Source organism: Callorhinchus milii, unplaced genomic scaffold (assembly GCF_018977255.1).
Source record: "Callorhinchus milii isolate IMCB2004 unplaced genomic scaffold, IMCB_Cmil_1.0 Scaffold1, whole genome shotgun sequence".
Lineage (NCBI taxonomy): Eukaryota > Metazoa > Chordata > Chondrichthyes > Chimaeriformes > Callorhinchidae > Callorhinchus > Callorhinchus milii.
The window spans coordinates 61,724,140-61,796,228 of NW_024704742.1; the positions used below are offsets into that span (position 1 = coordinate 61,724,140).

Sequence of the window (72,089 nt, forward strand, 5' to 3'; positions counted from 1 at the left end):
TCTCACACCACAGGCTGCCAAAATCTTCATATATGCATTCATAACATCCAGGCTTGACTATGCAAACTCATTGCGTGTCGGCTTCCCTAACACCTCCCTCCATAGGCTGCAGATCATCCAGAACTCTGCAGCCCATGTCCTCTCCCGCACCAGGCTCCGTGACCCTATCACTCCCACTCTCGCCCGACTCCACTGGCTTCCCATCACACAGAAGATACAGTTCAAGATCCTGGTCCTCACCTTCAAAGCCCTTCCATGGCCTTGCTCCCGCCTACCTCTGTGACATCCTAACCTCCTACCAACCTACCCGCTCCAACCACTCCGCTGGTTCCGGCCTGCTTCACATCCCCCACATCGCCCAGCCATTGGCAGCGGGCCTTCAGCCACTCTGCCCCGACACTCTGGAACTCCATCTTGCAGTCTCTCTGCCTCACCCCTCCCTTGCCTCCTTCAAGACCCACCTCAAGGCCCTCCTCTTCAACCGTGCTTTCGAGCACCCTCCTTCCCCTCCTGCCCTCCACCCTCCCCATTCCCAATCCCCAGCTCGGGTCTGAAACACTGACTGTCCAGCACCTTGGGACATATGTGAAAGGCCCCATACAAGTGTAATTTTGCTGTTGTTGTTGTTATAGGTTTTCAGGAGTCAGAGAGGTGGAGTTGGGGAAGGGTGGGCTAAACGGATCTGACAGTGAAGGCAAGGATCTTAAATGAATTCAACCGATCCTCAGACTCCTCTTCAAATCTCTTCCTGCCCTGGCACGTCCCCACTTAACCAAACTGCTTTGCTCCCCAATCTACTACCCATCATATCCCCTCGACTGGCTCCAGATTATTGCATGTCCCTCGTGCCTGAAGACCTTCCTGTTTGACAGTGCTTACTGTCACCCCTACCCACTGGCTCAGCGTCACGCTCTACCATTGTCAAGGGATCTTAAACACTAAGGGGAGCTATATAAATGCAAATTGTTGGATTTGCTGATAATGAGTGAGTTAAGGGTAGATGGGCACCATGGCACTATTCAAAAACAGAAAGGAGTTTCTGGCAACAATCCCTAAATAAAATTGGTCATTCATTTCATGGCTGTGAGACATTGCTGCATACAGAATGGCTGCCAGATTCCCTTACAAATATACAGTCACTGCACTTGACAGTAAAATCCTGCACTATAAGGCACTATATCAAATGCATGAATTATCATAGAATCATAGAATCATACAGCACAGAAAGAGGCCATTCGGCTCATCGTGTCTGCACCAGCTCCGAAAAGAGCAATCTAACTCAATCCCACTGGCCCACTTTCTCTCCATAGCCCTGCAATCCTATTCTCCCCAAATACCCATCTACTCCTCTCTTGAAAGTTGTTAGTGAATCGGCTTCCATTATCTTTTCAGGTAATGCATTCCAGATCTGAACAACTCGCTAGGTGAATTTTTTTTCCTCATCTCCCCTCTGTTTCTTTTAACAACTATCTTAAATTGGTATCCTTGGGTTACTGACCCACATGCCAGTGGAAACAGTTTTTCCCGGTTCAATCTATCAAATCCTTTCATGATCTTGAAAACCTCTGTTAAATCCTCTCTTAATCTTCTCTGCTCTAGGGCAAATAATTCTAGTTTCGTTAACCTCTCCTCATAACTAAGGTCCTTCATTCCTGGTACCGACCTGGTAAACCTCCTTTGCACCGTCTCCAATGCCCTAACATCTTTCCTAAAGTGCAGTGCCCAGAACTGAACGCAGTTGAATTTAACTGAATTACAACTGAATTATAATTCAGCAACCTTTGAAATAATTGTCTTCTGCACTTAAAATCAATAAAATAAAAATCAATTTACGCATCAATCCGCAGCTGAGCTTTGTAAGAGTCGACCAAAGGAGTAAACAAAGTTCGCCCTGGAATGTATTACGGAGAATATATTTTCTCTCATCCTGTGAAGAATAAAATTGCAGGAATATTTACTTGTAAAACAGATTTTCCCAAGCGACCATTTGTCCAGACTGAGCTCAGGAAGTAAACATCATCTGTGTAGTCAACCATGAGGGCAACACAGCTGAGCCCAGCCCTGCCCTCACCCACATCCACACCTGCCCACATCCCAATAGGCAACCTTGAACACAGGTCAGGAAAGGGAATTCTGGCTGATTTATTTTCCCTCTTCCTCAAACCAAGAACAGAGAGGAGGAGAACTGAGGTCACTCAGGACCATACAACCATAGAAAGTTATAGCACAAAAGAAGGCCATTCAGTCCATCGAGTTATGCTGGCTCTGTTAACAGCAAACCCTTCAGTCCCATTTACCTGCCCTTTTCCCATCCCCCCTTTCTTCACACAGAGGGTTGCGAAGATGTGAAATGCTCTGCCTCAGAAAGCTGCAGAGCTGCCGCATTCACTTTACTACCACACTTTACAGTAAATCTTGTGAATCACTTTGAGATGTTTCGATGACATGAAAATTCATTATATCAAATGCAAGAATTATTATAAAAATACAAATGTTTTAAAGGGGAGATTTTCACCACTCTGCACGACCAAGCTCCTCTTAAACTGTATGTTTTTCTCCTGCTCTTACGCTTCTTGTTACAGTTCTTTGGTGGGATGATGATGCTGCAGCTACACATTAATTTCAGAACATGTCAACTGAGAGGTTTCTTGGGCACTTCCCTCACTTTGATCCATTAAAGAAAAGCTTGTTTTCTATATGTTAACCCATACGAATAATTCATCCAACCGTGAAGATTACGCAGTCAGAAAATTCTCTTTACCTGTTTTTTGGGACGTGTGAGCACAAATGATTTCATTGATGGGACATAAAGATACTGCAGCACAGAGATGCACACTTTGATTTATTTAAGGGATTTGTCCTTGAAATATTCATAAAGGTGAATATGCAAAATTCCATTTAACAAAGAGAAGTGTGATATTGAAAGCGGTAGTCGGTCTTAGGGAAGCCATTATTCTCTATCTAGTGGATTAAGAGAGGCAAATAATATATCCCTTGAGTCCGAGGACATGGTTAGTTTAACAATAAATTAGCTATGAATCTTTGAGTTGCCCTCGGGGTTTCAAGGGAAAACTGTACTTCCACCAATGTGTTCACTCTCGAAATCTTTTAACCCAAGATATTCTGCCATGTGGCAATGAACAGAGAACCCAAACGATGATCTGAAAAGCAGTATTATAGTTATTATATTGTCATTTATTGAAAACAAATGTTTTTATTATTTTATTCCGGACAGCATTTTCCAGTGAGCTTACTGTATGTTTAATGTCTCATCCCTTTCTTCAGATGGGATCCATCTGCCTGTTCAGGTGGACGTTAAAGATCCCATAGCACCATTCTAAAAGTGGAGGGAGTTTTTCCCAGGGTCGTGGCCAACAATCCCCAAATAATCACTCATTTCATGACAGTTTGTAGGACCTTGCTGTGCACAAATGTGCTGCGGTGTTTACCTATAAATACACCATAACTTAATTTCTCAATATATCACCTGAAGGGGTTAGAGAGGTCCTTCTGATTTGAAAAGACGCTATACCAAATGCAAGGACTATTATTATTGTGTTCCCTCTCTAGCATGGTTCTTAATAAGACACGGTTAGTTTATTGCTGAGTCCGGTTTTAGTAAGGAAGTGTTTCACAGTCAGTTCCATACTTACTTGCAAGTGTGCAGATTTGTATTTGTTTGATGTTTTGATATGAAATCAAATTTTAAAAAGCAATTGAAATGTGGATGATTGTGGGCCGTGCAGTTCCATATTACTTGCAATAATAAAAGAAGAGATTATAGGAAAACAGTTGATCACTCACTTATTGACTGTTTATACGACACTGCTGTGCTATATTCTCCTACAAAATACACAGTGACTGCATATTACAATAAATCCTACAAAGAGCTTGAAACATCCTCCTGATGTGAAATTCACTACATCAAATGCCTTCATATAGTGCCTTTCATGTCAAGAGGACATCTTAAAGCACTTCACAGTGCAGGAGCAAGGATTATGATTGTTATTATTAAAAAGTAACTAAATAGCCAGGAAGTTGCACAGACAGACACTTGTGGAGTCCGGAAGCTCAGTGGTTAGAGCATTCACTTTGCATGCGAGAGACCTGGGCTCGATTCCCGGTCGGGTGAAAACTTGGGCAAGTTTCCTTACTCCACACGCCTGATAACAATCCCTAAAGAAAAAAAATAATAAATTGGTCATTTTAAACCACGACTGCTTGTGGGACACTGCTATGCGCAATTGGCTGTCGCATTTCGTCCACACAAAAAAATGCAGTTAATTCACTTTACAGTCTATTCAGTGAAGCGCTTTGAGACATCTAGAACATGTGAAAAGAGCTATATCAAATGCAAGGATTATTATTATTATTAAGTTGATCTCTAATTCCGTGACAACCTGTGTTTGAAACCTGACATGAGATTATAGCTCAAAACAGCAGTATTATTCCTTCTGAGACCTTTTATTCCTAGAGCATGTGTAACGAATAATGGTGGTGTCCTGTTCATATCATCTGGCACCTCCCTACCTTTCCAACATGCCACCACTCGCCACTTCGACTCAGCTGGCTCCAGCCCTCAAGATTTCCCTTATCCCCACTGCTCCACCATCGGCAGCCTTGCTTTCAGCCACTATGCCCTGAAACTCTGGAACTCTCTCCCTCCACCCCTCTGCCTTGCCCCCTTGTTCCCCATTTTCAGATCACTATATAAATACAAGTTGTTGTTATCATGTTTTGCGAAAGGATCAACATATTTTAACTGGGGAGGAAGTGGGAGTTACAAATTGGAATCTCTGATGTATCAATTAAGCGCTCTAAGACAGGGCCATGCATGAAGGATACTATATAAATGCAAATTGTTGTTGCTGTAATATTGGTAGAATATACGATAAAGAAAATTGTGTTCTCACCGCTAACACTGCACAAACTTCTGATGCATCTTGCAAAGCTCCCAAAAGAATTAAGGCATGTCTCACAATAATTGCACTAAATCATCTATTTCTGGCCTATAAATCCCAATAAATACAGTGTGACTCACCCAGCATAGACCCTGAAAGTCCTAATCCTATTTTAGCAATTCAAAATTTCAAAAAGACATTAAATCATAACCTCAGGCTTAAATTACATCAATTCAATTTATTGAAAATGTTAGCTAAAGCTCACACATCCCTATGCAACATTATTTTTGCCTCTGAATTCTATTGTTCCTCATACATTGCTGGCTCACAGATATAATCACGAGAGATTTCAGATTTTTGATGAAAACAGCATAAGCTTTAGCACTTGTGCCTGAAAGATGTCAGCACAAACGATGTAATGGATTTTAGGGGCCGGTTTAGCTTTCTATCCTGGATTTGTATTTATTTCCAGCATAAAAAAAACAATAATTCTATTCCTGTACATCCTTCTTATACATCTATCCTTCCAGCTCAACTCAAATATGACAATTCAATGTCTAATGGTTTTGAATTTCTGCCAGAGAGAAGTGAGGAGAGTATAACATGTGTTTTTTCTTAACGGGCTTCCGTAAAAAGTCAGAGATTCCGTCCCCTATCTGGAAATGCTGTACGTCACAACAACCCAAGGGAATTCTGTTTTGACGTGATCTACTTCTAGAGCAATGTTTCTGCAGCTCAATGGGAATAATATGTATAATAAAAAAATAATCCTTCCATTTGATATAAGACCTCTAGCATTGAGAACATTGCGAAGTTTCTGTAACGTTCAGATGTTTGCAAAAGCAATAACCAATTCGTCTTACAAGCAGCCATGAAGTGAATGATCAATTTTATCTGTAGGATTGTTGGCCAAGACACCGGAAGAAACCACCTTCTCTTTTCAAATAATATCATGGGATCATCTCTACGATGCAATAAAGTGCTATATCAAATGCAAGGATTATTATTATTATAAGCTCACCTGAACAGGCAGATTGGCATTGGGTTAATGTCTCATCCAAAAGACGGCATCTCTGACACTTCAGCAGTCTCCTAGCACTGCATTGGAGTGATAGCCAGACTGTGAGCTCAAAGTCCCAATTTGGGGCTTGAACCTACAACCTTCTGACCCATAGATAAATACCATTAAGGAAATCCATTAAGTTTTTCTCCAAATAAAACCACTCTATTTTAAAACTCCAGGCCTCATAAGTTACTAGCAGGTGACTCTAACATTAAAAGATGCTTAAAGAAGATGTGCCGATTTGTTAAAATCGATTTGATTGTGTTATGATCTTGAAACATGTTTACATAAAAACAGTTTCTCTAAGCAAAACATTGACTCTTGGCGACATTTATTTAAAAAGAAACATTGGAGGACCGTGAATCAGCACTTGGAACCATTCCCAGAAACTTTAAGATATAATGAGGCAAAAAAAAAGGAAAACATTTAGATAAACCTTCTGATGTGGACAAAATGGGCATTCTGGAATCAACTTGTTTCCATGAATCCATTGATTCATGAACCAAAGAAAAGATTTGTAAAAGGTCCTGAAATTGATGCCAAATGACCTGCTCAACAAGGCCAAGCTCAACGATGTTCAGTTTCGAGGCATCAAGCTTGTGACTGGGCCCTCTTATTTAATCGTTCTTCACAGTATTTCAGCTGGGAAGCTATAATAATGTGCGCTTACTTTCCATCAAAGTATCATAACTCCCGAGATAATTATCATAACGCAGGTCACATTTTGCGTCGTGTGATGTACAGCATTGCAAAATTAATCATATCAACTGCAGAGATCTCAAAAGTAATTACCCATATGAGCCTGGAGCCAAACGTATAATTTACTCAGCACCAGCTCCCTTGACCAAGTGGGTCTAATATGGGTGAAAGAAACTGAACAGTCTAAAGACAATGATGCTTACATTGTAAATGACACAGCGACTTACGCACTGTAATACTTTGATCTGCCATTATCCACTATTTCTAATGGATGAGTGCCAAACATTGGGGCTATTCTGCATGGATTACCCTTAGATGTGGTTACAGTGGAAAAAGATAAGAGCTGATCAGCCTGCAACAGATCATTTTACCCAGTTATGCAAATTTGTGTAATGCAACACACTATCGCACGTTTGGACAGAATATTTTCCCTGTAAGTGCCAATTATCCATCTTATATTAAATTGTTGTTTACAACTCAGCAATCTGTAACAAAGAATCTTTTTTTACTCAGCTGGATGCCTTGCAGACGTGATAAGGCGCTATATCAAATGCAAGGTTTATTATTATTATCTTCCTAATATGGATGCATTAAATCAATTGTAAGGATTATTACTTATTATTATTACTATTATTATTATGGCAGTTACCTGAGGCAAATGGATAATCTTCCTCTGACTCAGATATAGAAGAAACAAGAAATGCTACGTATTCAGCAAAGAACATGCCACAGCACGTAAATCATATAAGACTCTGTTTGTGTCCACTGGGATGACATTATTTAAGTATTCAGTGCATTCCAAATAGTGTTAAACAAGGCACTGCATGTGAAAGGCATTGTTGTGGTGATATATGATGGGAAGCAGGCTATTTTAAATCATCATATTAAAAAAACGGGGAACACAAAAATCAGCATTACGCACCATTGTTGGTACCACTTTCAGAAGATCAGAAGGTGAGGAGTTCAGAGGTTCAAGCCTCATATCGGGATTCTGAGCTCATAGTACAGGCTGACACTTCAGTGCAGTGTTGGGGAGCTCTACTTTGCCAGAGGTGTCGTCCTTCAGAAAAAAAATAAGCATCCTTTTACCTGTTCAGATGAACTTTAAAGATCCCATGGCACTATTTGTAAAGAGAGTGGAGTTTCTTGCAATGTCTAGGCAACAGTCCCCCAGACATAAAAGAGGTCATTGACTTTATGATTGTTTGTGGGTCATAGCTGTACACAAATTGGCTGATGTGTTCACCTACAAATAGAGAAGGCATGCTGTACCAAAAAAAATCCATGAAGCACTTTGAGGCATTTCGACATGATATCAATTGAGTCAGGCTAACACTTCACAGAAACTATGCACTGACTGCTTTTTCTATTCTGGGCCTGGGGCTGAACTAGAAACGATGCTCCAGTGGTAACCTAGAGAGTTCAAACATAGCTTAACCCCCGCCTTTACTATCAACAATTCTGGCTTTTTTCCATGTGTTGATCTGTGCGTGTCTGGATTGTGTAATGTCTAGAAGGGGACCAGGGGGAATGAGTCCAAAAGGCCTTTATGAAAGTAGATGCAAAAATTGGAGAGATACTAAATGGTAAATATGGCCAGTAGGTTTTTATTTTAGCATTAGTTGCACTGTTTGGATTGTTTTTCTTATGTTGGCAATGGAGCTGCTGTAAGTGAACACAATACAGCAAATTGAATTGATATACCCCCTTCATATAGGATACATGTTTCAGACACCAATTCTTATTATGTTGTCATAATTCTTAGAGTTAATGTTGAAATCCAAGTAACATTTCCCAAGTAAAGGGAAGGAAGTAAGATTGCGTTAAGCACTACACAGTGCAGTTTAATGACGTTAAGTCTCTGACTCCCATTCATTTTCAAACCAGCATTGATTGAAAAAATCCTTGAAAGTGTGGGGAATCCAAAACAAAAGCAGAGACTGTGCAGCGCCTCAATCAGTATCTGACGTTTCTGGAGGAAGATTCTGATTTAAGGTTTCAGGTGTCACCCTGCCTCAGAACAGTGCAAAAAGGGCTGACAATCACAAGTGACAATCACGCGCAAACCTTTAGATACTGTATGTGCAACACCAACTGTTTTTGTCAAACAGCTGTATGACACATATGTGGAAACCCGTCGTAATGTTTAAGAGTATCCAGACCAGACTGAAAGTTCCACATACTCATGCCAACTATGCATGGAAATTGTTGCAAATCAGCTTTGTTCACACCTCTCCCTCCATTTCCTACTCGAGCACCTCCATTCTAGATTCCACACTGTCCACTACAAAGAGACAGCATTCGTCAAACTCCGACTCCCTCTGCCTCCTTGTCCTCCTGGACCTCTCCCCTGCATTCGACACAGTCCATGTCATTCTCATCCACCGCCTCTCCTCCCTCATGCACTTTATTGAGACCACACACTCTGGTTTGAGTTCTACTTAATGTTTTTTTCCTCCTGCCCCCACCTAGTCACCTGCAGCAACTCCCAAGCTCCATCCTTGGCCCCCTTCTTTTCCTTATTTACATGTTCCATCTGGGCAATGCCATCCACAGACACAGGGTCAACTTAATATTATTATTATTATATTCTGCTTGTCCACTTAGGATCACCTTTTCTTGCAGGGTTAACCAGGAGAACTTTGGTTAACCAGCCCTTTGCTTGAGGGTTAACAGGAGCCATGTGAGAATTATTGTTACCCTCGGTGACTGTTCCAAATCCTGCCAAAAATGTATTGACCAGTCTAAGGACGTAAACAGGGGCAGACTGGGTACATGGGAAATCGGGAAGTTCTGTTGCTCATTCTAAATGAAAAACAAATGTCTTTCTATCTCGTTTTTTACTGAGAAATGTTGGGTGGGTTTGGTCAGCTTTGGTTCAGCAAACATGGAAACACATCATCATTCTTAAGACCTCCAAACCAAGCTACTCAGAATTCATATGCATGTATGAATATGTATATTCCGCTTGTCCGGAATGAAAATGCATACTCCTCCCTTCCCCGGGACACACTTTTACTAAATTACCGAGAGTTTAGCTGCTGGTGGGGTACTGCTGGGGGTTAAACACCTAAATAAAATAATATTAATCCTTACATTGATACAGAGCCTTTTACATCAGAATGATATGTCAAAGATAAGTAATAATAATAATAATAATAATAATCCTTGCATTTGATATAGCGCTTTTCATGTCGGGAGGACATCCCAAAGTGCTTCACAGAACAACTATAAAGTGAATTGACTGTATATTTGTGGGCGAACGCGGCAGCCAATTGCACACAGCAATGTCCCACAAACAGTCGTAGATTGAAAATGAACAATTTATTATTGGTTTTGGAGGGATTATTATTAGGCGTGTGGAGTAAGGAAACTTGCCCAAGGTTTCGCCCTCTGCCTGGAATTGAACTCAGGTCTCTCGCTTGCAAAGCGAGTGCTCTAACCACTGAGCTTCAGGACTCCACGTAAAGTAAAGTTTACAAGTACTGTAAAGTGTAGTGACTTTGCATTTTGTAGGCGAATGTGGCAGCCAATTTGCTCTCAAAAATGTTTCACAAACAGCCATGAAGTGAGTGATCAATTTTATCTGGGGGATTGTTGGACAGGACACTGGGAGAAACTCCCTTCTTTTTTCAAATAGTAACATAAGATCATTAACATCACTTGAATAGGCAGACAGCATTTTGGTTTAATGCCTCATCTTAAGGACAACACCCCCAACAATGCAGAAAACTCTCAGCCCCGGAGTGTCAACTTAGTCTTAGTATGAATTCAATCAAAGTCCTGAAATGAGGCTTGAACCCACAAGTTCTGATACCGGCAGGAGTGCAACGAATTGAACCAACAGAAAGCACTGACAGTAACATTTCAGCTAAAACTGAAATGCTGCAGGACACCTCAAAGAGTTAACACTCCTTGAAAATCACAGTAACCCAGCATTGTTGGGTCAGCCCGTCACATAAAAAGAATGCTGTTTGACAAGACTGAATGGATTGATTGAGTGTCTGAGAAAAACAAAACTAGGACACATCAAAGTAAATTACCCAAAGGCAATTTCTGTTGTGATCAGCCTTTCAGTGTAGTAGTCATTTCCTGGTTGTGATGAAACCACTCAGAACAGGTGAAGAGTATCAGACAGAAAGCACACAAAAAGCTGTGCGGGGAGTGAACAATTGTCAGTTACGATGATTCTTAAGAATAAATTTGGGTTGATAACTGGAGCGTCGCAAGGACTAGGAAAAGCATTTGCTGAAGCCTTATTGAAGAAAGATGCAAAGGTAATAAGAGTGGTGTCTGTATACTGTAGCTTTAAGCATTCTGTGACACTACCCTGCATGAGGGGCACTGTATAAATGCAAGTTGTTGTATATAGTTGATGTTTATTATTTCTTGAGAGTGAATTTCAGAGTAACAAGCGGAAAGATGGAAACATTGGTGCAGAAAAGGTCTGAGTAACCATTCTTTATAATAGGTTTGAAAACTTGTCCTTCTTGTTGAAAGTAATGGAATTTCATGTGTACATAATAATGAGATGTCACAGTTTACAGTCTAAACAGTTAATGTTTAATAATTTTTCAACTTCCCAGAGATAAGCTATGCCCTTTTTTATCTGTTAAGCACACTGGGACAGGGAGCTATTATCAGGTGTAGGTTATTATTAGATATATACACAAATTCAGCCATGCAAGAACAACACACATGAGAAAAATGTGTAAGCCTTTACTTTGTCTTTAAAAAATGTCTAATGAGATTCCTTTTCTATCCCTGACACACAGGAACAGAAATCGTAGCAACATAAATAAATGACTTCACTGAAGCAGCTGAGTCAGTTTAGAAACAAGCCATCTACTGTCCATTCTGAAAAATTACAAATGCTATATCTTTGTGCGCATCTTAGCTTGTGCAATAGCTTCAGAGCAGCAAGTGAGCTTCAGAATAAAGTGCTCAGTTGGGGGTAGGTTATAATAAATAATAATCTTTGCACCTTATCACATCTTCGAAACGTCTCAAAGTGCACCATAGAGGAAACTGTAAAGTGCATTGACTGTATATTTTATAGGCAAAACACGGCAGCCAATTGCGATTGCGCACTGGAGTGTCCCACAAACAGTCGTGGGTTGAGTGACCAAATTATTATTTTTTTAAGGAATTATTACTCCAGGAAAGTGATCTGCCAATTGATTAACAACCAGATTTCTACTTACATCTAAGTAAACAGAGGGGGTGGAGTAAGGAAACTTGCCAAATGTTTCACCCTGCCCAGGAATTGAACCCAGATCCTCTTGCTTGTGATGCGAGTGCTCTAAACAATGCGCGACAGGACTCCATAAGGTTAGGAGGGAAAACAAACCTGACTTTTTCTCCAAGTTGTTGAATAAGATCTTCACTTCCAAAAATAATTTAAATAAATAATAATTTGGTCACTCAATTCACGATTGTTTGTGCGAGACTTCCGTGCGCAATTGGCTATTGTACTTCACCCACAAAATACACAGTCAATTCACTTCACAGTATATTCTGTGAAGTGCTTTGAGTCGTCTCAACAACATGATAAGGTGCTACATCAAATGCGAGGATTATTATTATTAACTATTATTAACTTGGATCATTTACATGCACTGACCAGGGAGAAATTCCACCATAGTCCAGATTTACCCAGGGTTCATGCCCCATGCACGTTGGGATTTTGCTGTCACTCCAATACAGTGCTGTACATTAGATGAAATATTAAACCAAGATCCCGTCTGTCTGTTCAGATGGATGTTAACCATCCCAAGGCACTATTAGAAAACCAAAAGGAATTTCTCCCGGGGTTCTGGCCAACAATCCTCTGTTTAAAATTAGTCATTTACTTCATGGATGTTTTGCGTGACATTGCTGTACACGACTCAACTGCCTCATTCACCTACGAGATACGCAGTCACTGCACTTTAAAGTAAAATTCCTGAATAAGTATTTTGACCACACGATGAGGTACTATGTCAAATGCAAGGATTATGACACTTTTACTCTATTTATGCTGCATTTCTCAGCATTCAGAATTTGGTCAATTCTTACACAGCCTTAGCTTAAAAATTGATTTTCTGTAAGTTCTTTTGAGAATTTCAGAAAACTAGCTTCAAATTTAAGATTAAATTGAACAATTTGCCAGGTTCTGAGTGCTCTGAGGGAAGGTTTTCTTCTTTCATGTAGAAGGATAGACAAAATTATCTTACCAATATCAGAGCAGTTGCTAATGCCCCTCTATGATTCCTTCTGAAGGCATATAATAGATTCTTCTTCCAAAAAGAACCTGAAGAAATTTTATCCCTGTTACACTAAACATTGCATAGAATCGCATAGAACTTTGCAGCACAAAAACGGGCCATTCAGCTCAACTAAAATTTGACGGTTTTGATGCTCCACACAAGCTCCCATCCTAATCACTTCTCCCATACCTTATATTGCCTTCTCCCTTCTGAATGCATCAATTTTCCATTCAAGTACATATATGCTTTCTGCTACAACCACAGCTTCCAGTCGGAGATGTATATATTTTCATTAAAGATTTTTTTTAACTTAAATAAACCTTGCATATGACATAGCATCTTTCACACCAAGAGGATGTCTCCAAGCCTTTTACTGTAAAGCTGTAATTAGTTCAATTTACATGTTTTTTACAAAAGGATATCATCAGTCAAAATTTATTCTTCACCTTCTAGGTAGTAATGATGGATATCAACAAAAGTGAAGGTGAGGCCACGAAAGCAGAATTTGATAAGAAATATGGACCTGGTAGAGCATCATTTATCTCCTGTGATGTTACGAATCAGATCCAATTGAAAGGTCAGTACGAATTAATTATACTTTTGAACATCTCTTTGGGTAAAAACAAAATTGAGCTAATAATAATAATCCTTGCATTTGGTATAGCACCTTATCTCATCTTCAAGACGTCTCAAAATTGACAACAATTACATTTCCCCATCAATTTTACATCAGCTAAATGTATTTGAATGGCGCTGTGAGTGATATTAATCTTTTTTTATTGATGGTATTCATCTTTTCTGATTGGTATAGCATCTTTCACGTAGTGAGGACAGCTCAAAGTGCTTCACAGGATTTATCTAGGACTGTATTTTGCAGGCAAACATGGCAGCAAATTTGCACACGGCAAAATGTCAGCCCAAAACCAGTCATAGAATCATAGAATGTTACGGCACAGAAGGAGGCCATTCGGCCCATCAAGTCTGTGCCGGCTCTTTACAGAGCAACTGACTTTTATTAACCCCACTCACCAGCTTTCTCCCCATAACCCTGCAAACCTGTCTTCTCCAGATACCTATCCAGTTCTCTCTTAAAAGCTGTTATCGAATCGGACTTCACTGCCCTTTCAGGCAGATCATTCCAAATTCTAACAACTCGCTGAGTGAAAAAATTTCTTCTAACCTCCCCTCTGCTTCTTTTGGTAGATATCTTAAGACTGTGACCACGAGTCACAGACACACCTACCAGCGGAAACAGCTTTTCCTGTCGAAACCTTTCATGATCTTGAAGACCTCTATCAGGTCCCCGCGTAACCTTCTCTGCTCTAATGGGAAAAGTCCTAACTTTTCCAGCCTGTCCTCATAGCTAAGCTTCCCCATTCCTGGTATCATTCTCGTGAATCTCCTCTGCACCCTTTCCAGTGCCTTAGTATCCTTCCTGAGGTAAGGTGCCCAGAACTGGACGCAGTACTCAAGCTGAGGCCTAACCAGTGTTTTGTACAGATTAAGCATAACCTCCCTACTCTTATACTCTATGCCCCTACTAATGAAGCTCAGTACACCAAATGCCCTTTTTACTGCCCTATCTACCTGCTCTGCCACCTTCAATGAATCGCTTACTTGAACGCCCAGATCTCTCTGTACGTTCACCCCCTTAAGATTGAGCTACCAAGCCTATATTGCCTCCTATCATTTTTCCTACCTAAGTGTATCACCTCACACTTATCTACATTGAAATCCATCTGCCACATGTCAGCCCATTCCACCATTCTGTGTATGTCTGCCTGCAGTCCGTCACAATCTTCTTCACTATTTACTACCCTACCTAACTTGGTATCATCTGCAAACTTGGAAATAGTGCTCCCTATGCCCAAGTCCAGATCATTAATATATATTAGAAAGAGCAGTGGTCCCAATACCGATCCCTGGGGGACACCGCTGCACACCTCCTTCCATTGCGAGAAACACCCATTAACCACCACCCTCTGCATTCTGTCACTCAGCCAGTTCCTAATCCAAATGGCTACTGTCCCCTTAATACCGTGGGCCTCCAGTTTTTTTATTAACCTCTTATGCGGTACTGTGTCAAAAGCCTTTTTAAAATCCATGTAAATAATGTCCACCGTATTTCCCTCATCAACCCTCGCAGTCACCTCTTCAAAAAATTCTATTAGATTTGCCTTTAACAAATCCATGTTGGCTGTCTCTAATTACCTCGTGTTCCTCTAAGTAGAGATTTATTTTGTCCCGGATTACGGTCTCCAGTAGCTTTCCTATTACCGAAGTTAGGCTGACTGGCCTGTAATTTCCGGGCTTGTCTTTCTGCCCCTTTTTGTAGAGTGGGGTAACATTAGCCACTCTCCAGTCTCTTGGCACCACTCCTGTGTCCAATGACGATTGAAATATAATGGCCAAAGCCTCCGCTATTTGAACCCGTATCTCCCACAGCAACCTTGGGTGAAACCCATCTGGTCCTGGTGACTTATCAATTTTGAGCCCAGTCAATCTTTTCAGAACTTCCTCTCTGTCTATAGTAATCTGATCTATGTCCTCTACCCTGTCATCCAATAATGTGGCATTTGGGGCATCCGTTTCCGTTGTGAAGACAGATGCAAAGTACTCGTTTAGTACATCAGCCGTACCCTCTGCCTCCACAACAAGGTTGCCGTCATTGTCTTTGATTGACCCCACCCTACCTTTAACTAACCTTTCTTCCTTTATGTGCTTATAAAATATTTTAGGATTCCCCTTTATGTTACCCGCTAACCTCTTCTCATGTGATCTTTTAGCCTGTCTTATCGCTCTTAAGATCACTCCTGCATTCTCTATAATGCGCTTTGCTATCCTCAATGTCTTGCATCCACCAATTGTTGTACGCCATCTTCTTCTTTTTCATCCTAGACAGAATATCCCTGGTCATCCAAGCAGGCTTGGTTCTCGCAGATTTCCCTTTTGTGGGAATATATCTATTTAGACCCTGAGCTATCGTATCTTTGAAGATTTCCCATTGCTCATGAGTCGTTTTACCTGCCATTCTTACTTGCCAGTCCAGCAACTCTAGGTCCCTCTTTAACCCACCAAAATTAGCTCTTTTCCAGTCAAGCATTTTCACCCTTGACCATACTTTGTCCTTGTTCATGAGTAATCTAAATCTAATAATATTATGGTGACTGTTACCTAGATGCTTCCCTACCGAAACTTGTTCAACCTGTCCTACTTCATTCCCTAGGACAAGATCCAGCAATGCTTCCTTCCTTGTAGGACTGGAGACATACTGCTCAAGAAATTTTTCCCTTACACAGTTGATGAATCTTTCTCCTGCCTTGCCCTTAACGCTGCTATTTTGCCAATCTATATTGGGATAATTGAAATTCCCCATTATGACATGAAGTGAATGACCAATTTTATCCAGAAAGAGGGGGTGGGGGGGTAATTGCTGCCCAGGAAACCAGAAGAAATTCTCTTCAATTTTCAAAAATACCATGGGTTGTCTGTTGTGAATGGTATAATGCTAAGCATGGTATAGTGTACCTTTCATGAGCTATCATATTAGAAAGCTATGATAATAGCTTCAACAGAATAATTAGTGGACATCCTAAATTGTTGTCAAATTGTTATTGCATAGAATTTAAACTTAAATTACAAGAATGTTAAGAATAGGAATGGGGCAATAGGTCCAAATGGACTGTCTCTTTATGACTGTCAAACCCACTCACTTGCCTTCTCAATCTATCATGAACAATCAACACAAGAGACGTCCAGATGAAGAAGGTCCTTTTATCCATTTGATCTCATTGTTTCAGAGTATCCAGCCTGCCTCCTGAGGCACCTCACATAACCTAACTCTCTTGCAACCACCATTTGCTTCCTTCCATTCAACCAGTTCAAATAATGATAATGTGGTCACTCAATCCAGGACTGTTTATGGGACACTGCTGTACGAAATTGACTGCCATGCTTCACCCACAAAATGTACAGTCAATCCACTTTACAGTATCTGGGTAGCGCTTTGAGACATCTCGAAGACGTGATAAGAATCTGTATCAAATGCAAGGATTATTATTATTAATATAAATTCATACACATGTTTTGCCCTTGATACCCAGTAATTTCAGTTTATAAAGAGGATTTCAAGAGTTTCTTTGAAAAAACTCATTTAAGAAGTCTAGATTCACCATGGCTTCCCACAGTCATTTTGGGATCTCAACTACTCAAAAAAGTCAATGAGATTGGTCTCTCAAGATCTAACCCTTCTGAACCAGTTGGCAGTCATCCACTAGGTTATTTTTAATCAAGTAATCATGGGTCGGGCAGGCCAGAGGCTAATTAACCATGTAACATACATGGTCTTTCTGAAGGATATCTTGGGACAACCTCCCGACGTGAAAGGCGCTATACAAATGTAATTTTTTATTGTATTGTATGTTCAGCAACAGAAAGAGATATCAGGAGTAAGCATGTTAATCTTTGAATTAACTTGATAGGCTTTTAAAAAATGCATATGTCACACTAGTAACTTTACATCACAAGTCAAACAGAAAAGCAAATACCAGCACTGATGCATAAGTTACACACTCCAGCTTCATAGGTCATAAAATCTGCATTACAGAATGATTCACAGACAAAATTAAAGACACCTTGAATAAAAATAGCATAAAAGAGCTCTTTCATGCCTGAGAGCAAATCTAATTGAAATGATCCACGGTGAAATCCAATCAAAGATTCCTCAGAATTGATAACGCTCACTTTCGATTTTAATTGAATCGTGGATTGCCCGAATCCTATTGTTTTCACGAACGTCTGTGTACAAACAAGTGCTAATGATTTTGTAGACCCCAAATAAATCAGATGTCTGAGATGCCCTGCCAGGGAACCATCAGGGAAATCAGTTGCAATGAATAGATAATTTCCCAGACCGTAAGGAATTCAATGTCACTGATGCGTACTAAAAAATCCACCAGAGAGATAAATCCAATGAACTGACAGTAATGTAAAATACGTGGAATTGTTCATTTTATTTTGGTTACGGGCAACGTTTGTTACTCATATTAAACTTTTAACTTTCTCTCTGGTGATACTATTAGCTGAGATTTCACTTGCAGTTCATGCATAATTTAACTTAAATCTAATTTCTGAGTTTTCAATGTAATTTTACAGCATCCATCACTCGAGTGGGAATGACTTGTCTCTGTGAAATACTCAGCATTGACTATGGGCTCAATCATCCTCCTGTTCATGTGTCAAAACTGTATGAGTGAAATTAGTTGCATTTCTTAATGCTTTTGATGTGATAATTATTTGCAAAAGCAGTCTAATGTGGGGTATTGGCAAAAATGACTAACTGTGATTTCTGAAACATGTAAACTTGTAAAATAACTTCTTAGTTTGTCTCACAAGAAATGATCCAGGGAGAAATGGGCCACAGGGAAATATATTTTAAAAGGAAATGGAATTTTAAAATATAAAAATTAAGTTCCTGGTTGATTCTTCCCATAGTTATCATTGTTAATAAAAATAATTCTTGCATTTTACATACCACCCTCATCAAGACATCTCAAAGAGCTTCACAGGATATTACTGAGAAGTGTAGTGACTGTGTATTTGTAGGAACAGTGTAGCAGCCAATTTACGCACTGCATCTTCCCACAAACAGCCATGAAGTGAATGACCAATTTTATCTGGAAGATTATTGATCAGGACACCAGGAGAAACTCCCTTCCCTTTTCAAAGATAGTACCATGGGATCTTCAACATCCACTTAAACAGGCACAGGTATGACCTCAGTTTAACATCTCATCCAAAGGATAGAATCACCAACAATGCTACGCTGAACATCAAATTGGACTGTGAGCTCAAAGTCCCGGGTGTGGGGTTTGAACCCACAACCTTCTGACTCAGAGGTGAGACAACAACAACAACTTGCATTTATATAGTGCATTTCATGTGGGGTAGCGTCCTAGACCGCTTCACAGTGGCAGAGTCTGATAATGAGCCCAGAGGAGAGGGAGTGGGAAGGTGACCATAATGACGGTCAAAAAGTAAGATCTTTAGGCAGGATTTGAAGGTGGGGAGGGAGGGGGCAAGGCAGAGGGATTGAGGTAGAGAATTCCAGAGGTTTGGGACGTAGTGGCTGAAGGCATGGCCACCGTTGGTGGAATGGAGGGGACGAGGTTGAAGCCAGCCAAGCAGAGGCAGCAGGTGTTGGAGTGGGGGTGCAAGCAGATCGGATAGGTAGGGAGGTGCGAGGGAATTAAATGATTTGAAAACAAGTGAGAGAATCTTGAAGTCGATCCTTTTGGCTGGAGCCTGGTAGGGACTGGTGTGATGGGGGTATGGAGTTTCATGCAGGTAAGTATCCAGTTAGTGGAGTTTTGAATAAATTGGATTTTGTGTACGGTGGAGCTGGGAAGACCACAGAGGAGGGCATTGGAATAGTTCAGCTGAGAAGTGACGAAGGCATAGATGAGGGTTTCAGCTACGTCAGTTGTGAGGTATGGACAGAGGTGGGCACTATGGGGGAGTGGAAAACAGTGGTCCTGGTCAGGAAACGGATGTGTGGTAGAAAGAAAAGTTGGAGATCAACCCTGATACCTAAGTTGCGGACGGGTTCTGAGAGTCTGAGGTAGACCCCAGAAAGGTTGAGGAGTTGAGATCTGCAGGAGGGAAGACGTTGATGGGAGCCAAAGGGTATGGCTTCCGTCTTGCCGACATTCAGCTGCAGGAAATTTGCGCTCGACCAGGCCTTGATGTCTGTCAATCAAGCTGACAGGACATCAATGGACTGGGAGTCGCAACTGGAGGAGAAGTAGATTTGGGGGTCATCGACATACATGTGGAAGTTGACCCCATGACTGTGGATGACATCGCTGAGAGATGCGGAAAAGAAGGGGGTAATGGATGGAGCCTTGGGGTATCCCACAGGTGACCAGGTGGGGGTGAGAAGAAAAACAATTGACTGAAATTAAGTACTGGCAGTTAGTGAAGTAAGACTCGAACAATGTGAGTGCGATCCCACTGAGGTGGGTGATGGAGGAGAGGCGGTGGAGGAGGATGGCGTGGGAGAAAGTGTCGATACAGCAACCAACAGAGCCAGGCTGATGCGCAGTTAGAAGTATAGTATTGACCATTATAAAATGAAAAACATTACCCCAAGCCAGCTTTAGCTAACAGGCTGTGTTTCTTTGGAAACTAATTCCTACAGAACCAACACAAAACTTATTTTGAATTATTAGCCTTTCAAACTGGATGTTTGTTGTGTGTTGTTCTCTGTACAGACTTGTTTAGGTCAAGTCAGTATTCAATCATCCTCACTACACTACTGTAATAGAATGTCAGACTATCAGCAGTTTGCTCTTATTCCATTTTCTGGGGTATAATTCATGACTTACACATACCAAAGACACAGAATAGTTTTAGTTTTCATGGACTCATTCCAGAGTGAAGTACTGATTCTCAGGTTACACTCCACAGATGTGTGTTACATCATTTTCTCTGGTGTGAAATGCTCCCTTTAAAAATTGTTCAATACCAACCTTGCTCGCAGGTTAAAGAATGCACACAAAATCTACATTAGTTAAAGAGAGGAACCTGGCCCACAAAGAGGGATCAATAAATTGACTTATCTGCATTAATGGTATCCTAAAGCTCCTGCGCTGACCAACAAAAAAAGCTAACTTACCATTAAATCATACATCCAAAGCTATCGGTGGCCATGCCTTCAGCCACTATTCCCCAAAACTCTGGAACTTTCTCCCTCAATCTCTCCAAATTGCCCCCTCCCTCCCCACGTGCAGATCCCACCTAAAGACCTTCCTTTTTGATTGTGCTTATGGTCACCTCCCACGTCCCTCTCCCCCAGTTCGTTGTCAGACTTCGCCACTGTGAAGCGCTCCGGGACTCTACCCACATGAAGGGAGCTATATAAATGCAAGTTGTTGTTGTAAAGTATTCTTAACAAAATTAAGATCTGGCTATTATGTAGTGAAGGAACTAATACCTGAAATTAAATAATAATAATCCTTACATTTGATATAGCGCCTTATCACGACTTTGAGATGTCTCAAAGAGCTTCACAGAATATACTGTAAAGTGGATTGACTATATTTTATGGGCAAAATGCAGCAGCCAATTTCGCACACAATGTTCCACAAACAGTTGTGGATTGAACGACCAAATTATTATTATTATTTTGAAGGGATTATTACCTCCAGAAAGCAATTCGCCAATCGACTGACAACCAGGTTCCGACTTACTACTTGGTAAATAGAGGCATGTGGAGTAAGGAAACTTGCCTAAGGTTTCACCTGAGAATCGAACCCAGGTCCTCTCGCTTGCGAGGCTAGTGCTCTAATACACTGCAGGACTCTAATTCCACCTAGTTTTAACCTAGAGAAAACATACAACCATAGAAATTTACAATACAGAAGAAGACCATTCATCTGATTGCATCTGTGCTAGCTCTTTGAAAGAGCAATTCTTTTCAGTCCCATTTACTCACCCTTTTTCCCATACTGCTTTGGTTTACTATAACCTGAAAGATAATTTTGTCTTAAAATTTAAACTAGCTGGTTAGAATTCTGGAAAATTCAGTCTTATTTCAGATGCCATTTTTCCATAGTTAATATAGAAGACCTGTCTTCCAAACTGAGACAGAATTTAAGAATTTTACACAATTATACACTTAAATTTTAAGACTGATTCAAAAATAGACCACTTGGTCAATTAAGTCAATTATTTTAACATACCATTGAAAATGTATTCCCTCAAGGACCTCCTTCAACCTCTTGAGGTTCTGACAAGACAAGCCCTGTCCTACCCCAAAAGCAAATCAAGCAAAATTCCAGAAAATATATATTATAATAATCCTTTAATTTCAGAATATCAGATTATCAAAATGCATAAAAATGCATCACAGAATTTTACTATGAAGTGCAGTGACTGTGTATTTGTAAGCAAATGTAGCAAGCCAATGTACAGAACCAGTTAGCCCAAGGCGACAGGATTTTCCATTAACCTATCCACTGTCTACAGTTTAAGTCTAACCCATCCAGCTTTGTCAAGCACCTTGAGACTTCCTCTTGACATGAAAGCCATTACATAAATGTAAATGGTATTGTGTAGCCTTCAAAAATTGTTTTCAAGTTTGATCATTTTGTTGTAGATTATTCTATATTTCCCTGTAGTATTACTCTTCATCAAACGTGACTAATCACTCATTGATGATCACCTTATAATAGTGCTGTCCTCCAAATCTAGCTTAAATAATACCCTGTTGCCTCCGTGCTTCATGCCCCTGCCGGGTCCTCTCCACAATCAGTGGGAAAGGCCCTCCAGCCATTCATACAACAACAAAATTATGTTTGTATAGCACCTTTCATGTCAGGAGGATGTCCCAAGTTGCTGGCCAATCAGTGTTTCAGACCTGAGCTGGGGGTCGGGATCAGGGAGGGTGGAGCGCAGTTGGGAGAAGGGGGGAGATCGAAGGCACAGTCAAAGAGGAGGGTCTTGAGATGGGTCTTGAAGGAGACAAGGGAGGGAGAGAGGTGCAAGCGAGGTGTTCCAGAGAGTGGGGGCAGAGTGGCTGAAGGCTCGCCTGCTGAACGAAGGGAGCGGGCGGGATAGTAGGAAGTTAGGAGGTCACAGAGGTAGGCGGGAGCAAGGCCACGGAGGGCTTTGAAGGTAAGGACCAGGATCTTGAACTGTATCTGTGTGATGGGAAGCCAGTGTAGTTGGGCAAGGATGGGGGTGATAGGGTCATGTAGCCAGGTGTGGGAGAGAACACAGGCTGCAGAGTTCTGGATGATCTGCAGCCAATGGAGGGAGGAGTTGGGGAGGCCGACAAGCAGGGAGTTTACATAGTCAAGTCCAGATGTTATGAATGTGTATATGAGGGATTCGGGTGGGAAAAATAGAAGCCGAGGGGGAAAAAATCCCTGCTCTCAGTGTTCGGCCTGTCCCTCCAAGTTCTCCTGAAGCACCAGGTTAGCTGGGCTGTCATCAGCAGTCACCATCTGGCTTAGAAACTACCAAAATTCCTAAAGGTGTTCTATTCCTTGTTTAAGGTATGTGTTTATCAAGTGGAAGCTGTGAAGCAATTCTATTCTGTAAAAATTAGGCTTTACATCAGGCTCTATGTTAATATTTTGCCTTCAATTTGCCATCCAAAGGTTCATTTTCCTTGGCTGAAACTCCCTGTCCTCTCCCTGGCCAAAACATTTCCCTTCAGTAAGGTTTGGGCTACCCAACCTAGATAAAGCCTGAGGGAGAAAAAATAAAAATAATTAAATAGCATGGGCCAAGATGTTACTCAAACACAGCATATGGTTCAGATCCGTCCTGAATAGACATGTGATAAATGTGTTTAACTCATAAAATTATTCAGTGCAGTTAAGGGAGCTAACTCAGTTGCTGTTTAACACCCTGATTAAAGCTCTAGCCTATTGTGCTCAAAAGTTGAGGTGCCTGCTTTGCATTTCCAGCATTTGTCATATTAATTTCTGATTTTCAAGGCCCCACAGTCTTAAGTTTTAATTTATTTCTGCAGTTTTACTTCCAATGAGCTCAATCAGCTGTTCTCAAATGCAAATTAGTTTATACTGAATGTACACCTAATTTTTTGCAGTGTGTGAATTATTCCTGAGGCCAGTATAGTTTACATATATCAGCAGCCCCAAAAGTCCAAAAGCCTCTTACACAACAGGAACTCGCTGGATCAAATCTTGATCCATGCAAGTTTGCAGTATTGTATGAGCAGGGTAAATTGGCACTGTGTCGAGTGCTTAGGTATCAGCACAATAGACTTTGAAGCCACCCTCCACGTTAAAATTGCAGCACTTCAAAACTCCCAGCACAGACTAGTTGGACCATAGAACCTATTTCCATTCCATATCATTTTATATAACTCATAATGTTATCACTGCTAGCGGGCACAGCTGCCTCCTCTGTTAATGTATAAGCAGTTTCACAGCAATGTGAAGGCTTACAGAGCATTGTAACTTTGCTGAATTGTATCCAGTTGTTAGAGTTGAAATTGTTAGTTGTAACACAAAGTTCTGAAATACTACTGCGTCAGTTGCTTTTAACTATTCTGACCATGGACCATTAATCATTTGCTCCGCGCAATAACCCTTTGAAGTCATTCACATTATACAAGCCTAATGTTTAATGATCCATAATATCAACATTTTCTCCTTTTTTTTTATTGGAAAACCTAGATAAAAGGCCAAAGTCCATAAGTCAGTATACTGCCAAGGCTGAAACAGACAAGTCACATTGGGAAATGGTAGTTAGGTGACTCACAATTATGTCTCTTGAATCATAGAATCATAAAATCATACAGCACAGAAAGAGGCCATTCGGCCCATCATGTCTGTGCCAACTCTGAAAAGAGCAATCTTACTCAATCCCACTGGTCCACTTTCTCTCCATAGCCCTGCAATCTTGTCCTCCCCAAATACCCATCTACTTCTCTCTTAAAAGTTGTTATTGAATCGGCTTCCACTACCTTTTCAGGTAATGCATTCCAGATCCAAACAATTCGCTGGGTGAAAATTTCTAACCTCCCCTCTGTTTCTTTTAACAACTAACTTAAATTGATGTCCTCGGGTTACTGACCAACATGCCAGTTTTATCCGGTTCAACCTATCAAATCCTCTCATGATCTTGAAAACTTCTATTAAATCCCCTCTTAATCTTCTCTGCTCCAGGGAGAATAATCCTAGTTTCGCTAACCTCTCGTCATAACTAAGGTCCTTCATTCCTGGTACCTTCCTGGTAAACCTCCTTTGCATCCTTTCCAATGCCCTAACATCTTTCCTAAAGTGCAGTGCCCAGAACTGAACGCAATACTCCAACTGAGGCCTAACCAGCATTTTATAAATATTCAACATAACCTCCTGACTTTTGAATTCTATGCCCCTATTTACAAAACCTAGTAACCCGTATGCTTTTTTAACAGCTTTATCTACCTGTCCTGCCGCCTTCAGAGATTTGCTTATGTGAAACCCCCAGGTCTCTCTGTTCATTTGCCCCCTGTAGGATTGTACCATCTAGCTTATACTGTCTCTCCTCATTCTTCCTACCAAAATACAACACTTCACATTTCTCCACATTAAACCTCATCTGCCACGTTTCTGCCCATTTTACCAATCTATCTAAGTCCTCTTGGAGTCTGGTGCTATCCTCCTCACCATTATCTACTTTTCCTGTAGCTTAGTATCATCTGCAAATTTGGAAATTGTGCTCCCTATATCCAGGTGTAGATCATTAATATAGATCAGAAAGAGAAGTGGTCCCAATACCGACCTCTGAGGGATACCACCACTACACACCTCCCTCCAGTCAGAAAAGCAACCGTTTACTACCACTCTTTGCTTTCTGTCTCCTAGCCAGTTCTGGATCCATGTTGCCACAGTCCCTTTAATATCATGGGCTTCTATTTTGTTTGTAAGTCTCTTATGTGTTACTTTGGCAAATGCCTTTTTAAAATCTAAATAAACTACATCTACTGCACTACCTTCATCCACCTTCTCAGTCACTTCATCAAAACATTCTATTAGGTTTGTCAGACATGATCTGCCTGTGTTGATTGTCCTTTATTAAACCATATTTTTCTAAGTGAGAATTTATATTATCCTGGATTATAGTCTCCAGAAGTTTCCCTACTACTGATTTAGGCTGATTGGCCTGTAGTTCTCAGGCTTATCCTTCTGCCCCTTTTTGTACAGGGGAGTAACATTTGCAACCTTCCAGTCCTCTGCCACCACTCCAGTGTCCAAAGAGGATTGAAAGATTGTGGCCAGAGCCTCCGCTAATTCCACCCTTGCTTCCCTCAGTAACCTGGGATGCATCCCATCTGGACCAGGTGACATATCTATGTTGAGCACCAACAGCCTTTTTAGTACCCCCTCTCCGTTGATTTTTATATCCAATTTCTGTTCACACGCCTGCGATATTGTGGCATTGGTTGCATCGTCTTCTTTTGTGAAGACAGTTGCAAAGTACTTATTTAGTACATCAGCCATGGCCTCTGCCTCAACAAGAAGATTTCCACTTGGGTCCCTAATTGGACCCACTCTACCTTTGACTAACCTTTTACTCTTGATATGCTTATAAAATACCTTAGGGTTCTCTTTTATGTTTCCTGCTCATCTTTTCTCGTACAATCTTTTTGTCCTTATTTCCCTTTTCACTTCTCCTCTGTACTTCCTATATTCTGTTTGATTATCCTGCGTGTTTTGGACCTGACATTTGTCATAAGCCTTCTTTTTCTGTTTTATTTTAATCCCAATTTCCTTAGTCATCCAGGGAGGTTTGACTGTCCTATCTTTCCCCTTTATGGGAATGTATTTGCTCTGTCCCCAAACTATCTCCTCCTTGAAGGCTTCCCATTGTTCATTTGCTGTCTTACCTGCCAATCTTTCTTTCCAATCTATCTTGGCCAGGTCCCTTTTTAGCTCACTGAAATTAGCCCGCTTCCAGTTGAGGGTCTTTACCTTTGACTGAGATATTTCAGGGGATCAAGAGAGATATTTCAGGGGAACAAAGACCAAATTAGCATTAAAACTGTAGTTAGTAAAGTCACTAAAGAGTGGAACAGAGAGAGAGTAGGAGAGGGAAGTCTGCTTCACACATTGTTTCTAGCAGTGTGTAAATGACAGATGAATCTCCTCAGATATGGATAATATAGAATTTTGATTTGAACCTTTAATAATATAATAATCCTTGCATTTCATATCTTGCTTTATCATATCATTGAGGTGGCTCAAAGCACTTCACAGGAATTACAGAAAAATGTAGTGATCTTGAAGTTATTCCATTTAGTGCCAGTGGAGCCTGGCAAAGATTGGAGTGATGGACATGCAGAGTTCGGTGTGAGTGAAAATGCAGGCAGTGGAGGTTTGAATAAGTTGAGGTTTATGGTGAGTGAGTTTTTCATGGCATTTCAATGGAGAAGAAGTGAATATAATAATAATAATCCTTGCATTTGCTATAGCGCCTTATCATTCTTCAAGACGTCTCAAAGCGCTTCACAGAGTACACTCCAAGGTGAATTGACTGCATATTTTGTGGGAGAAATACGGCAGCCAATTGCATACAAGCAGTGTCCCACAAGCAATCGTGGACTAAGTGACTTTTTTAATTATTATTATTAAATTATCAAAAAAAAATGGGATTATTACCCCTAGAAAGCAAAACGCTACTTGACTAACAACTGGGTTCCAACTTACTGCTAAGAAAACAGTGACGTGGAATAAGGAAACTTGCCTAAGATTTGCCCTGCCTGGGAATCGAACCCGGGTTCTCTCGCTTGGGAGGCGAGTGCTCCAACCAATACACTACAGGAATATTCCGTCTGGGAGCAGAGATCAACAGCTGTAAAATTGTAGCTGTGGGTGTGCAAGAAACCATTTTTTTCAGTCTGCCAATTTTCAAGGAAATTTCCCTGTGTCTGGAATGGAATGTGTGGTCTCTCTCCAGAGGAAACCATAATTTCACAGAATTGAATGCAATACAAAATGAAGTTTTATTTATGAGTAAATGAAAACACAATGTTTTTTCTTTTCTAGACACCTTCAATAAAGTAGTGCAGGAGTTTGGAAGAATCGATATATTGTGCAACAATGCTGGGATCAACAATGAAAACATGTGGGAAAAGACAATTGCTGTCAATCTGGTAAGTACAGAGCAATGAAGTTTCCTTAGTTTTGGTGATGTTTAGTTCGCAAAATTACCCTCATCTTTTTTTAATAAATTGTGTTAATAATAATTGTTTTAAAAAACATTCTTCTCTGTCCTGCACTTTCATATTGTCATCCCTGCTGCAATTCTCCCTCAGGGTTATCTTCCATCACCTTGAAAGGAACATTTCACAGGTTTTATCTCTCTTTATAATATCTCCTCTGAGCCAGTCTCAGAACTAGAATTAAAAAGAGAACTTTCATTTCTATTGACATCAAAATGTCTCAAAGCATGTCTCAAACACTGATAATCATTTGTCAGTATAATGACTATGATAGTAGACAAGGCCTCACAGACATCCATGATGTGCATGGTTCATTAATAAATATTTTGCAAGTGATAGCCCTGGGTTTGATTCCCGGCAGGACAAAACATTGGGCTAGTTTCTTTACTCTACATGACTAGCAGTAAGTAGGAACCCGTTTGTTAGTCAATTGGTGGATTGCTTTTCCGGGGGTAAGAATTCCTTAAAAAAATTAAGAAGAATTTTGTCACTCAATCCATGATTGTTTGTTGGGCACTGCTGTATGCCATTGAATGCCACGTTTCACCCACAAAATATACAGTCAATTCATTTTATTGTATATTCTGTGAAACGCTTTGAGACGTCTCAAATATGTGATAAGGCACTATATCAAATGCAAGGATTATTATTATAGAACAACCTCTCACAAACAGTCATGAAGTGAATGACCTATTTGATTTGGGGGATTAATGTGTAAGTTGAAGTATTGTTTTACACACTGTGCAGTCTTTTCATATGATCTTTGTGTTTGTATATAGGTGGCTTTGATACAAGCAAGTTATCTGGCAGTACAGCACATGAGGCATGACCATGGTGGACAAGGTGGAAACATTGTGAATGTGGCTTCTATGTCAAGTAAGGTCAAAATAAAACTTCTCACAAATAATGTCAAAGTGGTCAATATATTTACAGGGGGGTAGATATCCTCCTTCCCCAGGGTAGTTTGTGAAAGGATCCGTTACTGTGAAGTGCTCTGAGACGCCGTCCTACATGGATGGCGCTATATAAATCCAAGTTGTTGCTTTTTGTGCAATTTACAGGTATTGAAAGATAAGAATTAAACTCCTTTTTGTCCAATTATTTTTGTTCTAATCTTCTCCCCAATGGTATATGCCTCTCTGCTCCTGGTCTGGCCACCTCTTACTAGGCTGTGATTTTCTGTTCGCTGGTTGCCCTCCAGCATCCCACCCAAGTGACCACTGTTCATGTGTCAGCCTTTGCAGTGAACGTCAGCCAGCCACTCTACTGTAGAGGTCATCATTGCCGAGCTTGACCACCCAGCTGCCACAGACAATCACAACCAGTAGAGGGTTCAATAGAGGGACCAGGAGCAAGAGCTGGTTTTCCCTTCCCTAACTGTGGGAAGGCAAATTTAGGTTTCCCATGTAACCCTGAATGAGACGAGGAAACTCAGCACAGATCGGGATGTGCACCAGTGATAGAATACAAGAGGCACTATCAACACATTGATAAAATGGAATTGTCAATGGAAATATCTAATCCTCAGTGTTAGAGGAGTTTTAGATAAATTGGAGCTCTTCAGTCTTGAAAATAGATGTCTTAGAGGGGAAATTACAGAAGTATATAGGGTTTAAATAGGATTGAGAAAATAAACCCAAAACAATATTTTGGATGCACTAAGGCTGCAGCACAAGAGGGCATAGTTGTAAGGTTGCAAAGAGCAATCTCAACACTAACAACAATAACTTGCAATTATAGAGCAACCTCCATACAAGATAGCATCTCAGAGAGCTTAATTTCAGGACAGATACCTGGAAATATTTCTTTACCCAGAGATTAATTAGAGTGTATTAGGTTTCCAGAAAGAGTACTTTGAAGCCAGGACATTGGACTCAATATAACAAAAACAGCATTGATGTTGCAGGAGGAGGGGGCGAGGCAGAGTGACTGGGGGATGGAATTCCAGAGGTTGGGGGCAGAGTGGCTGAAGGCCATGAAGGTGGGTGGGTCGGGGAATGTGGAGCAGGCCAGAGCCGGCTGAGCAGGGGGATCGGCAGGTTGGTAGGAGGTTAGGAGGTCGCAGAGGTAGAGTGGGGCGAGGACATGGAGGGCTCTGTATGTGAGGACCAGGATCTTGAACTCGATCCTCTGAAGGATAGGGAGCCAATGGAGTCAGGCGAGAAGTTCTGGAATATCTGCAGCCTGTCGAGGGAGGAGTTGGGAAGGCCGACAAGCAGGGTATTTGCATAGTCGAGCCTGGAGGTAATGAAGGCACGAACATGAGTTTCAGCGGCCTGAGGGGTGAGGTAGTGGCAGAGTTCTATCAATTCTATCAATTGTTGTTGATAGACAGGAAAGTATATTTAACTCTAAAATTAATTTCTAGCAGTGTCCTGTACTATAAGGTACAAAGCATTGCACTGTCTAATTAAAATTCACTTCCTTTTTTTGAAAATGAAGAAACAGAATTTTGTTTATATACTTTAATGAATAACTTAAATGAATAATTAACCTTTAAATCTCTCAGTAGTCTTGCTCCACGCTACCAATCTGGCCGCACTCTCTGCTCAGCAGACATTGGCCTGCTTCACTCACCCCACCATCGGCGGATAGGTTTTCAGTCCTGCTGTCCCTGGAACTCTACCCCCAAATCCCTTTAGTACTACACCTTCCCTCACCTCCTTCATTGTGCACCTTAAGACCTTCCTCTTTGACTGCACTTTTGGCCATCTTTCCCCCACCCCTCGCCCCCATTCCAGCTGACGTACAAATCCTGGTTTGTTCAGTGACTTGAACATCCTCCAGAAGTGAAAGGTACTTTATAAATTTAAATTGGTATTGTCACAGCAGTCAACAATAATAATTGGGTTGAAATTAATTTAACAAACTGCTCAGATTTTGCTAGCATGGTTTTGGAATCTATCAGAGTGTATTACTGCTCTGTTGCACACTACAATGTATTAGTTACCCTTTATTGGTAAACTTGCCACTGAATCAGAAGCTTGTGGGTTTATGCCCATGTTAGGATTTTAAACTCGAGGTCGATAATGACACTCCAATACAATTCTGGTGGAGTGCTGCATGGTCAGCGGTACCATCCTTCAGATAAAATGTTAAACTGAGATCCAGGTCTGCCTCTTCAGGTGGACATTAAATATGCCAAGGCACGATTCAAATCAAAGAGAAGGGAATTTCTTCCCGTATCCTGTCCAAAAGTCCCAAAGAAAAAATAGTTAATTCACATCATAGCTGCTTGTTGAGCCTTGCTGGTGTAAGTAAGCTACCGTGTTTGCCTACAAAAATTGTACAACACTTCTACACTTGAGACTGAGTACCTGTGAAGCACTTGAAATGTTTCAACTTGATAAGGCATGATAATCAAATCCAAGTTATTTCCCTTTATTTTGTGTGAAAACTGATTTCAGATGCAGCCAGTACATTTTTTAGTTTCCTTTTGATAATGATGTTGGCAGCGCATTTTTTGAATATTTGCATTCATCACACGACTAACTGGAAAAATAGATCAAAAAAATCCAGCATAAGGTGACGGATACTGCAGTATGCATGGTTACAAATGCTATAAATCTGTATGTTGAGTGATTGAACTGTTAAACTGTCAGCAACATTTTCTACTACGTATTCCAGGCAGGTTGCAATGCTGATCTTACAATGTAAGATTGCAGTAGAAGATGTCCGGTAAATACATTCTTTATTTTATGTGCGCATTTTATGTGTTAGTTCCATCATTTTATCCATCTGTGAAGAAAACACCTTGAATATGCAGTGCATAGACATTCTTTGTTATACTTGAGCAAATTTTCTCTTCAAACATATCAACTCTCAGCAGTTCAATTGAAAGGCAGTTGGGACTGCACGGGGGGTTCTATATAAAGTCCTATTTGCTTCATGAAGACCCTAAGATGCTAATAGCATGATGTCAGAGGTCTTGCAGGACAATAACAACAACTTGCATTTATATAGCACCCTTTGCGTCTCGGAACGCAATACCTTCATACAAAGGATTAGTGCAATAAGATGGCTGGCACTAACTTGCTCTTACCATGTCACTGATTTCATCTGGTGCTAGAATTCCTGCCCTTCAGATTAAATGGTAAATCAAAGTCCTATCTGCCTGGTGGACATAAAAGATCCCATGGTACTATTTAAAAAGTTATGGGAGTTTCTCCTGGAGTCCTAACTGTTGCCTCATCTGAAGGCTAGCACCTCCATCAATGCAGTGCAGCCATAGCACTGTATTGGATTGTTGGCCCAGCTCAAGGTTCAAACCTAGAACTCAAACCCACAACATTGAGTGATACGGAATGGAAATGGGCCATTCATCTCATCCAATATGCACTGGTACAACCTTCTGACTTGGAGGGGAGAAACCCCTTCTCTTCTCAAATAGTGCCATGGGAACTTCATGTCCACCTGAACCGGAAGAAATCGGTCTCGGTTGGGAATCCAGTTTCTGTTGTTTTTGAAAAGAACTAGCATTCAAATTAAGACTGAAGTTATGAATTCTTCACAATTCTGCCCAATCTTAAATTTTAAGACAAAATACTAAATCAAATGGAAGGATTAGTTTTATTATTATTGCTATGTATCTGCATGTATACTGTATATATACTTAATGTTCACATACAAAATGCAGTCATTACGTTCTACAACAAATGCTGTGAAGCGCTTTGAGAAGTTTTCATGATGATCAGATATATTTCAAATGCAAGGATATTAATTTGTATGCTGGTTATATGAGTATGTGCGCTATTATGCTATGCCAGCCTCTTTGCTGTACATTTGCTTAGGGCATTATTCAAAAAGAGAAGAGAGTTTCTCCAGGTTTCCTGACCAACAATTCATTCAAAATAAAGTAATTCACTTCATGGCTATTTATGGGACACTGCTGCTGCCACATTAACTCATAAAACACATTGTCACTCCATCTTTGTAGTTATCCTGCGAAGCACTTTGGGACATCCTCCTGACGTGAAAAGCACCATTACCAAATATAAAGATCCTTATTATTATAATAATAATCCTTCTATTTGATATAGTACCTTATCATGTTGTTGAGATGTCTCAAAGCGCTTCACAGAATATATTGTAAAGTGGAGTGACTGTGTATTTTGTGGGCGAAACACAGCAGCAGAGCGGTGTCCCACAACTAGTTGTGGATTGGGCGACCAATTTTTTTAAGGATTATTACCGCCATTTGACTAACAATTAGGTTCCTTATTGCTAGGTAAACAGAGGCGTGTGGAGTAAGGAAACTTGACTAAGGTTTCACCCTGCCCGGGAATCAAACCCAGCTCCTCTCGCTTATGAGGCAAGCATGCTAATCACTACGCTACAAGACTCCACATTATTATTATTATTTCCAACGTTACTTCTCCACATTATTATTATTTCCAATATTACTTCCCCACATTATTATTATTTTAAAATCCACAGTAAAACAAGGGAAAACCTAGGGCAGGAGCCTATTAATACCCATCACTCTATTGAATTAACTGTCATGGCTGATTTAATTGCAGATTATATTGAGCTCATATATAACAGATCAAAACAAAGTATGCTGTAGAAATTGAGGGCGGATTGCTGAAATAAATTTAATCATATGCCAAAAGCTGACTATACCTCAGGGAGGTTTGTGAATTAACAACAATCTGTTATTCCTTTAGGTGTTGCCTTCTCTGGGAGCTGAGAGCAAGCTTACCTGCAGTTGTACATGTACTCCTGATAGGAATATAACTAACTTACTACAGATATATAGAATTACTCCTACTGCTTTATTTTCCAAGTCAGCAATTTTCCAGCTCTAGAAGTCCCAAGACAGCTCCACCATCCACAATAATAATAATCATAATAATAGCTACCCTTACATTTATTATCTCATCTTATCACATTGTCAGGTGTCCCAAAACGCTTCACAGAATTTTACTGTGAAGTTTTGTGACTCTGTATTTGTAGGTGAACATAACAGCCAATTTACGGACAGCGATGTTCTACTAACAGCCATGAAGTGAGCAACCAATTTCACCTGGGCGATTGTTGGTTATGACACTGGGAGAAATCTGCTGCTCATCTGGAATTTGGCCACTCAAGTCCTTTTTACCTGCATGCCCATCGCAGATGCAGAAAGCAGGAATAGAACCATCGCCGTTCACCTACATGGCGAGTATTTCCTTCCTAAGATCAGCTGCCCATAACTGAGCATAGTACTCCAGATGAAGTCTGGCCAGTGCTATACATAACTGGAGAAGCACCTCCTTACTTTTATTTTCCAGATCTCTTTTAATAAATCCCAGCGTCCCATTTGCTTTCTGAACTTGTAAATTAAATATTTCATTGTCCATGAACTTGAACCTCACTTTGCGACCCCCAGTCCCCTGATGTTCGGTCAGCCTGCCTGTCAGACATCAGAAGCTGGATGAGCGCGAATTTCCTTCAGCTAAATGTTGATAAGACGGAAGCCATACTCTTTGGCTCTCGTCAACATCTAAAATCACATGGTTTTCACCTCCTCCACCTACCCGACCTACCCCTAAAACTCTTCAAACCTGTACGCAACCTAGGGATCAGGTTCGACCCCCAATTATCCTTCCTCTTCCACATCCGGTCCCTCACCAGCACCGCTTTCTTCCACCTCCGACGCATCGCCCATCTCTGCCAATATCTCACTCCAAAAGCCGCTGAAGCCCTGGTCCATGCCTTTGTCACCTCTCGGCTGGATTATCCTCACCAGCCTCCCCTCCACTACCATCCATAAAATCCGGGTCATCCAAAACTCAATATGTTGCCCGCATTCTTACCCGCACTAAACTCCTCCCTGATTACCCCAGTCCTTGCCAGACTGTACTGGCTGCCTGTCCCAGAGAGGATCGACTTCAAGGTCCTCACTCTTGTCTTCAAATCCCTCAACTTCTCTGCACCCCCCTACCTCTCTCCTCCTCTCTCCTCATAACAGTGCCCGTTGCCTTTGCTTCACTGGGTCTGGCCTCCTCCTTGTCCCCCGAATCCTCCGCTCCACCATCGGTGGCCATGCCTTCAGCCACTACGCCCCGAGGCTCTGGAACTCCCTTCCTCACTCCCTTCGCCTTGCTCCCTCTCTTCCTATTTTCAGGTCTCAGCTGAAGACCTTTCTTTTCGACCGCGCCTTTGGTCACCTTCCTCTCCCTCCCCCGGCTCGGCCCTGAGATCCGTTACTGTGAAGCGCTCTGAGACGCCGTCCAGCGTGGAGGGCGCTATATAAATCCAAGTCTCTCTTCTCACCTGCCCCTCCTAATGCTTCCTCATTTAAAACACACTCTCAACTACTATTATTCCATCAAAACCACACGTATACTACTTTACACTTTGCACGGTTAAACTCCAATGTGGGAAGTAAACCCACAACCTTCTGCCTCAGAGGTAAGAGTCTTACCACCTGAGCCAGGCTGGTATACAAATTCCAGGTGAGGGAATGGCTGGACTGGATTTCATTGGAAAGATACACAAGGTTTGGTTTAAGTATTAGAACTGGAGTTCTGAAACTGCATACCAATCACACCTTTATTTTCTTTGCCACTTTATAACATTTATGATCCTGACTGCTGTGTTTGGTGATGGAAGAGGGAGAACCAGAAAGACCAGGATAAGATTTGAATACATATGGGAATACTGTTTTACAGTATTATAGACTGAGATAGGAAGAACACTACTTATGGTCTTTGGGGAGTGTGGGAGAGACTGGTATTGCTGACAATACTGTAAAACATTGTTGTTGCTACTGTTCTACATGTGATTTGAAACCTTCATTCAAATTGTGGTGAGATTTTACTACACATTCCCATATGTATTCAAATCTTATCCTGGTCTTTCTGGTTCTCCCTCTTCCATCACCAAACACAGCAGTCAGGATCATAAATGTTATAAATGTTGCTGACAATACCAGTTTTTTTTATTTGACTTTGTGTTTTCTAGAATTGATGATAGGGCAGATGAAATAAATCAGATATCACATCAGAAATAACAGATCCCATATGACGCAACTTGAAAAGAGAACAAGTTTCTCTCATGGACCTGGAGAATCATCTTTCAGAAAAAAACTGATATCATACCTTGGTTTAATTTCTCACCTGAAGGAACGCACCTCCAACAACATGACACACTGCAGCGATGTATTGGACATCAGTCTAGACTAAGTGCTGTTGTGGGGCTTCAATTCACAACCTTTTGACTCAGAGATGAGAGGTGTAAATGTCTCTAGCATATTCCCCTTCCAGCTTCTCTGCTCACATCCCACCAGGGATTCAAATATAAAATGTAGAAAATAAATTAAACTTAAAATTAAATATTTTCTAATCAAAGATAGTAGCTATTCATCCAACAGCTGACATTATGCAAGGAAACTGAAACAATAAAGCATGTTGCACATTAAAGTGCTAGAGGAGGATTGATAGGCAGAATCCTTAATAATAATAATAATAATCCTTGCATTTGATATAGCGCTTTTCACGTCGGGAGGACGTCCCAAAGCGCTTCACAGAACACACTGTAAAGTGAATTGACTGTATATTTGTGGGCGATCGCGGCAGCCAATTGCGCACAGCAATGTCCCACAAACAGTCGAAGATTGAAAATGACCAATTTATTATTGTTTTTGGTTTTGGAGGGATTATTATTAGGTGTGTGGAGTAAGGAGACTTGCCCAAGGTTTCGCCCTGCCTGGAATTGAACTCAGGTCTCTCACTTGCAAAGCGAGTGCTCTAACCATTGCGCCACAGGACTCCGAATCCTATTCCTACACTCCTGTATTCTACAAAGAACATTCTGTTCCTTTATACATCAAATCCAGGATTAAAGGGACATGCTCAGTTGAATTGGATCAAATTGGAAGTTCTGCAAATGAATTATAACTAATAATAATAAATAATTCTTGCATTTGATGTAGCAACTTATCCGTCTTTGCGAAATCTCAAAGCACTTCACAGAATATACTGGAAAGTGAATTGACTGTATATTTTGTGGGCCAAATGCCACAGCCTATTGCGCACAGCAATGTCCCACAAACAGTCGTGGACTGAGTGACCATGTTTTAAAAAGATTATTACCTCCAGAAAAGCGATCCGCCAATCGAATAACAACAGGATTCCTATTTACTGCTAGGTAAACAGAGACGAGTGGAGTAAGGAAACTTGCCCATTGTTTCATCCTACTGGGAATCAAACACATGTCGTCTCATTTGTGAGACAAGTGCTCTAACCACTAAGCTACAAGACGCCACTATTTTCCTGATTATCTATTAGCAACACGGCTAGAACTTATCAGTTAAAATCTTTTACCTTGTTAAAATTTCCGACTGATGACAAAACTGCCACTCAGATTGCAAAATATTGGCTCTTTATTGTTCAAAAGCTTAGTACAAGTCAGACTTCTCCCTGAATTGCAAAATGCTAAGTGTTGCCTCTGAACTGTACAGTACAATAAAAGGTTAAAATATTTGCATAGGATTTTTAGTTCATGTATGTACGTCACAGCCTGTGTGTTGTTGGTACTTGCATTGCTACACTGTTTGTTTTATTGGGAACATTGGTTCACTTTTGACTTCCTGTGACATGCTGAGTCACCTACGGAGAAGCTATCTCAATTCTGACTGTCCAGCTCTGCTGCGGACTTAAATTTCTCAGCTCTCACTCTCTACCTCTCCATCTCAACGTCAAATAATTAAGCACACAAAAGGTAAATATGCTGTTCTGCACAATGCTTCCACAACTGTCCATAGTGTCTTTTGTTTTGTACTTAATACACACCACGCGGATACATACATTTTCAGTATGGCTGCTGAACTGTCCAAATATTTAAAAATGAAAAATGATTTATAATATAATAATCCTTGTAGTTGATCTGGCTCAGCTTGGCTCAGTTGGTAGCACTCTTGATTCTGAGTCAGAAGGTAATGGGTTGCCATGTTGGCACTTTGAACTGATATTGTCTACTCAACAACAACAGTAACAATAACAACTTGTATTTGTATGGTATCCCTCAATCCACCGTAGCACCTCGAGCACAGTGACACTCCATTGTAGTGCTGAATTATTACAGGTGACATCTTCCCAATGTGAAAGGTACTATCATCTAAGTATTATTATTGGTATAGTCCCTATGTGGTCAAAATATCACAAAGCACTTCACAGGGAATCACTGTAAAGTGTAGTGACTGTGTATTTTACAAAGCCAATTTGCAGCAAAGTCCCACAAACAGCCATGGAATGAGCGACCAATTTTATTGGTCACGTCGGGATGTCCTCCCGACGTGAAAGGCGTTATACAAATGTAATCGTGTTGTTGTTGTTGTTGTATTTGAGGATTGTTGGCCAGGATACTGGGAGAAATTCCCTTCTCTTTTCAAATAGCTCCATAGGATCATTAAAGTCCACCTGAATAGTTCACTGTGTCATCAATTTACTGTCTTCTCTGAAGGATGACACTACTGACAATTCAATGCACCATCAAAGTATCGGAGTGTCAGAATAGACTATATGGGTTCAAAGTACCAAGGTGGGACTTGAACCCACAACCTTCTGACTCAAAGGCGAGAGTGCTGTCAACCAAGGCAGGCTGACGATAATTTGGGGGGATGGGATGACAGTTGATGACACTGCAAAATAAGTGTTAATTAATCATGTGCTTTGTTCAATTTATTCAGGTTTCTTACCAGCAGCACATGCTCCAGTGTACACGGCTTCAAAACATGGGGTGGTTGGTTTCACCAGATCACTTGCTGTAAGTATATGAATGAGAGCTGAATACTTGATAATCTTGACACCGGTTGATTCTGTAATATTATTCAAATCAATGTTCATCTCACAGTGATCTCCAACAGCCAGCTACAAATATGAAATTGCTCTAATGCCCAGGAGCTCTCCTCTAACAGTAATTTTAGACACAGGCTCTTCCAGGACCTCTCGATTTCAAGATCCTCACACGTGTCTACAATTCCCTTCATGCCCTGGCACCTCCCTACCTCTCTTACCTGCTTACTTCACACTCCATCACCCTCTGAGTCAGAGAACATGGTAGAGACTTAGATTGTAGTCATTTGATAAGCAAAAACAAGGAAATTACTGTCTGAAACATTTCATAGTTCCAGAATTTTTCCTTTGTAGATTAGAGTTAAGACTGAATATCGCCAGTGTCCTTGATACAAATATATATAGTGCAGGTTGACATTATCAGTACAGTTCTGGGTGTGCTCTGTATTGTTGGAGGCACTATCTTTTGAATGAGACATCAAACCATAGTTCTGTTTGCTTGTTTGGCTACACATTAAAAAGAACATGACACTGTCCCAAAAAAGAATGGAGATTCTCTGTGTACTGGCCAACAGTCCCCCAGATAAAATTGGTCATTCACCTCATGGCTGTTTATGGGATCTTGCTGTGTACAGATTAGAAGTCACGTTTGCTTACAAATACAGACTAGACTGGAAAGCAATTCCCTGTGAAGCATTTTGATATTGTAGGCACTGTATAAAATGCAAAGATTATTATTATAATGATTTTAGTGGTTTTAGCTTGCAATTCAAGGCCAGATCTAACTATATAATTATCACACGAGCCGGGGGTGGAGGGTGGTCGGGGTGGAAGCGAAATGTACCAATGTTGGTGACAAGCAATGGGAACTGTACTGTTCCATTTTTGACTGCTAACATTCATCAAGTTGACATTCTCAAAGAGATTGCCCCGGCAGGATCTGCACTGTCAATTTGATGAGGTTTTAGAGATTTTAATTACAATGTACAGCTCCTTTGAGTGACTTCACAGTTGCGCAGTCATCCATTCAGTTGTTTCAAACATTTGAATACTGAAATATTGCCATGCAAAGCTAACATTTCTGTAATGTGCTCATGAAAGAATCTGGAACATTTGCATTCATCACTTTCTGGAAGAGCAGTAAAAATGAAGCTCACAAACCTACAGCTAGTGAAGGCTGTTAAAAGGGTAAACGGGATTCTGGATTTTATGTGCACAGCCACTAAATCAAAAGTAAGGACATGATGATGAATTTTTATCAGAGTGTGGTGGCAATATCGAAGATGAGAAGAGAGTTTCTCCTGGGCTCCTGGCCAACAATCCCCCAAAATAAAATTTTTCATACACTTCATGGCTGTTTGTAGGACATTCCTGTGTGTGAATTGGCTACTACATTCCCTTACAAATCAACAATCATTACAAATCACAGTAAAATCCTGTGAGGCACTTTGAGACAACTCAACAACGTGATAAGATGCTATATAGAATCATAGAATTTTAAAGCACAGGAGACGATTCGGCCCATCATGCCTGTGCTGGCTCTTTGAAACAGCCACAAACTAGTCCCACTCCCCCTCTCTTACCCCCATAGCTCTGCAATTTGTTTCTTTTTTGAAATCTCTTATCGAATCTGCTTCCACCACCCTTTCAGGCAATACATTCCAAACTGTAACAACTCACTGGGTAAAAAAAATTCTCCTCGCCTCTCCTCTGGTTCTTTTGCTAATTATTTGGATTCTGTGTCCTCTGGTTACCAAGCCACCCGCCAGTGAAAACAGTTTCTTCCTCTAATACTCTAACAAAACCCCTCATAATTTTGAACACCTCTATTAAATCTCCCCTTTACCTTCTATGCTCCAATAAGAATAATCCCAGCCTCTCTAGTCTCCCCACATAATTGTAGTCCCTCATCTTTGGTATAAGTCTTGTAAATCTTCTCTGCACCCTCTCCAAGGCCCTTACATCCTTCCTAAAATGTGGTGCCCAGAATTGGACACAATACTTCAGCTGAGGCCTAACCAGCAATTTGTAAAGGTTCAAATTTTAAATGCAAAGATTATTATATTGTTATAACCTGCTCCAGTTGTTAATTGCAATCTTATTAAATAAATATTTTCTGATATCTGCTCTGAAATTGCCCTTTTCAATTCCAAACCTGTGTCCTCTTGTTCTGCTGTCTCAGTGCATCCAAAAATATTGTTCAAAATTTACTTTCTCAATTTAATTTTAAAATCTTATATGCCCTTATATGTTTTGACATGTCTTTTCAAGAGTGAAGAACCCTACCTTGTCTAATCATTGCGTATAATTAATCCACTAACACTGGAGATCATCCTTGATGTTCCTCTGTGCACGGTCTCTAGGGATTGGGTAGCCCAATGGCATGGAAGCAAACCTATACCCAGTTGTCCAGGTGAGGCCTGACCAGAGCTTTACACTGTAATTTTGGTCTGCACCAGGAGCTTAAAGTCAAATAATAAGGTTTGGCCCAAAAGAGTGAGTGCCATTAATAAAACTGTTGATACATAAGATGGTAATGGAAATTCTGGGGTCGTGAGTTCAGGATTAAGGGAACTGAAAAGGATTCAAAACAGAACTCAAAAGTAAAGAGGAAGGAAAAAAATAACTATTTTAGAATCTCTTTCAGAGATGCAGGAAGAAAATGCAGCTTTGATAGATGAATAAGTCGAAAATGCAGAAACCAATATCCATATCCGCTACTCTTTATAATCGTGGTGATATACTGCTCTCTGTTACTCAGTCATTCATTTAGTTTCCAAATAGCCTTTGTATCACTGCTGAAGATGTTAATGTATTTCTGTTTGCATGCAAATGTATTGGATAGCGAGGGGATGAGGTGCAAAGGAAGGGGTGAGAAGGAAGGGTCTCGAACATTTTAGTGTGGGTGGGATTGCGAATTGTTCCACCAATTTCACCAGTGAATTTTGATGTTCCTCGTATGATTTACACTGGTCTTGCGATATTTTCTGCTCAGAAGATTTATCTTATGATGCTGTTCCTTTAATAATAATACTCTTTACATTTGATACCGCCCCTTTCACATGAGGAGTTTTGACAACATCTCAAAGCGCAAAACTAGTTTTCATTAGAGAAATAAAAGTCTTTTTTTTNGCATGCCATGCATACATAAATAATAATAATTCAATATAGTGCCTTATTATGTTGTTTCAAACAACTTCACATGCTTTGCTGTGATCCTTCATAATAATAATCCTTGCATTTGTTAAAGCGCCTTATCACGTCTTTGAGATGTCTCAAAGTGCTGGATTGAGTGACCAAATCATTTGTTTATTTTTTTGATGAAGGGATTATTACCCCCAAAAAAGCAACCTGACAATCGACTAACAACTGACCGGGTTACTATTTAATGCTAGGTAAACCGAGGCGTGTGGAGTAAGGAAAATCACCTAATGTTTCACCAAGCCCGGGAATCGAACCTGGATCTACTTGCTTGCGAGGCGAGCAAGCTAAGCAATACGTTACAAGGCTCCATGGTTTAAACATGGTGATGGGTTTCCGTATATGTCAGACACTAGGCTGACCAAAAAAGAAAACTGAAGTATTATCTGTTTTAATGCACCCTTGGACAATATTAATTTAAAAAGGGAAATGACAGAAGGTACAACATCCAGCAGTGAAGCATTGAACACCCTGGCAGAAGGCCTATGTTTATATTAGCAGCTGTGCTGGCATTTGTTGCTACCTTGAATGTGAAAGCTTTGCCAGCTATTGGCGAATGTGTTTAAAGTAAGGCAACCGTGAAACTGCTCAGTAAAACATGTGATACATCTAATAACATGGAATAAATATGGGGAAGGCGCTTCAGCCTATTATGAAACCCCCAAGGGAGAAATCATGTTCAGACTACTCTGGCTTCAATTTGCATCATTTGATTCTTGTGTCAAATTACAACATCGCAACACATTGGCACTTCTTTCTGACTCTGTAACAGAATCTTTTCAGCTAATTGTTTGATCCAAGCTATACAAAATATGTGGTGGAAAATATTTATTTGGCTCAAAGCACAAATACGTAAATAAAAAAAACAGGAATCATTTCCATCAAGAAGCTAATCACATGTTTTTTATTTTCTTTCAGGAAGCTTCAAGACTTGGAAACTATGGGATATGCATAAACGCCCTGTGCCCATCCTTTGTCAACACTTCTATTCTTGATACGATAAATCACAAAGAAAATCTTGGCAACTTTTATCAATTCAAGGACAGAGTCAAAAATCTGATCAATGTCATCGGGGTACTAGAGTAAGTTCTCAGGTTTTCCTGTTACTATGGTGCTCAAATTTTTTTAGAATGACAATTAAATGTCCCCTACCTCCCTGCCTTCAAAACCCGCTCACGTTTTTAGCCACCATAATAAATAGGGCACATTCCTCTGGAGCCATCTTTCCCGACTCCTCAGCCTCCCCCACCTCCCTTCACACACACACACATGCTCGCTCAGGCTCACAGTAACCTGTGTGAAGCATGTCCTCGTGACATGACACTGGGAGACTGAAATATGTTTTCTTTGGTTAGCCAAGTGTCTGACACCTGCAGAAACCCATCACAGTGCTTATGAGTATCCAAATTAGACTGAGAGCTCCATCATGACCACTGTGCCCTCCATTCCTCCAGCCATGCTTCACTTTTAGCCATTACACCTCAAAACTCTGGAATACTCTTCCTCCGCATTGCTCTCTCCTTCCCCATTGTCAGGACTCGCCTGAAAACCTTCCTCTTTGACCGTGCCTACAGTCATCTCACCCCCGGCTTGGTGTCGTGCTCCCCTCTGTCAAGCGCTCTGAGAATCTATGCTGTGTGAGGCGTGCTTTAAAATGAAAGTTGTTGCTGTTATATCTATGTATTCCACCTACACATGGAGAGATTTCCTATAACAAGAACAACTTGCATTTATATAATGCCCTTCACACCAGACGGAGTCTCGGAGCACTTAAACCGGGAAATGATGGGTATGCTGCTATGGCAGGAAATGGAATGCAGACCTCTCTCTGGAGGACCGTACTGGCCACTTTATTGAGATTGAATTAACGCAACCCAGATGGAGTTGACATTTTGTTTTAATTGGTTCTGACGCTCTACTGTAAATGTGATTTATCATCTAAAGAAGCCAGTTTTGTCAATGTGATCCATTTAAAGTCAGAAATGCATTGTAGGATGAAAATTGCAACACATCACATATGTTAACTGGTGTTAATTAACAGAACACACACACACACACAATTCCTGAACTCCATCACATCACAATGGTTAATAATTATAATCCTTGCATTTGCTACAAGGTTTATCACAGGAAAGGTGTAGTGACTGTATATTTGTAGGTTCAGCCCAAACACAGCCCACTCAGTGTTGCAATGGTCTTTTGGGCTTAAGTATTGGGTATTTGTGTTTTAAACTGATGCATTTTAAAAAAAGCACTATATCAAATATCAAATGCAAGGATTATGGTTAATAGTTACCAGTTTTACCCTGATCATTTTTTATAGTTTGAATCCTGCTTACTAGTATTAGGACCCACATGTCCATTGAGCACTGTGGGTGTCTTTAGACCCAACCACTGTGACACAGTAAGAATGGACAGGAGGGAGAAAGGTTGACGTTTTACAGAATCGAATGGTGATGGCTTAACTCTCGGAGCATTATCGCGGGAGCACTGCGTTGTCAAAGTTGCCATCTATCAGATGGTAGATAAGGACAAAGTCAGAATGTATGTTAAATATCAATTGACACTGTTCGAAAAGAGAATTGAACTTGTCCCAATATCCTGGCAAACAATGTCCAGTTAGTTGATAATTCACCTCATGGCTGTTTGTGAGATCTTAATTGTGCAAATAGCTACTGTCTCTGCCTACAAAATAGAGAACCCAGACTGGATAACAATTCCTCTGGAAGCACTTTGAGATATTTGGACATGACGAGGTCCTACAAAAATGCAAGGTACATTTTAGTAGTTAGAATATGTAGAAAATATTTTTTAAAACTTTCTTTTAAAAAATACACAAGTAACGAGAGGAACAATGATGACAAGGTGATCACCCGTAAATTTTTTAAATGTTCTAGTAGCTAAAATTGTCCTTTTGAATGGAGGTCAAACAATCTCACCATCGGTGGCCGAGCTTTTAATTATTACACCCTAACCTCTGAACTTCCCGCCTCTATCTCTTTGCCTTGCCACCTATCTGTCATTCTTTAAATCCATCTTAAAATCTTTCTCTTCAGTTGCACCTATGGACCCCTTTCCCTTCTCCCTTGTTTGACATCCAACCCCGCCACTGTACATTGCTCCAAGATGTTATCCTATATAAAGGGTGCTACATAAATGCGAATTGTTGTTGTAGGAAATATTTAGGAGAGATCCCCACCCCCCAAACACAAACACACACACACTTCTAGCCATCAAAACATTTCAGATCCTGATTTTAGGCGTCGGAAGAGTTAGGAGCTAGAGTTAATGTTAAAACAAAAAGCTACTCCGAAGGTTTGAGTATATGATTGACAATACTGATATCCTTTTCAATATCACAGTGTGGGAACTTAAATCGCATCACCCAACTGAGGCAGAAATCTCACTGGCACTTTTAGGATTAGGTGTTAAGAGCTATTCAGCTGCTGGAATGCTGTGATCAAATTGTAATGTGAGTTAAGCTGAGGCTGCCAGGCTGACTAAACGGCTTAGGCTAAATCACTTTCCCCTTCCAGTAATGCACCTACCGTCAACTGCTCAGCATCATTAGCCTGCCCATTCGGTATTATTTACTTCGGCATTACCCGTTAGCAGTTTACTGTGGGGTAAGCCATGGAAATATTCACACACTGAAAGCTGTAATTGAAACCCATTGCAGCAAAGATTCTCAATGTCATCTTATAATAGTTTTGAGCAGCAATGGAAAAAAAAGGACAACATCGATAGCTCACCCTAACCATCCCATATCTCTCAGGATCATTGGAAGCCATGACTTGTCCCTGAATTGTCTATTACACAAGAGCAGGAGCCTATTTGACCTCCTCCTATATTTAGTCTAGATTAACTCTTTAATTTCATGTCACTTAATATTCTTCTTTTCCAAATATTTATCCATCTCTCTCTCTCTTAAATGCTTCAATTAACTCAGCATCTATTTTACCCTTGAGACAGTCTGTTCTGGGCTCTCTCACTAACTGAGCTCTGATTTTATGTCACAGTGCCCAGAACGTAGTACCAGAATCTGTAGTGTAGTGGTAAGAGCACTCGCCTCACAAGCAATAGAATCTGGGATTGATTCCTGGGCTGCACAAAATGTTTCCTTACTCCACACCCTCTGTTTAACTAGCACTAAATAGGAACCTGATTGTTAGTTGAATGGCGGATTGCTTTTCTGGGCATAATAATCCCTTCAAAACAATAATAAATTGGTCACTCAATCCACGACTGTTTGTGGGACACTGCTGTGTGCAATTGGCTGTCGCATTTCACCCACAAAATACATTCAGTTCACTTTATAGTATATTTTGTGAAGTGCTTTGAGATGTCTCGAAGACTTGATAAAGGGCTATATCAAATGCAAGGATTATTATTATTATTACTGACATTCAGAATATGAATTTCTGTTACAACATAAATGTATATTTGATTTCAAAACACATCAGAGACCTAAAAAAACACAACATACAGACACATAGACCTCCTATAATGAGAGGATAAAAGTTCAGTTAAAAGTAATGAACTAGCATCTTAACATAATATTTCAATGAGTTACATGAGGCACTCCTCCTGAAATGTGCATTTGGTTCATTCCAGTAACATGTTGAGAAGTCTATGTATTTGCTTTAGTGGGACATTTGATACTTTCTTTCGTTACATCAAGCATTTCAAAGTACCTCTAAGACTCTGCGTCCCATTCATTTGTTAAGACTATTTGTAGCCAGCGAGAGCTTCCTTGTACATTCTACAGACCCGCGGGGACAGCTTACTGGTACTTACCTCACTTCCTCAAGAAACAAAGCAATCATTAGGACAGTGAAATGTGTCAAATAGGCTTTACCCTAGAGCGATTACCCCTTCCCCCAACATTTTAGAGATAAAATCTGCCTGAGCACGAGAGGGGTAGATAAACTCTCCAAATGTTGGAAAAAATCTTTAGAGATTTAAGCCCATTTTAAACAAAAACAACAACTCGCATTTATATAGCGCCATTCACACCGGACAGAGTCTCAGTGCGCTTTATCATCAGTGTAATTATTCTCAATTGACAACACTAGTATATTAAATAACTCTTTGTGTCTCCCTTTCCCTTCTCTCTTTCCTTTTTTTATTTCTCTTTTACTTCCCCCCCGTCCCAGGATCCTTTTATATGTCCTACTTCTGTTTCACTGGCTCTTTCTCAATTGTCTGTTATTTCTTAAAGGGATATCCTACAATCAGTTCAGTGTGGGGGAAGACTCATGACTGCGGAACTCTGGAAGAGCATTTATTGATCATGATTATCAAATAAGCGCAAAAAACTAATATGGCTCATTTATAATGCTTAATTTGTAGAATCTGCTGAAATTAACTGAAATGGAAATTTGAATTTTTCAGCAAGAAGGAAGCCATTCGGCTTTTAAGTCTTTGCCATTGTTACTCATATTACTATATGGCTTTTTTATAATAATGAGAATCCTTGCATTTGGCATCGCACCCTTTATGTCAGGAAGACGTCTTGAAAGGCTTCACAGGATTTTAATGCAGACTGTAGCAATTATGTATTTGTAGGCGAATGCAATTTGCACACTGTAATGTCCCACAGACAGCCATGAAGTGTATGCCCAATTTTATCTGGGTGTCAATGGCGAGGACAACAGGAGACAAACTAAAATACATGCACTTCATGGTAAAAAAAATACTTCACTGCAACCCACTGTGCAGACCATTGCAAGCATCTTATACACCACTGTAACCAAAGATGCTCATCACTCCACTCCATCTGCTGTCCATAAGATTTCACCCACAATATACATCTCAAAGTGCCATTTGTACACGCCAATCTGCCCACCGCACATCTCCACCACAATCATGTACAGCATTGCAGGGACTGCTCATTAAATCACATTTCCAAAAGGCTTAAATAATGACTGCCCTTAAGAAAAACTTTTTTCCAGAGTCCACTTTGCAATGAACTGCATACTTCTGTATTACAGAACATCAGAGATAGCCACAGGCTTTCTGCAACTTGTTGAGGATGGCAAGTTAAATGGAGTTGTTATGAAGATTACACCATCCAAACGCATACATTTTGAGGACTATCAGAACAATCCTTGCTTCTAGCAGTGAATTAATTCTGACCTACTCTACACATCGGCAACAGATTTCTCTGCAAAATCTCTTACACGGCTTGACAATTTATGTCCACCTTCTAAGAACCAGGAGCAGTAAAAAGCAATAGATTAAAATAAACAAGAGGAAACTTATACAGTGTAACTTTGCTCAAACTGTGTTATTTTAGAATGGAACATCATGGGTTCCTCTTAGAACTTGTTTAAAAACATGGTTCTCGGTCAGTGCAAAACTATACTTTTATTCTGAACAAATTGTGCTAAGGGTTTGCTCATGTTCCATTGTTTGTTTCTGTTTGACGTGCCTTCCTCTTATCTGTAGTCTTGCATTCCACATCTGTTTCTTGCAGTTGCCAGAAGTGCAGCTGAGTGTGTGCCTTTTTGATTATTTTTACAAATGGTTAGGTTAGCATTTTGAAAACTGAGCCCAGAACAATGCACACACATTATTTTGTTAGGCAAACAGATGCGTAATTTATTTGCAAACTCTTGAGGATTGGAAGGAAAGCTGTTGGGAAAATGTTACCTGGAGTGCATGTTTATGAACGTATACTCATATATCCAGGGTAGGGTGGGTATCACACATCCATGGGTAGAGTGTTCTTAGCTGTAAAAGCAGTTGAAGCTTGCCAAAAGCTTGCCTAAATTATAAGCCATGCGGTTTTAGCTGGTTAAACTCCAGCAGTACCCCAAACAGCACACTGGAATTCCCAAACCTTTTCACTAACCTTTATCTAATACTCTTAACGATGAGAGAAGCAGGATACATTCCACCAGGGAGAGAGTACACATCCATTCCAAACACCAGGGATATTTCCATGTGTTGGTAGCATGCTTTTAAGCATAGTAATAGGTTTCTGGATGTGTAAGATATCCTGCAATTTTCACATATCTTAATGTGATCACAGGTTCTGACTATGTACAGACATTTCATATATAGAGCATCTGAATATATGTGTTTTCTCAGTGTCTTAGGACTTGCGATATGTAGAGATGCTAATTTGGTCAACAACAACAACAACAAGATTTCACTATAGAGAGCCTTTCACGTCGGGAGGACATCCCAAGGCGCTGGACAGTTGGGTCAGGACCCGAGCAGGGGGGAAAAGCTCAGGGTGAGGGGAGGGAAGGGAAGGAGTGAGGAGGGGGTAGAGAGTCGAGAGGGGAGCTGAAGGCACGGTCGAAGAGAAAGGTCTTGAGACCGGCCTTGAAGGAGGAAAGGGAGGAGGCGGCGAAGGCACTGGGGGATAGAGTTCCAGAGCCTCGGGGCTGAGAGGCTGAAGGCCCGGCCACCGATGGTAGGGCGGTTAGTGCAGGGGATGTAGAGCAGACTGGAGCCAGAGGAACGGAGGGTACGGGCAGGTAAGTAGGGGGAATAGTAGGTCGGAGAGATAGGAGGGAGCAAGGCCGTGAATGGCCTTGTAGATAAGGATGAGGATCTTGAATTCAATCCTCTGGGGGATGGGGAGCCAGTGGAGGCGAGCGAGGGTGGGAGTGATGTGGTCCTGGTGCGGGACAGTACACGAGCTGCAGAGTTCTGAATGACCTGCAGCTTGTGGAGGGAGGTGGCGGGAAGGCCGGCGAGGAGAGAGATCTCATAGTCCAGCCTTGAGGTGATAAAGGCGTGGACCAGTGTTTCAGCAGCGTGAGGGGTGAGGTAGTGCCGTAGTCTGGCGATATTCCGGAGGTGATGGAAGGCGGTGCCAGTTGTGGCGCGGATATGAGGAAGAAAGGACAGCTCAGGGTCGAACAGAACCCGAGGTTCCTGACTGGCTTTGAGAGGTGGAGAGTGCAGCCTTGGATGCTGATGCTGTCAGCGCCTGAGGTGCGGAGGCGCTGACGTGAGCCAATCAGGAGGGCCTCAGTTTTGCGCACGTTGAGCTGAAGAAAGTTGTCTCTCGTCCAGGACTCGATGTCGGACAGGCAGCTGTCAGGACATCGGTGGTCGTGGAGTTGAGGGTAGAGGAGGAAAGGTAGAGTTGGGTGTCATCCGCATACATGTGGAAGTTAACCCCATGTCTGCGGATGATGTCACCAAGGGGGAGCATATAGAGGGTGAAGAGGAGGGGACCGAGGACAGAGCCCTGAGGGACACCGCACGAGACAGTGCGGGGGCCGGAGGAAAAGCCGTTTGTAGAAACAAGATGAAGACGGTGGGAGAGGTACGACCTAAACCACTCAAGGACAGGGTCTTGAAGGTTGAGGTGTGAGGACAAGCGGTGGAGGAGGATAGCATGGTCGACCATATCGAATGCGGCCAATAGGTCGAGGAGGACGAGGAGGCAGAGGGAGCCCTGGTCGCAGATGGTCAGGATGTCATTGGTGACCTTGACCAGGGCGGTTTCTGTGCTATGGGCAGGACTGAAATCCGACTGAAGGGGTTTGAATAATGAATGGGTGGAGAGAAAAGAGCGCAGGTGGGACGCCACGACTCTTTCAAGGACCTTGGACAGGAAGGGGAGGTTGGAATTGGGCCGGTAGCTTGATAGCTATGATGCACCAAGGGGGGGGGTTTTCAAAGTGGGAGTGATGGTGGCAGTTTTTAGGGGAATGGGAATACAGCCAGAGGAGAGGGACAGGTTGATGATGTCTGTGAGAAGTGGGGCAAGGAGGTGGAGTTGAGAGATAAGGAATGGAGTGGGGATGGGTTCAAGGGAGTAGGTTGTGGATTTCAGGGACAGGATGAGGTTGGTGACAGAGGGTGGGGAAACGGGTTCGAAGGTGTGTAGGGGAGGATGGGTAGGAGTCGGAGTGTGGGAGGGAAGGGGTGGGTGGAAGTTGGAGGGGCAGTGACCACGGAGCGGATTCCCTTGATTTTGGATTCAAAAAAATCCAGCATCTCCTTGCAGTGAAGGTTGGAAGAGATGACCTGCGTGGGGTGGCGGGGTCGGGGGTGGAGGAGTCCGGGATGTGGTAGAGAACAGAAGCCTGGGGTTGTTCTTCGTCTCCAGGATTATCCTGGAGTAGAAGGACGACTTGGCCGAGGTTTAAGTTGGCCGAGGTCAAGTTCTCAATGGACTTTCAATGTGTATACAGAGGCTCTCAATATTCTCAAGGCCTCAATATATAGAAGCTGAATAGAGGATATACAAACTCTCAAAGCCAACATTGTATGCAGAAAAGAAGCTGAATTTATTTAGTTTGATTGATTTTTAATTGGATTTTAGTTACCATTCAATTGGATTTTAAAACAATCTATTAAATTTATCCTTATGATTTTCGGGGACTTAAAATGAAATATTCCAGACCCAATTAAATATTAATATTGAACTGCAACTATCAGACTGCAAAATTCAAAATTCATAAAAATAATAATAATTTAATAATAATCCTTACATTGGTCTAGCACCTTTTATGTTGGGAAGGCATCTCAAATGCTTCACAGGAACTGTACTGTGGAGGGTGTTTTGTGGGCGAGTGCAGAAAACAATTATCACACTATCCCACAAATGGGCAAAAGGGGAGAAGAAAACCCTCAGTATAACACCACAGCCTAATATGGCACCTCCAACAGTGCAGAACTATGCCCACCCCCACCTTTCCCAGAACTTGCCGTTCAACTGCACAAGTGTTAAGGACATGAGATGCTGCCCATGTTCAGGCCGCTGTATAAATGTACAATGGGGCTTAAACCCATCACATGCTGATTCAGTGGTGGGAGTTCTGCCAACTGATCCAAACAGACACATATACATACAGAGGCAAACTTCACCCATTATTCCAAGCCAATCCAGAAAAACATTCAATGGGAACTTGTCAGTGCACTCAAGTGAAATCCCTTGTACGATTGTATTACTTACACGTACAGAGTTACTTTGTGCAGATGAAAAATAAAGTGTGTCTGAAAACAATTAAGATCATTTTAAGCCTCTCTCCAACATTGCCGGATGTAGAGAGAGCAGTTTCATGCCAGAGAAAGTAGTTTACCTTATCAGCAGCCGGACAGGTTGCTTAGAGCTCGAGTTCTTTGTTATTCGTATAACATGCACAGACACGCACACACAACACACACAACACAAAACCCATGCACCCACACACACCCATGCACATTCACGCAAAACATACAAAGACAAAACAAAACATATAGAGTGCACCTATAATGCACTGATTCATAATCCTGACAACATATGACATAACTAGACACAGACATAACATATGTAAAACATACCCAATGTTACTTGGGTATGTTTCACATATGTTATGTCTATGTCTATTTGTGAAATATTTCTGTTTACATAAGAACATAAGAATTAGGAGCAGGAGTAGGCCATTCGGTCCCTCTAGCCTGCCCCGCCATTCGATAAGATCATGGCTGATCTTCAGACCTAACTCTAATTACCTGCCCTATCCCCATATTCCCTAATCCCTCTATTTTTAAAAAAGCTATCAGGCTCAGCCTTGCAGATGTTCAAGGACTGAGCATCTACAGATTTCTGTCACTACCCTCTGAGTGAAGAAATGTTTGCTCAACTCTGTTCTAAAAGGCTGACCCTTAATTTTAAGACTGTGACCGCTGGTTATAGATTCTCCTATCAGGGGAAACAGACCCTCAGTGTCTACTTTATCCAGCCCTTTAAGAATCTTCTATGCTTCAATAAGATCTCCCTTAATTCTTCTGTACTCTAGAGAATACAGCCCTAGTTTATTCAGCCTATCCTCATAGGTCAGTCCCCTCATCCCAGGAACTAACCGAATGAATCTACGCTGTACCCCCTCGAGGGCAAGTATGTCCTTTTTTAAATAAGGAGACCAAAACTGCACACAATACTCTAGGTGAAGTCTCACCAAGGCCCTATACAGTTGCAGCAAGACTTCCCTACTCTTGTACTCTAAATTTACATAGATTTACATAGACTGTACAACACGGAAACAAGCCATTCAGTCTGTGCTCCACATGAGTCTTCATCCACTTTATTCTCTCCCATACCGTTCTATTCCCCTCTCCCTCATGTATATACCCAGCTTCCTCTTAAATACATCTGCATACTATCTGCAATAGTCACTACACATCACAAATCCTGTGAAGCGTTTTGAGGGATCCTCCAACATGAAAGGTGCTATAATCAAATGCAAGGATTATTATTATAATGAATAACCGCTATAACAGCTACGCTTACAAAGAAACCATTACATTTCTCAATCCACATCTCGTAGTTCATTTTCGAGGAATTTGGTCTCAGTAACTGCCTGAGTTAATCTGGTAAGGACAGTCTGTCAATAATTTGCAGGTTAAGCCACCCTGTGTTGTGGAATATTGGAGGACAGTCATGCCTAATCTGCTGCTGTCACAATCCAAAATCCTTGTCAATGACAGATTGATGGTGTTCACCCAAAGCCACTTAACAGGGTGTGTTTCCAATATTTCCAGTTTTATCCGTGCATGTGCCACATTCATGTGTGTGTTTCTTGTGTGCGTGTTTGCATGTGCGTTTTGCGTGGTTGTGTGTGAGTAGATGTTTGCTTGAGTGAATGTGTGTGTGTGTCTGTGTGTGCAAGTCTGATTATGTGTGCATGACTTAGGCTAAAGACCTTCCTGTTATTGGTGCCTATGGTCACCTTTCCTCTCTCCCTGCCTCAAGGCCAACCTCACCAATGTTAAGCACCACAAGATACTACCTGTGTGACGGACGATACGTAAATGCTAGTTGTTATTATTGTAGGCTGCAATGTTGAAATCCGACTGCAATAAACTAGAAAAACATTTATCTCCACAAATAATTGTTTCAATACCAATCACATGTTGACAAATATGCATGATAATGCTTGCAGCAGTCAGTAGAGATCACAAGACTGATTTGGATGAAGAAGGCCTTCCGGCCCATCTGATCTCATCCTTTCAGAGCACCCTACTGTCCTCCAATCACAGCATCAAGCTGCTTTATAAATGAGTCCAAGGTCCTGGCTTCAACCACCCTATTATTGAACTAATTTCTCATCTTCCCCTCTGTGGTGGTGCAGCCAGTCACAGAAAAATTGAGATAAAATGCGTAGTGTTTCTTATTGTTCAATAGCTTTATTTTGTGTGAATTAATACAAGGATTGAAACATCACCAACGTTACCCTAATATCAACCAGAGGTGTGTCAGCCTCACGGCAATTTCTTTCTGCTCTTTCCTTGACCTCTTCCAACAGACAGATGTTGAAAGATATGATGCACAAACTTGCTTTCCAGGTAATATCAATCTCCACTTAGATTCTCACCTCTCTACCATCTCAGCTGATGAAAGAAAACAGCTGATCACAATATAATTTACATTTATAAAGCAACTTTCATGTCCAGAGGAGGTCTCAAAAGGCTTCACAAAAATATAAGAAAAATATAATAATAATAATCCTTGCATTTGATATAGCACTTTTCACGTTTTCTTGACGTCTCAAAGTGCTTTGATTTCAAGATCCTCATCCTCACCTACAAGGCCATTCACGGCCTTGCTCCCTCCTACCTCTCCAACCTACTATCCCCCTACCTACCTGCCCGTACCCTCCGTTCCTCTGGCTCCGGTCTGCTCCACGTCCCCCGCCCCAACCGCCCTACCATCGGTGGTCGGGCCTTCAGCCTCTCAGCCCCCAGGCTCTGGAACTCCATCCCCCAGTGCCTTCGCCGCTTCCTCCCTTTCCTCCTTCAAGGCCGGTCTCAAAACCTTTCTCTTTGACCGTGCCTTCAGCTCCCCTCTCGACTCTCTTCCCCTCCTCGCTCCCTCCCTTCCCTCCCCTCACCCTGACCATTTCCCCCTCCTTGCTCCCTCCCTTCCCTCACCCTGACCATTTTCCCCCTCCTCGCTCCCTCCCTTCCCTCCCCTCACCCTGACCATTTCCCCCCTGCTCGGGTCATGACCCAACTGTGCAGCGCCTTGGGACGTCCTCCTGACGTGAAAGGCGCTTTATAAATGGAATCTTGTTGTTGTTGTTGCTTCACAGAGTATAATAATAATAATAATAATCCTTGCATTTGATATAGCGCTTTTCACGTCTTCTCGATGTCCCAAAGCGCTTCACAGCATATACTGTAAAGTGAATTGACTGCATATTTGTGGGCGAAAGCGGCAGTCAATTGCACACAGCAATGTCCCACAAACAGTCGTGGATTGAAAATGATTTAACGCCAAAGAGACAAAAACCTTCGGTATGAACAACAACTATAATTTTACATTTATATAGAGGATTGAGGACAACATCTCAATCCACTCCAATACAATACCATTTATTTTTATATAATGCCTTTCACTTTGAGAGGATAATAATAATAATTCCTACATTTGGTAAAGCACATTTCATGTCAGGATGGTGTCTCAAAGTGCTTCACAGTATATCCTGTAAAGTGTAGTAAATGTGTGTTTTGTGGACGAGGTTATCTCAAAGCGTTTAAACTGTAAGTGTTTGCATACCAGTGTTGTTACTATTAGCAACAAAAATGCTTCTGTTTGGCCAGCTTTTGGTTAAGATTAAATGTGTTTTGAACCCTGCTTGGTTACGGATGTGACTTCAGCACATTGATCATATTGAGATGATCGGGTCATTTTGGCCCTGGTCAAAGTGACAAATGACATTCTGTCCATCTGCAACCAGGGCTCCCTCTGCCTCCTGTCCTCCTTGACCTCTCTGCTGCCTTCAACACTGTTGACCACTCTATCCTCATCCACCGCCTCTCCTCTCACCTCAACCTTCACGGTTCTGTCCTTGAATGGTTTAAATCCTACCTCTCACACCGCCTCCACTTCATCTCAACAAATGGCTTCTCCTGTAGCCCCCACATCGTCTCATGCAGAGTTCCTCAGGGCTCTGTCCTTGGTCCCCTCATCTTCAACATCTATATGCTCCCTCTTGGTGACATCAACCACAGACATGGACTCAACTTCCACATGTGTGCGGATGACATCCAACATTACCTCTCTGCTTCCACTCTTGACTGCAGGACCACTGCTGCCTTGACGGAATGTCTGTCAGACATCAAGTCTTGGATGAGAGCCAACTTTCTTCAGTTGAACGTCAACAACAACAACAACTTGGATTTATATAGCGCCCGAGGACGGCGTCTCAGAGCGCTTCACAGTAACGAATCCTGGGGCCAAGCCAGGGGGAGGGGAGGAAGGTGACCAAAGGCGCGGTCGAAAAGAAAGGTATTCAGCAGGGACCTGAAATTAGGAAGAGAGGGAGCGAGACGAAGGGAATGAGGAAGGGAATTCCAGAGTCTCGGGGCATAGTGGCTGAAGGCAGGGCCGCCGAGGGTGGAGCGGAGGATTCGGGGGACGAGGAGGAGGCCAGACCCGGAGGAACAAAGGCAACAGGTACTGTTTTGAGGAGAGAGGAGGTCAGAGAGGTAGGGGGTTGCAGAGGAGTGGAGGGATTTGAATACAAGGATGAGGATCTTGAAGTCGACCCTCTCTGGGTTAGGCAGCCAGTGCAGTCTGGCAAAGACTGGGGTGATCAGGGAGTGGAGTTTCGTATGGGTGGCAGAGTTTTGAATGATCTGAATTTTATGGTTAGTAGTGGATGGGAGACCGGCGAGGAGGGCATTAGAATAGTCGAGCCGAGAGGTGACAAAGGCATGGACCAAGGTTTTCGGAGAGACGTATTGGCAGAGATGGGCGATGCGTCGGAGGTGGAAGAAGGCGGTGTTGGTGAAGGACCGGATAATAATAATCTTTGCATTTGATATAGCGCTTTTCACATCTTCTTGACGTCTCAAAGCGCTTCACAGAATATACTGTAAAGTGAATGACTGTATATTTGTGGGCGAAACGCAGCAGCCAATTGCGCACAGCAGTGTCCCACAAACACTCGTCGATTGAAAATGGCCAATTCATTATTGTTTTTGGAGGGATTATTATTAGGTGTGTGGAGTAAGGAAACTTGCCCATGGTTTCGTCCTGCCTGGAATTGAACCCAGGTGTCTCGCTTGCAAAGCGAGTCCTCTAACCACTGAGCTACAGTTCTCCACTGTGGGGAGGGGGATGTGGGGGAGGAAGGATAATTGGGGGTCGAACCTGATGCCTAGGTTGCATATGGGTTCGGAGAGTTTCAGGGGGAGGTCGGGTAGGTGGTGAGAGCTGTGAGATTTTAGACGTTGACGAGAGCCAAAGAGTATGGCTTCCATTTTGTCAACGTTCAGCTGAAGGAAATTTGCGCTCATCCAGCCCCTGCGATCTGACAGGCAGGCTGACAGAACATCAGGGGACTGGGGGTCGCAAAGAGAGGTGGAGAAATAGAGTTGGGTGTCGTCCACGTACATGTGGAAATGTACCTCATGTCTATCGATGACATCCCCAAGAGGAAGCATGTAGGTCAGAAAGAGGAAGGGGCTAAGGTTGGATCCTTGGGCTACCCTGCAAGTAACCGGGTGAGAATGGGAGGAGAAGCCGTTTGTGCAGATGTACTGCTGGCTGTTTGTGGGGTAGGACTCGAACCAGGCGAGTGCGGTCCCACTGAGATGAATGACGGAGGAAAGGCGGTGGAGGAGGATGGCGTGATCGACTGTGTCGAACACGGTGGAGAGGTCCAGGAGGACAAGGAGGCAGAGGGAGCCCTGGTCATAGATAGAGATCGGGGTCAACAAGACCGAGGCTCTCCTGATTGGCTCCTGTCAGCGCCTCCTCACGTCAGGCACTGACAGCATCACCATCCATGGTTGCACACTCCATCTTGCTAAGCCAGTCCAGAAACTTGGCGTCTTGTTTGATCCTCAACTATCCTTTCTACCCCACATCTGTGCCATGACCCGCTCTGCCTTCCCCCACCTCCGCAACATCGCTCAGCTCCACCACTGTCTCACACCACAGGCCGCCGAAACCCTCATACATGCATTCATAATATCGAGGCTTGACTATGCAAACTTCTTGCTTGTCGGCCTCCCAAACTCTTCCCTCCATAGGCTGCAGATCATACAGAACTCTGCAGCCCGTGTCCTCTGCCGTAACAGGCTCCATGACCCTATCACCCCCATCCTTGCCTGACTCCACTGGTTTCCCATCACACAGAGGATACAGTTCAAGATCCTAATCCTCACCTTCAAAGCCCTCCATGGCCTTGTTCCCTCCTATTTATGCGACCTCCTAACCCCCTACCATCCTGCCCACTCCCTCTGCTCAGTGGGCTCCAGGCTGCTTAACATACCCAGCCTCCCTCGCCCCACCATTGGCAGGTGGGCCTTCTGCCACTCTGTCCCTACCTTCTGGAATTCCATCTTGCAGTCCCTCCACCTCGCCCCCTCCCTTGCCTCCTTCAAGACCCATCTCAAGACTCTCCTCTTCGACCGTGCTTTCGATCTCCCTGCTATCATCCCCAATCCCAACCCCCAGCTCGGGTCCGAAACACTGACTGTCCAGCACCTTGGGATGTCTTCTCGACATGAAAGGCGTGATACAAATGTAATTTTGTTGTTGTTGGGACTGCACTGCTTGGTTTGAGAGGCTGGATTTTGTGATAATGGATTGATGAGTGTTTTTTTACGCAGTCCGGGAGCTGGGCTGAGACAATGGACTATGTGTTTGGGGTACATTTGTAATTGGATTTATAATAATTCTTGCATTTGATATAGCCTTATCACATTGCCGAACCGATTCAAAACACTTCATAGGATATTACTGTAGAGTGCAGTGACTGTGAACGTAGGCCAACATGGCAGCCAATTTCACACAGCAAATTTGGAACGGGAGGAATAGAAGAAATATAAAAATAATATTCCTTGCAATTGTGCAGCACCTAACACATCAAAACATATCGAAGTGCTTAACAGATAATTGCTGTCAACTTTGGTAACCGTGCATTCGTAGGTAAATGGGACAGCCAATTTGCACACAGCAGGTCTCACAAGCAGCCATAAAGTGAATGATTAATTTATCTGGAGGATTAACGTGTATGGCAGGATTATTAATGCAGTTATGTGGTATGAACAAATTTAATCATCTCTTTTTATCTGTACAATGCTAACAGGAGATGAATATAAATGACTCAGCTGGAATTTGCTGCTGATTTAGCAGATAGTGGTTTTAGTAAATAAAAAGAACAACAATTTGTATTTATACAGCACCTTTGAAACAGGGAGTATATATATCAAAGTGCTTCTCAGAGATTAAGAGGCTGAGTTGGGAGGAAGATGGTTAAATAGTTAAATGCTCGCTAGGTGGAGTGGGTGCAGGGCAGGAAGCAGGCCAATGTTGATGTAGCTCAAACCAATGGAAAAGTTGACGCTCTGTGGCCCAAAATTCTCCAATCATACAGAATTCAAAATCATACAAATTTCCAGATCATACAGAATTTTGGAAAATTCTTAATTTGTCTCAATTTGGAAGCAGTTTTCCACAAAACCACTAAAAACCTTCAAAAGTAAGACTGTATTCAAGGTTTTTCCAAATCGATGCAGGATCTTACATTTTAAAACTGATCATTGTTCAGATAAATTTTGTATGGTCAGCCGGGTGTCTGACACTTGTGGAATCTACCATCTTGCTAAAGAATATCCAAACCAGACTGAGGATTCCATTTACTCACAGAAATGTCCCTGAGCATAGATAAATGGAAAGTTGAAGAGCTAGTATTTGCAATCTTATGAAGGAGCAAATAAAATGGAAAAAAAATTGAATCAACAGAAAAATACTTGTGTGTGTGAGAGAGAGAGAAAATAGATAAAAATGGAAGTGTGAAAGCAATGAAAGAGATGCACAAATCATAGGCTTGCTTCTCATTAGTAACCTTCTCTGACTGTGAACTTTTTGTTTATTACAGCCTTCTGTTCAATTATCTCACAGCAACATGTCAGAATGCAGAGCCTCTAGTACTTGTTCTACTGTTGCTGGCTCCAGTAATGCCTTCCTATAATGAAACGGTCTGTCATCACACACATTTCCTGTGAGATCTTGCTTACAAAAGGTGCTGACAGGTGAACCTCTCACAGTCGTGCTCTGGTCAGGCGCCACCTAGATTATTGCATATAGTTCTGGTTGCCATGACGTAAGCAAGCTGCCCGGGTCAAAGAAAAGGAACAGGGATCATCCCTAGTGTTAAAGGAATGGGCTATGAGCAATGATTAGACAAGCTAGGGCTCTTCAGTCTTGAGAAGAAGTCTCAGTGGAGACCTTATAGTGGTGTCTTTTTTAAAAAAATGAGATTGAAAAAGTAAATCCAGTATAATACTACAGGATGTACCAAGCCAGTAAAACAAGAGGACGTGCTTTAGAATTGCAAAGGGCAATTTCAGGTCAGACACGGGAAATCTTTGTTTTACTCAGATGATAATGAACAACTGGAACAGATTGCCAGGAAGGGTGTTTGAGGTCACTGGACTCATTTAAAGATAAGGTTATGCTGTGATGGGAGAATGGAGGACAGAGAGAGAGCATGAGGGGTGATCAATCTGGGCTGAACGTAAAGCAGAACTGCAAGGAGTTGGCTTTCAAACATTGTTGTTGTCTGTGCAGGTTTCTTACATTCAGCATTCTTGTCAAATTTACTGGGAAATGTTGTGATTGGGACTGGAGGGCAGTGTCACAATGCAAAGTCACAAGAGGTTACATAAATCACAGTCAGCTGCTTTTCCTTCCCAGGCAAACAGGAAGAGCAGCAGGGTCAAGTATCAAACTTGTGGCACGTGATAAAACTACCAGTGCTTTGATTTTTATCCCTATATTTTTTTTCTTGTTTCCCTTATCTTGAGGAATAACAATCCTTGCATTTGGTATAGCGACGTATCACGTCTTCAAGGCATCTCAAAGCACTTCACAGAATACACTGTAAAGTGAATTGACTATATATTTTGTGGGTGAAATTAGTAACATATCCACCACAAGCATTATTGCAAACACAATGACTTCTCGTGATTTCTCAAGATATTGTGGTTGACACCATGGCTCAGTTGAAGCATTGCATTGTTAACGGTGCCGTACTTTGGATGAGACATTCAACCGAGGTCCCATCTACCTTTGCAGGTGAATGTTAAAGATTTCATCGGACCATTTGAATTGAGAAGGGAGTTTATCCCGGTATCCTGGTCAGGAACCCCCAATAAAATTTGTTATTCAATTCATGGTTGTTTGTGGACATTGCTGTATGCAAATTGGCTACCATGTTCGCTTACAAAATACACTTTAAAGCAAATCCTTTGGAGCGCTTTTAGGCATACTCCTGATATCAAAAGTCATGTATCAAAAGCAAGGAGTATTATTATTTTGTTTAAAAATCCTATTGAGTCTTTGCAACACCACACCCATAGATTGAAAACACAGAGCGGTTTTGTCACAAGCTTGGTTTGCAATAAAACCCATGGATGAATCAGCCTCACAACATTGCAATATGTTTGAAAAATGTTTTAGCAGCCAGGACACAATTTGTCTTTTCAGCCACAAGTGAAAAGGTATTTTCACATTAATTTTTCCGCAGACTGTACATGAAAGGACATGCAGAGGAAATATATCTTTATAAAAATATTGTTGTAAAAGTGTAAATTTCTCTGAACATTTCAATAGATGGGCATGATGCTTATCTGGCAAACTGGTTTCATGCCCATTAAGAAAGATAGGATTGTCAGATACCTCTCAGGCTATGACAAGATGTGAGACACAACATATAATTACAGGTCTTAAATATGCTTTATAGTGCATGCAATCTGCAGCTACATTTCCCGCTGTGATATGAAATGAACACACAATATCCAGCACTGGTAATGGAGAGAACAATAACACTCATTATTGGGAGTCTGAAATGTACCATTTCAAACCCTACATCAACTTTTTACGTAAAGAAGCTGCCTTTTTTTCCATCTCAGGAACATTCCTATCTCAACCCCTATGCAGATAAAACTCTCATCCATGTTTTTGTCACCTCAAGTCTTGATTTTTCTGATATATTCCCTTCTGGCCTCTCCACTCCAGCAGCCACATGGTTATAAAGTAGTCCAACCTTTTGGTTGCTGAGGGCCGGATGCCCTATTTGAGAAACATCCATGGGCTGCATAAGCAATATTTTTGTGCTTCTCTTCCAGAAATATAAAATTTATGGGTTATGGAGGGAACAGTTGGGCCAGATGAAATGGAGGAAGGGAGGCGAGGATGAATTTGGCGCATGGGCTGCCAGTTGGACCACCCTAAGCTCATCAAACTTATCAAGAGCTCTGCAGCCAGCATTCTCTCCCACACCAGGCTCAGTACGTCAAGTATCTACAGTCATGCTGGGCTCCACTGGCTTTCAGTAACACAATAGCTTCAAGATCTTAACCATCACCTTTAGATCCTTCAGTAATCTTGTCCCGTTCATTCTCTACAATTTCCTTCAGCTCTATTCTGATAGAATAGTACTGAAGAAAACTGTAACCCTACAATTATGACGGAATTTGATAGGGTGAACTTGTTGGTGAGTCCAAAATGAGGAAGTTTAATGTAAGATAGATAGCTAGTAGTAAATCTAATATGGAATTTAGGAAGAACCTCTACATGCAGAGGGAAGTGAGAATGTGGAAGGAATCCACTACTAGAAACTGTGGATGAAGCAAAAAACATCAATGTGAATAACTTTGAGATGGCCATACAACTTGAAAAGTAGGAATGCAGTGTAAATTGTTGTTGCAACTTCTGATTTACTATGACATATAACCTCCATTATCAAGATGTAATCTCACCCCTCGAGAAAAGTCCTTAACTTTAGTTACCTTTTCTGCAGCCAAATTGTCTGTAATTTATTACACAGTCAATTGCCCATCTTGTTTCTGATTATTGAACCTATTAGTTTTCCAATTATTAAGGTCAGGCTTGTGGGTCTGTACTTGCCAGATATTCACCATCCTTCAATATTCATTTGTTTCAAGTCTGTTGGAACCTCCCCAGTGTTCAATAATTCTCTCAAAGCAAGTGCTTAGAATTGCCACTTGTCTCCAAAAGCACCTTGGAGTATAGTTAATCCATTAAATAAATCACAGCGATGTCAGCACGGAAGGAAACATTTGGCCCATCAAACATGTGCCATCCCAGGGAGATTCATTGGTTTTCAGCCAGGAGGACGTCTCAAAGCGAATCACAAGATATACTCTAAAGTGTAATGACTGTATTTGTAGGCAAATGTAGTAACCAATTTGCATGCAGCAATGTCCCACAAACAGCCATGCAGTGAATGATCATTTTTTTTCTCTCTGGTGGATTGTTGGGCAAGACTCTGGGAGGAACTCCCTTCTCATTCCCAACAGTGCCATGGGAGCTTAATGATCACCTGAATAGGCAGATGGTATCTCGGTTTAACATCTCATCTGAAGATACGGCACCTCCGATAATGCAGTACTCCTCCAGCACTGCACTGGAGTGTCAACTAGACTTTGAGTTCAATATGGACATCGGCCTAGACTGTGAGTTTATTATGAGTTTACTATTTTCTGTTCTTCATTTACAACTTGTTTAGGGTTTGAACTTCCTGCCCGATGAGTCTCTTTCAATTAGAATGGTAGTCAAAATGTAGATTGAATAGTAACAAGCTCCTGCGCTCCCTAACACACCTTGCAAACATCAATGAGTTGTGACCTAAAACCAAAACTGAAGGTTACTGACAATAATAGACCTCATGGTGCCATCTTGTGGTAGATCCAAGCAGCTTCACATGACAAAACCTCAGCTTCTGTTAGCTTCAGTAATAGGGTCATTTTCAAACTTATGACTTCTATTGACTTGTCTGTGTAGTTTTTCATGGTGACAATGTTCTCACTTTATTTTTTCTCTTGTTTTTGACAAACAAAGGCTTATATCTGCTGCTTGTTGGGTGACAATCCTGATTTACTGAAACATAATAATTATTTACTCGGTAGTAAATGCAGTTTGTGAGGCACTTGCAAGTTTAATGGCTTTCTACACACAGGCAGCAAACGATGACAAGGTCTTTCAGTGTGCACAAAATGTACCTTCCTGTTTGTCAACTCCAAATCCTGAAATAAAATTCATTGGAAGCTTTGCAAAAAAAAGTTGCTTTAATTGTAATTAAAAAAGTGTTGAAGTTATTTACTGACCAAGATAATGAATAGCCCAGTGCATAGTTTTTTTTAGCAGCAAAAGACATTTATATAAAAAAACTATTTGTTTTTAGCACCTTGGGACATCCTCCCAAAGTGAAAGGTGTTGTTGTTGTTGTTGTTATGAAGTAAAATGATCATTATTATAATACAGTTTTGCTCTGGTTCTTAGCATTGTTGTATACGGTATCTGTTTTTCTAGGTCAGATAGTAGGTGTTTTTTTAAGAGCTGTGTGTGGATACCACTAGTCATACATAAAGAGAAGACAGAATAATGCTCCATGCCAATGACTCCTAAAGTGCTTGGAAATCACAGACTTCTTAATTCACCCGATTCACACATAGGTTTTGAAAAGCCGGCCACTGCAACAAGTCAATGCAAGCAGCATAAATCCCTGGTCTAAGAAAGATCCATTAAGCAAAAGAAAAGGGCCAAACAATAGGTTATATCAATCTGCATTTAATTATCCTGGGTCACAATAGATTATTCTAACTGAAGGGCAAACACATGCAGTGTGAATATTAATTGTGAATCTGCCCCATGCGCTGTTTGTCATTCAATTCTACTTCTGCAAAGAAAGCAACAAATAAAAATCATCTACCCTGTAATGTCTTTCCACAATTAACACTGGTTTTATTACATGCTTTGGTGCAGATGGATGTATAAAACTATGGTATCCAAACAAGATTTGAAACGGACAAATTATAAACATCTTTAAAAACTTTTTGATCATTTATTTCCATTCTAAATATGTTTCCTGTGTTACCATTGTCACAGGAGGGTTAATCAATATGTAACAAAATTCTACTGCTTCACCCATGAGACTTTCTTTTTAACACAATGAAGGGTGTAAATATTTCAAAAGGCACTTCTCAATTATCCTCAAAATGTAGGGGGCAATGAATCATTTGATGTAACATTGAAATTGTTGGGACCTTCAGCATTCCTCATTACTGTTTGTTTATCTCCCAGCAGTTTCCTTCATTCAATCACCATTATCTTGACTTTATTAAGGTAACAAAGAAAAGCCTTATCCCACTTGTCTGCTCAGTCACAGCAGGAGAACCATTAAGATGGTGCTTGATGTTCAAATTTTAGTTTACAAGATAACAAGATTGGTTTGGATGAAGATAATAATATAATAATAATCCTTGTTTGGCCCATCTGATCTAATCGCCCACAAAATATGCAGTCAATCCACTTTACAGTATATTCTGTGAAGTGCTTTGAGATGTTCCAATGACATGATAAGGCACTATATAAAATGCTAGGATTATTATTATTATCCCTCTAGACCACCATTCATAGCACCGAGCTGCTTTTTAAATGTCCTGGTCTAAATCACCCTTCCTGGCAACCTGTTCCAGTCATTAATGCACTCTGAGTAAAGAAAAATTTTCTGGTGTCTGTCCTGAAATTGTCCTTTTCAACTCTAAGCCTTGCAGGTGACCAGACTTCACTGACTTACCGTAATCAAGTAGATCAACTTCAAAATCCTCGTGCTGTTTTTAATTCCTTTCATAGACTTGCCCCTCCCAACATTGCAATCTCCTCCAGACCTATTTTCCTGCCATGCCTTCTGCTCTTCCGAATGTGGTTTACTTCTTATTGCTCAGTCCCTTAATTCCACTGTCAATTGATAAGGTTTCAACCATTATGTCCCTGGGCTCTGGAATACCCTTCCCAAATCCTTTTACCTTGCTCTTTCTCTCCCATTTTCCAAACATTCTAAGAAGACTTATCCCTCTGACCATGCCTTTGGTCAACACCCTCAAACTCCCCCGACCCACCTTGATTGGGGATGCGCACTGACTTCTTGAAATGCCTTGAAACATTTATCTTCCGTGAATGGCGTTATACAAGTGCAAATTGCTATTGTTGATGAAGCTTAATATCATCATCGATTGAGCCATGTCATACCTAGGGCATGAGAAGGGCAGCTCTGTACACAGCTATGCCTACACTTACGCTATTCATGTTGGGGAACATTTGCAATATGTTTTAAACTTCTACCAAATTCATGGAGACTGAATGAGATCAAATGTTCATAAGCATTTATAAGAGTGCAGTGTAGAAGAGCTCGGAGTGGCAGAGTGGGTTTAAGTACCATGTTTGTCTTCTGGGATCTGTACTGAGATCCAGTGGGTGTAATGAAAGTCTCCTCTTTCTTTGTCTGCCAGATGTAAGTGCCCTATAAATTAGAGTAATGTTGCTTTTCTTCCTGCTTGGTTTGAAGCACAGCACAGAAGATTCATAGAACACAATATAATCTACAATTGATTCCTAGCTCTATTCAACAGTAGAAAAAATAAAAAAGAATTTAGTATTTTTAATGTGCCTTATTACATCGAAATGTCTTCAAAAGGATCAAGTTTAATGGATGTTTTGAAGACAAACGAGGCAGCCAATTTACACACAGCAAAGCCTCAAGCAGCCATGAGGTCAGTGTCCAATTTATTAAGGAAGATTAAGGTTAGGACACTGATAGAATCTCTCATCTCTATTCAAATATGGTCATGCCAATATTGCTGTACACCTGAATAAGAGGCAGAAGGGTCCTTGGCCTAAATTGTTATCTGACTCACACAATAGTTGATACAACAAAATAGAAACAGGTATTTTCGGCATGGAATGGGACTTGCTGCTCTAAGTGTCTGTGACACCACTGTCTATTTCTCCAAATCAATCTCTTTTTAAGAGGGGTCTTCTTTTCAGGTTGACTTGATTGATGCTGACACTAATACAAAAACGTTGAAAATGAGTTTATTTCCCAAAGTACATCTTTCAATGTAATACAGTAAAACACACATAAGTCTGATCTGTATAAATCATATAATCGCCTAAGTCGTACATCTGCCCAAGTCTCATTGAATTTCCTATAACTTATGCAAGTTACACATAATGCATACTCTGCATAAGTCATATCAAATGTATGGCCCAACTAACATGACTTTATACAGGTTTACTGTATAAACAAGCTCAGTGAATAAGTAAAGTGGAGTGGGAGAAAATCAGACTCAAGATTATTATATTAAAAGTAATCCTTGCATTTGGTATAGCGCCTTTCACATCAAGAGGACATCTCAAAGTGCTTCACAGGATATGCTGTAAAGTGTAGTGACTGTGTATTTGCAGGCGAACCTGGCAACTTAATTGCATAGAGCAATGTCCCATAAACAGCCATGAAGTGAGTGACCAATTTTATTTGGTACGTTGGCCAGGACACCAGAAGAAACTCCCTTCTCTTTTTCAAATGTGACATGGGATCTTGAACATTCACTTGAACTGGCAGAAGGGACGTCAATTTAAAGTCACATCTGAAGGATGTTACATCCAGTAATGGAACACACTCCCAGCACTGGATTGGAGTGACAGTTTAGACTATGTGAGTTAAAATTCTCATGTGGTGCTTAAACTCACAACCTTCTGACTCAGAGGCAAGAGTGCTAACCAACCAGCATAAACCAGTCCGACACATAGTGTATCGTAACTATATTTCTGGATAAACATAGCTCTTAAATTTCAAAAGAAATCACCATGGCTTCACTGCATCTCTATAATGAAGGCATAAAAATAAAGCTTTAGACATCTGGACTATTGTCTTGAGGATTGGCATTTCCTAACCTTGGAGTCAGTTTAAAAGCATATTTATCCACAATTTGCTCTAGTAACCATCATTCACTTACTTGAAATGTTCCCACCAGCTCTTGTTAAGCCTTCAGGCCAAAGTCCTAGCAGGTAGGGTGGTCATAACTGGACAAACAGTGAGAGACAAAGCTTGCTCTAGCTGGCAGGTTTAGCTGGTTGGTTCCAGCAGTACAATAATGCACACCTTGGGATGTCAAGCCTTGGCTCTTACCAACCTACGTTAAATACTCTCTGGAATTAGGTAAGCAGGATACATGCCTCCAGGAGAGATGGATTTGTATAGCACCTTTCACGTTAGGAGGACGTCCCAAGGCGCTGGATAGTGTACAGCATTGCAGCATTTCATTTCATTTCCATGGATCACAAATAGCCATGGAGTGAGTCACCAATTTTATTTAGGAGACTGTTGGCCAGGACACTGGGAGAAACTCCCTTCCCTTTTCAAATAGTGCCATGGAATCTTTACTATCCACCTGAAGAGGTAGACAAGACCTCAGTTTAACGGCTCACCTGAAGGATGGCATCTTTGACAATGCAGCGCAACCAACCCTAGCACTGCATTGGAGTGTCATCTTAGATGATGTGATTCCAAGTCCTGACATGGAGCTTGAACATACCTTCTGACTCAAAGGTGGGAGCGCTACAACTGTACCAGGCTGACACAAGCTGGAAAGCCAAACACACTAAGATAGTGCATCATAAAATATTCTAAAATATAATTTAAAAAATGATCTCTGCCTTTAATGTAGCACCTATAACATCAAAAACTCCCAAAGTGCTTCACTGATAAATGTTATAATGTTTAGTTACTGTATTTGTAGGCAGATTCAGCAGTCAATTTCTACACAACAACAAATATAACCATAAAGTGACCAATCAGTTGATTGGAGGATTGCTGGCCAGAACACTGGACAAAATTCCCTTCTCTTTCCAAATTTTGACACAACATCTTTAACATCCACCTGAATAGGCAGGTAGAATCTATGTGTAATGTTTCAGCCAAAGAATGGCACCTTGGACATTGCAGAACTGCACTGGAACATGAACAACAACAACAATTTGCACTTATATTGTGCCTCCATGCAGGGTAGCATCTCAGAGTGCTTAACAGTGGTCAGAGCCTGAATCTGAGCCTAGGGGGAGAGGAGGTGGCCATAAGCAACGTCAAAGAGGAAGGTTTTCAGGCGGGACTTATAAAAGGGGAGAGAGGGGGCAAGTTAGAGGGATTAAGGGAGAGTTTTCCAGAGTTTCAGGGCGTAGTGGCTGAAAGCATGACTTCCGATGGTAGAGCAGAGGGTGCGAGGGTCAAGCAGAGGCCAGTGCTAATTGAGAGGAGACACCAGATGGTGGATTGGGGAGTGAGGAGGTTGGAGAGGTAGGGAGGTACCATGGAGTGAAGGGATTTGAACACAAGTGTGAGGATCTTGAAGTCAATCCATTCGGTGATGGGGAGCCAGTGGAGCCTGGCGAGAACTGGTGAGATGTGGGTACGGAGTTTAGTCCGGGTCAGTATGTGGGCAGCAGAGTCCTGAATGAGCTGGATCTTTTGAATAGTGGAGCTGGGGAGACTAGGAGTGTGTTGGAGTAATCCAGACGGGAGGAGACAAATACATGCAGGATGGTTTCGGCTGCATTTGGAGTACAGCATGGTCAGCGGCGGGCAATGTGGCGGAAGTGGAAGAAGGCGGTCCCTATTAGGGACCGGATGTGGGGAAAGAAGGACAGCTGGAGGTCGAACTGGATGCCTAGATTGCGCATTGGTTCGGTGAGTCTGAGGGAGAGCCCAGGGATGTTGAGGAGTTCAGATCCGCAGGAGTGAAGATGTTGACCGGAGCCAAGGAGTATGGCTTCCGTCTTGTCCACATTCAGCTGCATCAGACTAGATTGTGAGCTCAAGGTCAGGCTTGAACCCACAACCGCCTGACTCAGACGCAAATGTGCTCCAAGCTGAGTCAAGCTGACTGACACCTCAATGCCCCAAAATCCTTAATATCTGCAAATGCTTTTCTGCTACAGTGCCCTTTAATGTTGGGAGGTCATGCGCATCAGATATAATATTAATATCTATCAGTCACTGCAAGGAAAATTCAAGAAATTAGTGTACTTCACTACCAGACATGATTGTCTTTGTAATTATGTTTAGTGCTAAAACGTTGGTCAACTATGGTTCTGACTTTTGATTTTGTTTTTCTAAGAGTTCCAAAACCCTACCCGGCGTGAAGGGCGCTGTACAAATGGTCGTTGTTTTCTTCCCTCTTTTCATCCCACAGGGTTGTTGGACACCATAAGCCAATCCTTAAGGGCAAGAGGGATGTTATCAGTCAAACTAGACTGTCTGTGTTTATAAATGTGACATGTCTTTCTTCAGCAAAGAAAACATTAAAGAAATATTTGCTGTCACCAAAAAGAGTTCCAAGTACCATCCAATTACCCACCCTACCATCCTCCCATCACAGCAAGCTGTTTTTTTAGCTGAATCTAGCAACTGCCCGTTTACATGCACATGCATAGAGTAGAGTCTCCCCATGATGAGGCACCAGTGTTGAAATGATAATCCATTGAAATCCTTCATGATAATCTGTAAAGCTCTCATACAATGTAACATTATGGTGTTGTGGCAACTCAGTGCTGCTACTGGTGGCTGGGTGATGACACATGGTCACTAGCTGGTGACTAGCTGGTTGGATGTTGACTAGTTGTGGCTGGATGGCAAATCAGCTGACATGATCACCCACAAAACGCACAGTCCCTACACGTGACAATAAATTCCTGTTAAGCGCTTTCAGGCGTCCTCCCAATGAGTTATATCAAATGCAAGGATTCTTACTATAAAGATAGGTTCTTAGAACTGAGCCTGCCTTTGTTAGAGAGAAGGGAAAATATTTTGGCTTCCCAATGATGAAAGGCATGAATTACATAGACAAGTAAGTTATTTAACTTATCCTGATTGTAAAACTAGGTGACATGAGTATAAAACACTTACTGTAACAAAATTCATATCAGTCTTGAGTTTTTTTTGTCCCATGAAGTAGCGAATATGTAAAATAGACTCTGAACAACAGTCAAATTGTGTTTAAAGAAAAGTTAGATAAGTAGCTGATTAAGAAAGGGAGCAAATCTTATAAAGATAAGACCATAGCTGATCAAATGCAAAATGTCTCCTGCATAGGCTTTTAAAACCAAGCCTGACATCACCTAACTACTATTTCTTGATTTATCTGATCTTCTTTATTGCTCCTTTCAACTTTTGTGGTGTCTTGTACTAAGAGCCTTGGCCCACATGGGTTTTTGTCACTCAGGTGATAAATGAGCCATTTCAGGAATGCAATACATAAACTTGAACCGTGTGGCTTGTTAGATTGCCATAATATTTTGAATATCACACTTTTTTGAAGATCTTTGGAAGTCAGGTAAAATGTACAGAATTTACCTTCTTGGACATTTACACACAGTTGATTGTTATACCTTCAGTGCAGTATGAAACAGCATATCTACACATTAATTATCCACATATCCATTTATCCACAGTCCAACATAGAAGTGGATGAGGGGTTGCAAAGCAGAATGAGAAAGAGTGTGAGGGAAAAGAGGCAGAGAGAAGCACTGTAGGCAATTTGTATTTTGTTCAATTATCCACATTGTTTGCTGATCCGTAATAGCGCCACTCTCAATTAATGCAGATACTGTAATTGGCTTTTTGTTGTAGATTGAGCAGGACTAGATAGATAGTCTAGCAGACCAATATATACACGCTCTGTAAAGAATCCCTGCTTAATGAGCCAAATGGTCTTTCCTTGTTTCACAAGATGTTCCACCTAAACTCCCTTTTAGATCTGCTAAATCTTTAGGTCTTCTATTTATACCCAAAGCATCTGACATAATGCATGTTCCTTAGAGCCCAGTAAATTATTCTGCTTGAAGGATTCTAGATCTGCCTCTGGGTTCAACATCATTAGTATCTTCTTCTGCTGTCGCTGTGACGAACACACTTCAATTTTATTACATCAGCCAATTCTCCAATCTTACTAATTGGTTACTCATTCTGGGCTCATCAACAAATGGAATATACATCTGTCAAATTTACTTTGACTGATTAAAGCATTAATCTAATGATAGGATTTTAATCAATGCAGAACTTTCTTATTTGGTTTGGAGGCTCTTAAGGGTGGTGATGGGTTTCCACATGTGTCAAACACCCGGCTGATCCAGAAAAAAACAACTGTGGAAGAAGATACTAATGATGTTGAACCCAGAGGCGGATCTAGAATCCTTCAAGCAGAATATATTAGCCCTGCATGAATTGTTAGGCTCTAAGGAAGTTGCAATATGTCAGGTGCTTTTGGCTTTCCAAACAAATCAATGCTGACATATGTCAGGAATTGCATCTAGATATAGAACTGTCTGCTATTCTTAACATAGCTTCATCAGGAAGAGTGAAAGTGATATTACCCATCATCTTCTAGCCAATGATTCTTTGCAGGTCGATGGAGGTATTGCTAACCATGTGTAAATGTAAGTGTAGTAAAAAGGGAATTTACAGGTATCATTAATTATGTAATTACCTACCGACCAATTCCAAACATTTCCAGGTTCATGTGCAATTTTTTTCAATGGTCGTCAATTATATAATTAAGAAAACCCATAATTTCCTCTTTACACCTGCTTGTCCCTCGTGCCCTCCGTTCCACCATCAGTAGCCGTGCTTT

General features: G+C 41.4%; 1 protein-coding gene across 1 annotated transcript; it reads left to right on the forward strand.

Annotated features, from left to right (window-relative positions):
- The first annotated feature begins 10,768 nt into the window (after positions 1 to 10,768).
- LOC103180223 (15-hydroxyprostaglandin dehydrogenase [NAD(+)]-like) lies at positions 10,769 to 47,899 on the forward strand. Its single transcript, NM_001292800.1, is given in 7 exon segments — positions 10,769 to 10,940; positions 13,365 to 13,488; positions 27,476 to 27,582; positions 28,431 to 28,527; positions 38,324 to 38,400; positions 42,549 to 42,712; positions 47,624 to 47,899. Coding segments are annotated over 7 exon segments (789 nt in total). The 5' UTR covers positions 10,769 to 10,847; the 3' UTR covers positions 47,751 to 47,899.
- Positions 47,900 to 72,089: the final 24,190 nt, after the last annotated feature.